Source organism: Varanus komodoensis, unplaced genomic scaffold, assembly GCF_004798865.1.
Source record: "Varanus komodoensis strain SLA01 unplaced genomic scaffold, ASM479886v1 scaffold23, whole genome shotgun sequence".
NCBI classification, from domain to species: domain Eukaryota; kingdom Metazoa; phylum Chordata; class Lepidosauria; order Squamata; family Varanidae; genus Varanus; species Varanus komodoensis.
Genome location: NW_025335627.1, coordinates 10,297,076 through 10,358,481, shown reverse-complemented (window position 1 = coordinate 10,358,481; position 61,406 = coordinate 10,297,076). Strand labels below are relative to the sequence as shown.

Sequence of the window (61,406 nt, the reverse complement as noted above, 5' to 3'; positions counted from 1 at the left end):
AGTTGTTCTGTTCTCCTCCCCCCATGTATAATTGCTTTAATTAAACCTTGTCCTGAGCAGTCTCTAATTTTTCATTCTGCATCACTTTAGATTATATGGAAGCTGCTTAGGAGTTCAAACAGAGAAACCCATTTCCTTCTCTGGTGGGACGCCATGGACATGCGGGCCCGGTGGAGCTTCGCCTTCTCCAGGCGGAGCTCCGGCACCAGGCTCAGCCCCTGGAAAGCCGGCAGGAGGCACGACGGGAGCGATGGCTGGGAGGAAGCAGCTGCTACCATAATAATAGTCAAAGTCAAGAGTGGGGAATTGGTGAACCTCCAGATGTTTTGGCCCACAGCTCTAACTGGCAGCATAGTCAATGGTGAGGGATCATGGGAGTTGTTGGCAAAATCATTTGGAGGGCCACAAGCTGCCCACCCCGATCATTTCCCCACTAACCTTGGGAGCAGCACCTCGCTGGCAAGGAGCCCCACTGACGGGATAGGACAGGATGGAGAGTAGGAGCTGATTTCTGTCAACACGGCTGAGCAAACTCATGCCCCTTCTCCCCCGCTGAGGACACAATCCCAATCGCCTCCCCTCACTCTGATGTGGCTGCGGACAGCCATGGCCGTTGAGAGGCATACCAGCACCTGCTTTGCTGAATGTGCTCGGCATGCATCCCGAGTGAAGCCGGCTGGGGTCCCTTTCCTTGCTTGCACCACAAGGCTGCTGTGACGCATGGCGGCCAGGCTGGAGCACAGGGTTTCTCAGCCACTGTGGGCAGGAATGGAGCCTGTTGCTGCCAAGTCTGTGGAAGAGCCCATGAGAGCCTCCTAGATGTGAGAGTGGTTTTGTTTGCTAGCTGCTCTCCCCTCATAACTCTGTTCCTGGTGGGACAGCAGGGCAGAGCAATGCAGCAAAGTCAGGTTAATCCAAGACAGCAAGTATGAAAGTTACTACAGTCTGCCGTTAAGAGGAAACAAGGTTCACAAGCCAACGTCAAACCATGGTTTCAGATGGTGTGGGTTTTTTTCTTCCAAACAAACCATGGTTACTTGGCTTGTGAGGGTCCATTGACATAAAACAAACCATAGTTTAGTGCACATGAGGGGAGCCTCTGCCCTGTGGAGGGCTGGTTTTGGTTTTGCAGCACTCAGCCTAACGTTCTGAGGGGCAAAGCGTCTTGGAACTCCCCAGTAGCTTCCTCTCACTTTCTTTGTGAAGGCACCATTTGCTGTCACAGCTCTATCCTGCCCAACCCTTCCTGCAACGTCTGCTCATTACAGCTGGCTTGCGGGGAGAGGGCTGCCTCCCATTTTCCTGGGCAGCCCCTGCAGGTGGCAGCTCAGGGCAATGGGAGAACAGTCCTTCTTCCCCAGAGCTCATTCATCACTTGACTCCTCAGTCTTCCAGGGCAGAGAGTAGAAACCCTGCCATAACTGGCTGCGTCCTACTGCCATTTCTTTGGGGCATACCTGGCTTCACCATCCTGAATGATGCATGGCTGCAGGGTGTTGCCAGAGGGTTCCCTCTGCACCACCCCTCCCAAACAGCCCTGACTGAAAGCTTTCTATACAAGGCAGTCAATCTCATGTAACTAATGTCAGTTTCCTCTCTGAGCATTAAACAGAGAATGCATCCTGCTTTTCCAGACAATAAGCTCTAGGTAGCACTGTGGTACAAAGGGATAGCACTCATACACACCAGGGAAAAGTGGGTTCTTTCACTTTAACAATTAAAGGCCATGTTTTCCCTACTCTAGAACACTTGCCCAGCATTCTGGAAAGCAAAACTGGATCTAAAGAATCCATAAAACATTGAGAGCAGGCAATGCCTTATGTAAAGAAAACCTGACAGTGTCTAGGGGCCATAGGGTTGTTCCTTGAACAGCTTTGCCTTTAAGTCACATATTGAAGATTGTAGTTTCAGAAAATTAGGGAACTATCCTGGAGGGAAAATGCAGCTTCTTCATTAATGAGTTGATATATTTCAGTTAATTGTATGGTTCTGATTAGGTGCTAAGAAGCTGTAGTGCTGGCTTGTAGGCATAGATTAGAATCGTATTGTGAATAAATAGATGCTTTATATTTTAATACAACAGATGTGCTGCTATGGTTACAAGACAGCTGGGATTTCTGTTCTGAAATATCCAGAGGCCTAGACCTTACAAAACATTTCCTTTGTGAAAGTTACCCACTCCAGCATTATGTGTCTTCAGTTTTAAAAGCAATAAACAAATCTTACGGTCTAACTTTGATTTCTACAGACTGCTTACTCCTGTGGCTTTCAAATTATGGACATATTTTAATGACCGATATTATAATCATGGAAGCATAATGTTTCCTCTTGGTTTAGGAAGATTTGGTTTCAGGATTGCAGTTCCTTGGGATTTAAACTGGCATTGCTTTGTTACCCCTCTGTGATGTCACCTCCACCGCATGTCCACTAAAATAGAAATGCCAGTGCAGTGTGAGGGAAAGCAGGACTCAGCATGTTTAAGTGGAAATGGGGAGGGTGGTCTAATAGCCCCCACCCCAGACAGCATCTTGGGAGTCATGGGACTGTTCAGACCCTGGAGACAGTGCTCTGCCCTTGGCACCAGGAGCTGAGCTCTGATTCACTCCCATACACAGCAGCTGGTGCAGAAAGAACCACACTGGGTGCTTCTCCAAGGAAGTCAGCCTCGGAGAGAGGGAGCTGGGGATGTTTTTGTCAGGCAGGCAGGGGTCTGGGGCTCCCAGGATATGAACCATCCTGACTGCACGCCAGCGTCCTACCAATCCCTCTCTAAAACACCTCAGGCAGGTGCTCCAAATGGGCCATCCACCTGAAGCACAGCGCAGGAGAGGCAGGACTGATACTAGGTGCTTGTAAGCTGCAGAGCTTTGGGGCTTACGAGCGTCGAGGGATGAGCAATCCGTAGGCTTGCTCCTTAGATATATTATAACCAGGCCTTTCAAAAGTGGCCACCTCATGCACACCCTCAAGCAGATTTAAGACCTCTGGCCATTAAATGCCATGTTAGCCACTGCGAAAACTGAATTTGGCCTTTTCCCCCCCCAGAACAAACTGTTAGGAAATGAACACAAAACAGCTATTTCAGAGCTAAAAAAAGAACAAATGTTTCCATTTCTTTGGTGTGTTTATAACTGGAAAAAATGTATTTGAGATGACTCTGTAGATAGAGGTGTGACTTTGTTATTCATGCTAACCACAAGCCTGAGTGGAGGAAGCAATCTTATGCCAAAATCCTTCATCTTTTTACCCTGCTCAGTGAGAAGAATATTTTTAACTGTGCTACACGGTGTGGAAGCCAGTTCAAAGTGAAACCGAAGAGCCACCAGCTGAGAAGGAAAAGGGTTGGCTGCTCAATTGGACACAAAGAGTGCTCATCAATGGCACCTTCTAGTGGGGTGTGGCAGAGCTCAGCCCTGGGCCCAGTGCTCTTCAACATCTTAATTAATGATTCAGATGAGGAAGTACAAGGAAAGATAATCAAATCTGCAAACAATACAAAACTGCATGAAATAGCAAACACCCTAGAAGACAGAATGAAGATCCAGGGTGACCACTGGCCTGAAAGCAACAAAATGAGATTCAGTAAGGACAAGTGTCAAGTCCTCCACCAGGTAAAAAGACACCAAAGGCATCAATACAAGATGGGGAATACGTGGCTCAACACAACTGAACAAGAAAAAGACCTTGGAGTAATTGTGACAATAGGCTAAACATGCGCCAACAATGCGATGCTGCTGCCAAAAGGGCAAATGCTATTTTGGGATGCATTAACAGAAGTATTACCTCCACATCACAAGAAGTAGTCATTCCTCTATACTCCTCACTAGTCAGACCTCACCTGGAATACTGTGTCCAGTTCTGGGCACCAAGATTTAAGAAAGATGGAGGAAAATTAGAAAGGGTCCACAGGAGGGCAACAAAAATTCTCCAGGGCTTGCACTCGAGGAGAGACTGAGGGAACTGGGCATGTTTAGCCTTGAGAAGAGAAGACTGAGGTGGGACATGATATCCCTCTATAAGGCTGTCACAAAGAGGAAGGTCAAGATCACTTCTTGCTGATGCCAGAGTATAGGGCACAGAATAATCAGTTCAAGCTGTGGCAATCCTGATTCAGGCTGGACATCAGGAAAAGCTTCCTCACTGTCAGAGCAATACAACAGTGGAACCAGCTGCCTAGAGAGGTGGTGGGCTCTCCCACACTAGAGACCTTCAGAAAGAGACTGGACAGCCACCTGAGCGGGGATGGTGTAACATGGTGTCCTGCAACAGCAGGGGTTGCCCCTCCCACCTCTTTCATGACTCTATGATTTGGTGGCAGCCCCACAATGCTGGCAGAATGCCAGATGCACCAGTGTCAAGACATATCCACTGAGGCATCGATTCAGACCTGACATTAGACTATTCCATTGCCAGGGGAAATAAATTGGCAAAATGGCCAAAGATGTTGGCAGGATGCTGGTAGCACCATGGAGACTCTTGCTTGGGCCAGACCCTAAACCCCTTCAGTTCAAGCAATGCCTCCTTCCAATAGAGGGACTTTGCCCCGACCCTGGACCTGGTGCGTAAAATCCCCTGTCATTGACTTCAGTAGGTGGAAAAAAATGGGCTGTTCCTGCACTGGTAGCTGCCCTGCCAAAGCTGCCCAGGCAGGGCACAGGATGTGCTGCAACCCGCCACCATCGCTGCCCTTCAGCAGCAGCATACAAGCCGCCTGTGGGGAGTGCCGCAGCTCAGCTGCTTGGGCAAAGGGCTGCATCTCTCTGTCCCTGTCATGCAGCTTAGAGCTCAGGATGGGGGACGCTGGGGATGGGAATGTATTTTCAGGCTGAATCCTTCTCTCCACACACAATTTTTGTGGGGTCATTCATTGTATGCAAAGGGGGGTTGTATTTGGTGACTTTGGGGGGCAGGCAGATTTTGACTGCTTTCAGTGTGGTGGGTATCATCACCAGTGACTGGCCACTGAGGGGGGATGTCTTAGAGTTTCCAGGGGTGCAATATTTTGTCTGTTTTCCATTGGGTTCTTCCTTGCCTAACCTAAACTGAGTGTGAGTGGATGCAGCAGCCATTCCACATATCTCTGGCCCAGGCAGATTCTGAGTGTAGGATTATACAGCTTAGGACCTGGCTACCTGAAGGATCACCTCCCGTATATATCTACCCACCCATTAAGATCTGGGCAGGAGCTCCTTCTAAAAGAACCATCCCTCAAGGAGGTGAGAGGGATGGGCCTCTTTTCTGGAATAAGCTCCCCAGAGAATGTGCCTGGCGCTAACATTATTCTCTTTTCAGCGCCAGGCAAAAACATTTCTCTTTACCAGGTAATTTAAGAACTGATTTTAACTTATTCAATACTAATTATGCAAATGGTTGTCCTTTTGACTTGCCTTATTTCTTAAATGGCCACTATGCTATTGTTGCTCTTTTATTATGATGCTTTTATAGTTTCCATGCTTTTAAGAATTGCAATGCGTTGCCTAGAATAGTTGATGGCCTACAAACATATAAATAATAAATAAATAAATAAATAAATCTGTTAAATAAATCTGTTACCATCTTAAGGGCTCACGAGGGAAGAAATTGTGTTCTCTTGCACAACTCTGTGCAAATGAGCTGATTCTTAACAAGTAACCTCATTGGGTGTGCCTTGCCTCCCTGGCACACAGAAAGCGACATGTTTCCAATTTGGCTGGCATGCTGGGAGTTTCACACAAACCATCTTTCTCGTGAACTGGCACGTGCAAACTTGGCTCTTCCTACTTTCCCGGGGACTGGAATTGTCTAAATAATAACAGTGTCACTTCCTACACCACTCACCTCCCCACTAGAATGAATGGCTAACATAAAGTGGGCTGCTGTGCCAAAGGATGCACCATGGGTTGGATCTAGGATGGCCATCCTGTGAAGGGAAGAGCTCCTCCCATTAATCCACAGGCGCCAAGCTAGTGGAAGCTCTGCCCTGGAGGAAGGGGGAAGAGGCCTTTGCACCAATTCACCCTCTTCTCTAATGTCCCCCACACTGTCCGGGGGCTCCTCCAGCAGTCCAGAGGAAATGTTCAGGAGTCACAAGGAGGCTAGAGGGGAAAGGGGGCACCAGCCAAAAACATGTCCTTCCTCTGGTGTAAGCAGATTTCCACCAACCATAAGTCTAGATCCAACTTAGTGGCTGCCGTTTGTAACATGCAACTTTCACCACTGCATATATGACTCATGATTTCTGGACCTCCTGTTACACCCAAAAGTTTGGGCTGGGACTCAAAATACCGCCTGCTGGTTTAGTAAAATCATCTCCCAGAACTGACTGCAGGTTTGACTCCGAGGTTTCATCCAGATTTGACTGCAGCAGCTCCCATTGCAAACCCAGGGTTTAAGCACAGTCATGCACTCTAGGACAAGCCATGCTTGGAGATTTCCTTCTAGATCACAGCTAGTACACAATGCAGTTGTCCAATCTTTACGGTGACCTTTGTAGAAGGGGCACATCGAGCACCAGCATCCTGGATCCACACTGACTTTCTTCAGCCTTTCATGCAAAGCAGTAGACAGTGAGTTGAATCCAGGGCTGGAGAACCTGTGATCCACCAGCTATTGTTGGACCTCAACTCCCATCAGCTTGAGTCAGCTCATGGCCAATGCTCAGGGGCAGGAAAGGCCTCAGGTCCTGCATCTGCTTTAATCAATAGAGCCCTAATTAATTTGGCCAGAGGCCACCTTCTCTGCATTCCATCACATTCCTTATCTCATATTTATCTTTTCTGTATGTCTTATTAGATAAGGCAGATTGACAAATGTCTTGGAGTCACAGGGAAACCAGTGTCATGTATGGGTTCTCACAGAATGGAATGCAAATTCTTTCTCTCCCCCTTTCCCCCTGCCTCATACAATACTGAATTATGGGAACAGAGAGCAAAAAAAACTATTTTCTCTGCCCCAATTAGTTGAAGGGGAAAGGACCCTTCCATCCAGTGGGTCATTCAGAGAACGTCAGCAAACAGTGGGAACAACAGGTCAATGTGCTAAAATACAAGGCTCTAATGACCTAATCTAACTTCTCCAGAGACCGCGAGATGATTGCAGTGTGAGACAGTGATGGGGAAACAAGGCCTAGCAATGACCTTCACGTGGCAGATCGTAGGCAGGCTGATTCATGGGGTCCCTAGCCTTCATCATAGCTAAATGCTACTTCTTCCAGGATTGCATGCCCCTGAATAGCAGCTGTTTCAGAAAAAGAACGGAAGGGGACTGCTATGCTCATAGCCTGCCTGCGGGCATCCGTGTAGGCCTTTGGCCATTTGAGGAATAAAATGGTAGACTAGACAGACCGATGGTCTCATCCAGCATGCCTCTTATGCTAAAAAGCAGTCCAGTTAATAAGATGCAGTTCAAATGGATGAGCTTGTGAGCAAGGGCTTGGAGCCACGCCTTTTTACCATGACAAGTCCTTAACTCTTCGTTCGCAGGCTTAGCAATGGGTTGAGTATATAATATTTAAAAGGTGTTGAAGGTTAATATTTAAAAGGTTTAATATTTAAAATGTTCCTCAGGATAATCCAGGTCTGCATCTACAGATGAATAACACTGCAAAATCTGCCTTGTGTGATTCTAACAGACTTTTGCAGCTTTTCCCATCCAGCCATCAAAATTGGATTGTGACAGATTTCTACGTATTTCTATCCCCATTTGTGCAAGTAAGAGACAGATTTTAAACTTTTTCATGAATGGGTTTGCACTGTTTTTATCATATTCACACGTAGCCCCAGACACAGCATATTCTCCTGGTAAAGGATTCCTGAAGGCCCTGGGGGAGTTTCCGGCTGACAAGACGGGTGCTCCTGTTGAGGCTCTGGTCGAACTATGGAATGGGGAGATGACCAGGGCTATTGACACGATCGCTCCTAAGCGTCCTCTCCCACCAGGCAGAGCCCGCTCTTCCCCTTGGTACACTCCTGAATTGAGGGCGATGAAGCAGGTTGGGAGACGGCTAGAGCGTAGGTGGAGGAAATCACGAGATGAATCTGACCGAACACACTTGAGAGCCCACTATCGGGCCTATGCTGTGGCGGTGAGGGCGGCGAAAAAGAGGTTTTTTTCCGCTTCCATTGCCTCCTCACAATGCCGTCCAGCGGAGCTTTTTCGAGTGGTGCATGGCCTGGTTAACCCAGGTCGGAAAGAAGACCTGGTTACACCCTCAAAGGCCCGCTGTGACGACTTTGCCAGGCATTTCAAGGAGAAAATCGCTCAGATTCGTCACGAGCTGGATTCCACTATTGATTCAGAGGTTTTTGGGGAGACGCCAATGCTACCGTCTGGTCCAGAATTATTGGATGAATTTCAGTTGTTGCGGCCCGATGATGTGGACAAGATGCTTGGACAAGTACGTCCCACCACTTGCCTATTGGACCCTTGCCCGTCTTGGTTAATAAAGAATTCCAAGCACGGGACTGGGATCTGGATCTTGGAAGTGGTTAACGCTTCTCTGAGGGAGGGTTGGGTGCCTGCCCCTTTAAAGGAGGCGGTAGTCCGACCGGTCCTGAAGAAGGCGTCACTGGATCCAGAGATGGCCACTAACTATAGACCTGTGGCCAACATCCCGTTTCTGGGCAAGGTGTTAGAGCGAGTGGTGGCGGGACAACTCCAAGCACTCTTGGATGAAACTGATTATCTGGACCCATTCAGTCCGGCTTCAGACCCGGGTACGGTACTGAATCTGCCTTGGTCGCCCTGTACGATGACCTGTGCAGGGAGAAGGACAGGGGGAGTGCGTCCCTGTTGGTTCTCCTGGACCTCTCAGCAGCTTTCGATACCATCGACCATGGTATCCTTCTGGATAGGCTTGCGGGATTGGGGGTCAGAGGCACTGCTTTGCAGTGGTTCCGCTCCTATCTCAACGGCCGGTTCCAGAAGGTGGTGCTGGGGGACTATGGCTCTGCGCCATGGCAGTTATGCCATGGAGTACCGCAGGGGTCCATTTTGTCCCCTTTGCTGTTTAACATCTACATGAAACCGCTGGGAGAGGTCATCAGGAGGTGTGGGCTGCGGAATCATCAGTACGCTGATGATACCCAGCTCTACCTCTCGTTTTCCACCAATCCAGGTGAGGCAGTGGCTGTACTGAACCGGTGCCTGGCCGAGGTAATGGGCTGGATGAGGGCCAATAAACTGAAGCTCAATCCAGACAAGACGGAGGTCCTGTTGGTTGGCGGATCGGGCTTCGGAGAGGGTGAAGTGACCCTTGCCCTGAACGGGGTTGCACTCCCTCCTAGGGACAAGGTCCGCAGCTTGGGAGTGCTCCTCGACCCGGAGCTCTCACTGGAAGCTCAGGTAACAGCAGTGGCGAGGAGCGCTTTCCTCCAGCTTCGGCTGATTCATCAGCTGCGCCCCTACCTGGAGAACGACTGCCTGGCGACAGTGACACATGCACTGGTGACTTCCCGTCTTGACTTCTGTAACGCGCTCTACGTGGGGCTACCCTTGAAGACGGTCCGGATACTTCAGTTGGTTCAAAATAGAGCTGCCAGGCTGTTGACGGGGACTGGGCGTTATGGTCACATGACTCCAGTTCTCCGTCAGCTTCACTGGCTTCCCATTGAAGTCCGGGCCCAATTCAAGGTGTTGGTAATGACCTATAAAGCCCTAAACGGCTTGGGTCCTGGTTACCTGAAGGAGCGCTTACGTCCATATATGCCCAGCTGCCCCTTGAGATCAGCGGGAGAGGCCCTTCTCCGGGAACCCGCCGGGAAGGAAATTAGGAGAGTGGCTACTCGGAGGAGGGCTTTCTCTGCGGTGGCGCCCAACTTATGGAACACGCTCCCCAGAGAGGTCCGCCTGGCGCCGTCGTTATTTGCTTTTCGGCGCCAGGCGAAAACCTTTTTATTTAAGCGGTATTTTAACTGTTAGTATTAACTGATTTTATCTGTCCAGGGCGGCTTATTTTATATTGTATTTTTTGGATTTTTAATGTTTATATTAATTTATTGTTGTAAGCTGCCCCGAGGCTTCGGCGAATTGGGCGGCATAAAAATGTTTTAATAAATAAATAAAATAAAAATAAATAAATATCCTTACCACTTTTGTTCTCTCATTACTTGGTCCTTAGCTCTCCATATTCCCTACTTAACAAAGAATGTGTCATTCTCAACTTCGTGGGATTCAGTATTAACACTTTTTCCATTAGGATAATGTGATTTGCACAGATCTAATGGACACATTTTAAAATTATTGTTTCCAATTATTATTTTTCAAGCCCAATGTGTTGTGCAAACAGGGTCATGACTGTTCAGTCTCTTTACCCACGCTCACCCTGTTTTCCCCACTATGTGTATAGTATCTGTTTTCTTTCAGTAATGTATTTGCTTGACAAATACTGCTTACTGTGTTCCCTTTGAAATGTGCACAAATTGTGGTTCATAGAATAGACCTCATTGCTGAAAGGACAGGTGCTATGCCAGGAAAAACGGCAGAAGCCTATTGGCTGATCAGATCAAGAATACGACTCTTGGCAGAAGCTGCCACAAGAACCAAAGTTGGTACTCCCTTTCTCTCCTTCTTGCACAAGCACGTCCATTTTTGAAATTTGCATGAAGTCTTGCCACTCTTTTCGTAGCTTCAGGTAATTTGCATAAATAATCAACTGTTTTTTAAAACAAAATCTCATGTAAACTGTAGAGTGTTTTAAAAGTGGAAACTGGTATGCTGGCTCAACGTGCACCAAATCAAGGAGGTGGCAGTGGGGCGGGAAGCAGCGCAGAATCCAGAGGGTCCAGGCGGGAAAATCTATCTGATCCCTCCCACCCCAATGATTACTACAAATTCCTGGTTGTATCCACGTCTCCGTTACCTGCCGACTAGATATAGTCAGGTTTTAGTTGTCTTTTTTGCTGCATTTTCTTTTGTTTTCTGGTGAATTAGCAGGCCTAGCTTAGAGTGGTTGCCTTGTAATCTTGAAAACCTATCCAAGCCATATCAGGAAACCCGAGGTGAGATTCTGAGTACCAATCCCAAAAATCACCTGTGTGGCAACAATTTTCTTGCTGCTTCTGACTCTCTTCACAGTTGAACGCTGCTCTGTGAATGTCTAGGTAAACATGGAGAGACTTTGGAATTCCTAAAGCCTGGCATTCCCAAGCAGCAAATGCAGTGGCCGATTGTCCTGTGGGCATGAATGGATGCTTCATTGAGAGGTGAGGGAGAGGGGTCCTGGCTAAGGCTAGGCTACAACTCTTCTTCTTTCTAGATGCTGTCAGGACAAAAACAGCAAAAGCTCTGCCACAGTATTGCTGCAAAAACGTGACACCTTAAGGGCAGCTTTAGACTTAAGGTGAGATTCCTGATCTGATCAGGAATCCACATTGCAAGACTGGCTCCTGCGTACGCCTTAGAAATACTAATGCATGCTTGGCCTGTCCCGAGAGTTCTCTCTTTGGTGTTGTGTGTCTTAATCACATTCAGCCCTATTGCTTTCCTCTCATGTGCCCAGAGGGGTCTCATTCGGGACCATTGGTTGTGGTTTTATCAAACAAATCACGCCAACAAATAAATTTGCATCTAGCAAACTGCCTCTGTGGTTCCCCTGTCTCATCCTTCCTCCTTGTACAGATTCCATCTTTGCAGTCCCTCCAGGGCTACCTACATGCTGCCTGATTTCCTGTAGGTCTGAATCAACTGCACTGGGCTATGGGGCAACATATAAATGCAGTAATTAACTGGGTATTTTTTGAAATTGTATACTTCCAGTGGACTCTCTCTGGTTTTTCTTGTCAATGCAAAACCAAAAATTATGTATATGTATGTGTGTGTGTGTATATAATTACATAAAATGTTATGCAAGAAAATATGCTCCAAAATTACGTATCACGCAGATTTTTTTAACAATGTGGTGACATGGATAGGAAATAGATCGATCCACCACTAATGCAGTTTGGAGATTCTGCTGTGCTTTTATGATATATTTTTAATCTTTTGATTAAATTCTCAAACAATCTTCCCGTTTTTGTGCTGACCATCAAGGGCATGATGGGAGCAGCAGCCAGAGAACCCCCAGGGAGGCCAAGCCTTTGCAACCTGCAGGCCTTGCTAAGGGTGGGGGGCTGCTCAGCTGAGGAATGAATGGCCCTTGGGCAGGACTCTTTGGGGAGCTGCAAAGGTGAGGGTGTCCCTCATTTTCCCCACTCTCTTCTGTTCATATAACTCTTTGCTTGATCTGGCTGCCTGCTTGTCTGGTTGCAGGACTGTCAACCCAGGCAGGGCAGAGAGCCCAGAGCGAAGGGCTGCTGTGCCCCCGTGGCTGCTCCTGCCCCAGCGGCGGGACCAAGGAATGAGCTTTGCTCTGGGTGAGAGCCAGGTGGTTTGCAGCACTCCCGGTGTGCTGCGAGTGGGTTGGCCAGCCTGATGTCTTTTGGGTGAATGGGGGCCGGTGAGAAGCATGAAGTATAATCTGCAGTTGTGAGGGGCTGCTTGGGGCTGGCTGGTCGGATGAATGACGTCCGTGAGGTCTGAGTGGTTGAAGGTATGTGGGGAAGGTGGTGGGTGCTGACCGTGTGTGGAAGCTTGCAGTGAGGATGCTCTGGGAGAACTCAGAGACAGGGACCCAAGTCGGTGGTGCCACCATCCCCCAGACCCGGTGTAGAAGGAGATATGGAGGGGGGGTTAGGTCCTCATCATCATCATCATCATGACATTACATTGCTATACTGCCTGTAGCCGAAACTCCCAGGGCAGTTCACAACATTTAAGGCACCCATCCAGACCAAAACCAGGCCTGACCTTGCTTCACTTCCAAGATCAGGCAGGATCAGTCACTTCCGGTTATACAGGAGCTGGCCCCTGGAAACTGACTTAAGAGCAGAATGGGCTACAGGTGTTTTTGGTAGCTCATCCATTGAGCCCCCTGGCTCGCTGCTCTTTAATGCCAGTTTGGTCCTCAATAAACAGCATTCTGTCATGACTTGATTGTGGACGAGAAGGCTGATCTGGCAGTTATTGCTGAAACTTGAGTGGTTGAGTGAGGTGGGACTCACTTGACTCAGCTCTGCCCATTTGGGTACTTGGCCCAGCACCAGTAGAGGCTGGAGGGCCAGTGGAAAGCGCAGTGGCTGTGACTCACAGAATTTCCATTGCACTCACCAAGAACCACCCCCCCCCCCCCGCCTTGGAGCAGGCCTTGAGGGTTTGCAGCGGCTGCTGGGCCATAGAGACAGGTGGGGGATATTGTGCACCCACCTTGCTTCCCAGCAATTCCCCAGCCAAGCTGGCAGATGTGGTCTCGAGACTGGTGTTAGAGGAAACCCAGGTGACATTTCTTTCCATGCTGAGGCTCCCTTGGAAGAGCCAGCTCAGGACTCCACGGCCTCTATGACTACCATGGAGCTGTCTCAGTCTGCCATTGTCCAAACCATGAAGCAGGACACAGCCTTGAGATGAGTAGCCTGAAAATTAGGAGCAGTGGGCCCAAATAACCCCATTCTAATGAACAGAATATTTTCTGGTGAGATTCGAACTTGCAACGAGGGTGAGGGGTCATTACGATGGTCCACCCCAGGAAACTGATGGAATCCAATGAATTTTTGAAATCTCTCAGGAGTTTTCCAGTGGAATGAGCTGGAGGTCCATTTGAGGCCCTAGTCTTAACTGTGAAATGCTTGTATGCATTGCACCATCACCTTGATTGCACCCAAGCACCCTCTTTGCGGCTACAGAGCCAGCTCTGCCGCTTGGTCTGCTCCTCACTAAGAACCACTGTGACCTTTTTGCATTGCACTTTGGGGACCAACTTGCTTATCTGCACAGTGAACTTCATAAGATTGTTAGCACAGATCCTGTTGAGGTGGCTGACATCACCGTCTGCCTGATTTTGTGTGATGGTTTCAGTTGCCGTAGCTTGATGGCACTGACAAGGTGTTTGTAGCAAAGCAACTGGCCACATGCCCCCCGTTCTTCCACTCCTGGCTAATAAGAGCTAGCCGAAGGGGTACAACTGGGTGGACTTAGGAAGCGGCAGATACCTCTCAGTGTCGAGAGGCTTTTTCCACTGTTCTTGAGGAAGCGGTAGAGTGATCACTCCTGAAAAACCCCATTAAACCCAGTCGTATTTGATAACGACTGCCCAGTAGCAAATACTGCCTCCCCACCCCCTTAGGGAAGATGCTTGAGAGGGGATAGAAGCGCAAGGGCAGGCGTTTTTGTAAGCACTTGTTGTCACAGTCCGTTTCAGTCTAGGTTTTGGCCTGGTTATGGGGCTGAATCAGCTTTCGTTGCCTTGAAGGGAGGGAGGCGGGAGGACAACCCTGCTCCTTCTGCTTGCTCTCGCACCAGCTTTGCAGACCACTGGCCATGGCATCCACCTGGATTGACTCTGCGGACTGAGCAGAGGCACTGTGCTGCAGTGGTGCAGGTCTTTCCTGCAGGGTGATTTCAGGGACTCCCGTTGGGTGACTGACTCTTCCTGAGCCTGTGGCTGTGGGGTTCTCCAGGGCACCGTCTGGTCCCCGGTCTTGGTTAGCATGTACAGGATGCCTGGAGCGGCCACTAGGGAATTAGACCCCAGTGCCATCAGTCTGCTGATGATATGCAGCCTTAGCTCCCTGTGACATGTGAATCAGTTGAGGCTGTGCAAGCTTCGGATGAGTGTCAGGACTCAGTGCTAGTGTTGCGATGAAGCTCTGAAGAATCTGCCCCGCTTCCATTAGTGGAGTCCCTCTTGCACTTGCCCCTGTCTTCGAAAGCGAGTCAAGCCAAAAGAAAGTCCATGAATGCTCTCAGAACCTTGACTGTGCAACTGGTAACCTTCTCCCATGTGCAGCACAAGCAATGGTTGCAAATCACATTCACAGAAGAGGGACACCACACGCAAGGGTCCTTGAGAGCACCATGTGGATGTTCAGCATGCTCACCAGGAAGTCAGACTCACAGTCATGAGAAAGCAGATCAGAGCCCAGTGAGCTGAGTCTGGGAAATCCAGGGGATGGCTACCTCCAAAACAGATTCCTTACACATCCCTGCTCAATGGTGGGCTGGTTGAGGGATAGTAAATTGAAGGTGCATCCTGGCAAGATGAAAGTCCTGGGGGTGAGAAGTCCCCAAGTCCAGGAGACAGGCTTATTGTCTATTCTGGGCAGGGGTTGCACTCTCTTTGACAGGTCAAAGCTGGCACCTCAGAGCACCATTTCTGATCTTCAGCTGGTTCACCAGCAGTGGCCTCTCCTGGACAGGGATAGCTTGGGCACAGCAAAACAAGCACTGGCTGCTGGAAGTGAGAAAGGTGGCTGCTTTGCGTGCACGTTCTCAAGGCTGCTGGCTGGTCTTCAGAAGAAGCAGCAGCAGCACAGTGTGGGGGTGAGGGTGCGGCATGGGATGTGGGCCATCTTGAGACACGTTTCTGGTGACGCTTGTCTTGAGGCCAGGCCACCAGGTGGGCAGGCAGTCCCTGGGAACAACCAAGATGTACAGCTGGGGCTAAGGGACTTGGAAGAGAGGGCTTTCTCAGGCACAGATGCCGAGGCATGCAGGGCCCTTGATCCCATGACCCCTCATCAGCAGAGGACAGCCCAGTTAGAGGAGCGGCGTCCAGGGAGGAGACATTTTCAGAAGTCCCCTCCAAAAGCGATGAGGCCCAGGCATGCTCATAAGGAGGGTTTCTGGAGGTGAATACTAGATTAGGTTCCACGAACCACTCTGTGCATGCTCAGAGATTTATTCTGGGTGTTGGAGCATCTGGGAAATGCTTTGGGCAATGAGGAACATTTTGCAAGAAAGGTCTGTGGCCTTGGACATGCAAAGGGAGGAACGCCATCTCGCTACCTGGTAACCTCAAGACTGGAATACTACATCGTGCAGTATGAGGGGCTGCCTTTGAAGCTGTCCTAGAAGCTGGAGCAATGGAGAATGCTGCACCCCCTTGTCAGTAGGCAGTCCTTTTGCTGAGGAAACTGCACTGGCTGCCTGTTCACAGCCAGGCCAGGTCTAACATTTTAGTACTAGTGTATAAAAGCCCTAAACAATTTGCAGTCAGGATCCCTGACAAAGTGCCTCCTCCTTTACTGGCCTGGCTCATGGAACGGCATGTCCCTGGTGGTACCACACTGGACCTACGGTTTGCTTGGAGTCCAACCAAAGAAGAGTCCTCTGCATAGAGAGCCTCCATGTCTGCAGAGCTCCCTGCCTCTGAAGGTCAGGCAGGTACCAACAGCTGGGGTTGGGATGATTCCTAGTGGAATCTGTCCCTCCAGTAGTTGCGGACTTCCTTGCATGCTCTTCCCAGGCTTGCAAAGTGAGCTGAGCTGAGCTGAGAGAAAGCTCACGAATGCTCATGGGACAGAGCTTGTGCAACAGGCAACCTTCCTCCACATCGGGTGCAGCTGCTACGCTGCCAGCGGTTGTGTGGGGCTCTATTCCTGCAGAGCTCTGTGTGGCCAACCTTCTTGTCTGCCCCAGTCCACAAGGCACAGAAGAGGGACGCCGTTTGCATGGCGCAGGGAGCTTGATTCCGGGCAAGCGCTCGGCCAGTGCTGGGTGCACTCCCCGGGCCCTTGGGCTTCGCATGCATCCCTACAAGCCTCGTATCATTTTGAACACCTCTGGAAACTCTCCTGCCCCAGGAAGCTTTCCTGATCTAAATAGATACAGTTTTATTGATGCTGCTTGCTGGTCTTGTCTTTAATATCATGTTTTATTATTTTACTTGTTATTACTTTTTATTGGTCACATTTCCAAAGTCCCCAAGCAGGAATATGCAACTCTATATAAATCTTCTCAATAAATAAATAAATAAAAATATTTTTGACCGCTTTATTTCTTGTTTGGATAATTTTATTGTCTTGGAGTTTTTAAATGATTGCAACCAGTCTGAGGGCATCTGCCAGTTGAGCGGAATCTCATTTTAATGTATTAATTAAAACAAGTCTGCATTATTTGCTTCCCTCTTTTCAGTCCTACATTGACCACCATGGCCAAGGACGTATATCGGTCCTTTGAACAATGCAGCGATTCTACATTAATCTCTCTCTCTCTCCCCCCCCCCCCCCAGTTTAAACATCTGACCTGGATATAAATAGCACAGGAAAGGGCATAATGCTATACATGGATAGACAGAGAAAAAGTGCCAAACTCCCAGCATTCTCCAAGTAGCTGTGGTGTCTAGAGAATGCTGGGAGTTGTAGGACTAAATACACATAAGACTGCACCTTCAGAAAGCTGTGTGGTGCTTTCAGTTGCATAGTTACACATTCAGAGAGAGAGAGAGAGAATCAGACAAAAACATCTGTGAACCTGTTACTGAGAGTCGACAGGTTATGCAAACAGGAGCTGCGGGGAAATGTCAGTTGGGTAAAAGCAGTGTTGTTTTCCTATTGTTGTGGCTTTATGTGGTGCTGATGACACAGGGAGATTACACGAAGCAGCCTAAACCTCCGGAGCTATCTCATGAAATCGCCACCAGCAGTGGAAGGAAACATGTGGGCGTGACCTGTAATACTGTGGTGATGATGATGAGGAGGAGGAGGAGGAGAAGGAGAAAAGCTCTCAGATCATCATTAATCAGAAAATAAAGTTTGCAAGTTGTAATTGATAGGCACTGATAATCGTCACCTCCGTTGAACTGGAGTGGAAGTGAAGTGGTGCAGTGTGCCGTCTCCTGGTCTCACTGGGATCAAATAAAACAGGGGAGACTCATGAAAGGAGGTGTGCGCGCCTGTATGGACACACGTGTGCCACCCCTGTTCTTCACGCCAAGTAAGACTGATGGGTTGGATCACAATTAGTTACACTTCAAGTAGACCCCACTGCTCAAGGCTACCTTAAATCCTATTTCTTTTAGTGGAGTAAATCTTAGTAAGCGGAAGTATGCATTGGCATGTTGAGTAAAACCTCTCCCTGCCATGTTTGGATTATGCAAGTCCTGCATGTTTGAAAGTTCCCCTGAACGCTGTGCAGAAAGCTGCTGCTGCTGCTGCTGCTGCTGCTGCTGCTGCTGCTGCTGCTGCTGGTGATGCCAGAAGACGAGCAGGGAGGAAATGGGTGAACTAAGTGCTCCAAGGGGTTCCACTGCACAGCCATTCACTGATCCCCATTTTGCTGCTGGTGCAGTTTTACAACTTGCAAATACAATGATTGCCACTGAGGCTTAGATCTCTTCTGATTTGGGCTGTCCAGATGCCAAAAGATCTAGTGTCTGCCTTAGCGCTAATGTTTGGCTTTTCAGTCATTTTGTGCAAAGAGGCATGTTTAGATAGTTAGCACATGAGCTGAAGTGTGTCCCCCAGGCCACCTTTATCCCCATCTGGTGGCTGTAAGATCTAGCTGGACCTGTCTTGCACAGGACAAAAATAGTGCCTTAGGTTTCATCTCTGCTTACTCCGCAGGCTTCAATTTGTGTCCAGAACTGGGGGTTTTCAATTCATTTGGAAACTTTTTGCAAAGAAATTTGGCAAGGATAAAGAAGGGGTGTTGGGAGATGCCACTCCTTTTCTGCCCTAGCTATAACCAAGGTTGAGGGATGATGGGACATGCAATCCAGCAACATATGGAGGGCCACATGCACCCCACTGAAGGCAGTGACCATGAGCAGAGTTTTTTTCTTTCCCCTACTCAGAAGGAAGAAACCCTTCTTAGACATGCATAGACTTGCATCTCCCCACCTGCTCCCTTTTCCTTGTTTGGTGCTTATGGACTGCCGTGCACCGTCCTTTCCTGCAATCTGTGACATATTAAGGTGGCCGCTTGCCCATGTTACCCCAAGGAATGGGAATGTGAGGCCTTCGAGATGTGGTTGGACTGCAAGTCCTAGCATCTCTCATCATTGGCTGTTCTGGCCACACTTTCCTCACCCCTCTGTAGAGCTCACAGTGCAGGCTGCAACCTGAGCCATGCTTACTGGAGCGAAGGTCCAACTATAGTCACTGGGACTTACTTCTGGGATTCCTTCACCTGCAAGAAAAGCGACAGCTGCTGTAAAGTTCAGCTGAGGGTGTAGGAGGATGTGATTTAGAAGCACGCCTGAGTTCAGCTGCCAGAACTTGCATTTCCTCTCTGGTGGGCTCTTTGTTTACCACTTTAAAGCCTCTGACCATAATTGCTACAATCTCAGCCATGGTGTTTTTCTTCTCCATTTGTTGCTTAAAATTGTTTAAGGCGGTGTGCAGTGTGAAAAGTTATACAAACAGTTCCTTTCAGAGCTCACCCCAGAAACCACGTGTGAATTTCTTCTCACTGAAATAGTCAGCAGGATTTTCAGTAGCCTGACCAATGCTTGCAAGTAGCTTTGTGGGGTAAGAGAAAGACCATGATGTTGGTCTCGGAGGCTCCGATCACATTGGCAGCATCATTTGGGGAAGGAAAACCGTCAGTTTATTAGTAATAATAAAACCTTTATTGTCCTTGCTTTATTATCCTTTCTTCTCATACCAAGTTCTTCTTTATTTTGGACATATTTCACACTTAAAGTGCACTGGGTGAAAACAACATGATTACTCAGCAGTGGAGCATGGCTTGTCATTGAACCATACAGTTTTGTTGAAATGGTATGTTGTTTCAACCCAGTTGAACAACCCACAAACAACCCCTTAACTATGAACAACCCATTGCAAGAACTCATGGGTTGTTGCTGGGGTGTGAACAGTGAGTTGTTCCCCACACTTTCTTGGCTGGGTTCAGACAATACGATGACCTTTGTTTCAACAGCCCACTTTTTAATGATAACCCACATTTAAGCCACCCTCATTCTGTGAGTTTAATTACTGTGTTGTCTGAACTTCATTTTCATGCCTCTTTCACACATTAAATTAGAAAGAAATAGGCTGTGTAACCGAGATGCCCTCCAAATCCCCGCTGTTACATTCCTGCATTGACAATGCCATGCAGCCCCATCTGCTACCTCTGCATGCAAAGAGTGCATCCAAAATGGTGCTGGCTAAATATCCTTTTCCATCACCAGAGTGCAGCTTGCAGAAATGTCTCCAAAGCTAAGGGCCAAAGCAGACAAAACGTGTGAGTGCATCTTGTGCCTTTCATTCCGTTTCCCTTTTTTGGCTAAGAACAGCCATAATTGGGGAGGAAGGGTGGAATTTGGGCACAGGCACTGGCACGGGTCAACGCTGGTCCAACCGCCCCAGGATAAGCCAGGGCAGGAGGCACCCCAGCAAGGGCCCCTTCCCTGGCTGCAGCACGCGTGGCTTGCGGATCAGGCCGGCCTCACCGCCTGCGCAACGATCCTGGGCGCCGGATGCTCAGACTCCTCCGCGGTGTTTCAGCCCCTGCTGCCGGCTGGCTTCCTCTTCTCCACACACCTTCCCAGTTGGACGCTCTTAATGGCACTTTTCACTCCGATGAGGCTGCCTTTCTGCCTCCATCTGGCTGTGACTCCTGGTGATCACAACCACCATCTTGGCAGTCCTCCCTCCTGTCTATCAGGCTCCTGCGGGTTTCTCAGTGGCTTTTTGTAATTCTGTAGCAATTAATGAACTTCTGTATTTGAAGTGTTTCCTTGCCACTTGCCCCATCAGCACCAGTCTACACCTTCCCTTTTATTATGGGTGAAGCAATATTTATTGAGTTGATTTATATCCCACCTTTTTCTTTTTTAAAGAGCTCAGAGCAGCTTGCATCATTCTCCTGCTCTCCATCTTATCTCTACAACAACCCTGTGAGGAGGGTCAGGCTGAGTGTCTACATCTCGCTCAAAGTCACCCGGTGGGCTCCATGGACTAGACACCGGGTCGCCTGAGCCCTGGCCCTGCACTCCTAACCACTGCACCACACTGGTTCCCAGATAGGAGGAACAGGGTCGGAAGACTTCACAAGCGTTGCAGTAGCACGTTCAAGTCTCCACTGGCACTTGGCTGTAAGTGGCACTTACAAGACATCCAAATAGGAAGCTTTGATTAATTTTCTTGAATATTTCAACTGTCAAAGAGAGCTTGTAAGTGGCTGTAAGTCACTCGGCTTTTCCTCGATGGCACAGCACAGACTTCCCCAACTCAGGGGTCTTCAGATGTGTTGCAAGTGTTGCCTACAGTCACAAGGCTTATATGATGGGGCTGGCAGTGCAACGCTTCTGGTGGGCACCAGGCTAGGGAAGGAGATGAGAAGTATTGACATCTTCACGCCAGAACATTTACATTTGCATTCATGTTTTACAAAAGACTATCTTGAGCTTTTAGCTTGGTCTACCTGGCAGAACCTAAGCGACTGGCTTTCTCATTCTTCCAATGTGTCACTAGAACATTTCTAGGAATGGCCCATTCACCTCCGTGCACAAAGCAGAACAGACTCACAGGTCAGCAATATGTCCAAACCGTGGTGCAGCTTTCACGAAGGCACTGTGTGCCGACCGGCTGATCACCGCACCAGGAGGAACGGCTTGCAACAGGAACTGCTCTAGAATGGGCTTCTGGCTGGTCTGAACAAGCTTCCCACTCTGACCACTGGCCATGGAGCATTTCAATTCAAAACAGTGAGAAACAGGAAAGCAGGTTTTCCACTCTTGGTTAGCTTGCTTGGGAGCACAGGAAGCTGCCTTCACCTGAGTCGGACCTTTCGGCCATCTAGCCCAGTCTAGTCAGCACAGACTGGCCACCACAGCACGAGGCAGGAGATATCCTGGAAGCTTCGCCCTGCAGCAGAGGCACTCTGCCACTGAGCTGTGGTGCTTCCTGGTTCTCAATCTGAACTCACAAGCAGTTTCTGGCAATCTGGCAACTACGCATAAGCCTCCTACGCATCTCTTGGAATGAGCAGCTTGCACTCGCTTCAATTTACAAGCAGGATATGTGCAGATGAGCATGATTTGCTTTTCACCTGGCAGTGCTTTTAAAAGATAAGTCCAGTTTAGATTTCGGTCCGTTTTGTTTGGCAGCGCCTTGTGTTCTATTCATTTTCCAAAATGGGAAGGTGTTTGTTATGGAGACTCCTGACACTAAAGCTCACACACTTAATGACTACCTAATTTTGTGCCTTTCGCTTTCTCTAGTGGTGAACAGTTCAAACTGGCCTTTCGCAGCATCTGCTGGAAGTGGACAATCAAAAGAACGTTTACCGTTTATTCAGGCACCCAGGAAATACATGTGGCATGTAGGCAGCCCCTGAAGGGGCTACCAAGATGGAGTCTGCACAAGACGCTTTTATGAGCTATTAGTTACATATGCAGCTTGGAGGAGGGGTGGCAGATCTGGTGGGAGATCATGCACATCAGAAGAAAACAAAAGGATTGGATGGGACTAAGACAATACAAAGAGAAGCAAATTCAGGAAAGGCAGACATTAGCTTGTGTAAGGTCTCCCCACCCCACAGAAGACCTTGCAGGACAGACTCATTGACATTTCTAAGGTGTACATGGGAAGCAGGACTTGTAACATGGATTCCTGATCAGAGCAGGAATCCCAACTTAAGTCTAAAGCTGCTCTTACAGGCTTTCAGCGGCCATATTATGGCAGAGCTTTTGCTCATTTGTCCTGACACTGCTTACACCAGTCAACAGTCACGGGGGCATTTGGTTGGGAGGCCTCTGCTGCACTCACTCCCCGCTTGTGCCCTTTCCAAGGCTGTGCATTAACCCTTGTGTGAGCAAAACCCTGGACCAGACAGACTTCGGGGCTGATCCAGCATGGCTGTTATGCACTTCTGTTCCATTGTTACCTCTGGCTGAACAGGTGGTTTAGGTTTTGAACCAGTACAAAAACCTGCCAGAGCTGTTTGCATGCCGCAAGAATGCAAAATAATGTGGTGTCATCAGCAAACCTGGCCTTTTCACAGCTGGCTCTATAGCATGGGTCCTCAAGCTACGGCCCGTGGGCCGCATTTGTCCCACCATGCCCATTTATCCAGCCCGCCTCAGAGGTTTTGGACTCCCTGCGCCCGCGTGCGCTCGCCACTGCCTCGCCACGCGGGCAGCGAGGTGGCGGCTTGCTTGCTTGGAGATGGTTTTGCACTCACTGGGAGATCTCCAAGCGAGCAAGCCGCTGCCACACACGCCCTCCACCGCCTCGCGCACTCCCACCGTGGCCTCACCAGCCCATGCCTGCGCCTCACCAGCTTGCGCCCATCGCCGTCACCTTTCAACTGGCCCCCTGTTGAAGAAGTGTGAGGTCTCCTGCTCTATAGCATGGGAAGCAATGATTCTCAAGCCGTGTTTAGCTTAGTGCAGAACTAACCCCTGTTCCAAGCCAGAGAGGTTTGGCAAACAGCATGGCTGAGCAAATGCTGCACATGCCAGTGCATGAAGAAGCATTCAGCCCCCTCATCGTGCTGCTCTTGAATGGCGGAAACCATGCCACTCCTGCACAGCTGCTGCAAACGTCTTGGGAAAAGCAGCGGCTGGTAACAGAACCTGAAAGCGCACCGGCGGCATGGCAAGCCTTGTTCGGCACGCAGCAGAGGACAGGGTGATGCCGAGCCCACAAAGAGATCCACTGCGCGGAAGCAATAAACCAGGAATATACTGCCCCCTGCACCCCGCCATGAAGACTAGCAAATAAAAATGATTGAAGGGAGGTAGGCTGCTCAAGGACATCACACTGAGGCAGCACAGTGGGGGAGCAGGGCGGGAAATGGATTGTTGGGATATGCGTATACCCAGTGAATAATGCATTATGCTCCCAGAGACTAGAATCACTCCAGGAAGAATGGACCAGGCTGGATTTCCCAAAGCACCAAAGACAGGAACAGCGCCACCCCCTGGCTGGAAGACTTCCTCACATAGACAACCGTGGACTATGCAGGGCAAGAAAGATGGACCTTTGCCTTTAATTGCATCACACATTCCAGTATTGACGCTCTCCCACAACAGTCAGAGGGCTTTAACAGTGCTTTTCCGTGGTGTGAGGGTGCTCCGTGCAGCCGGTGCCAAAGCTGTTCTGGCTGTGGAAGCCCGTCCTGCAATGCCACCTCCCTTTTGCATTGTCTTTCTTACAGCTCCTGGCTGTGTGCCAAGAATGCAGGGCCACCATGGTGTAGGTGGATCAGAAGTGGGCTGCCATCGGTTGTCCCACCGAATCGGGCTAATCACATCTCGACCACATGACTCAATTCCGCTGCAAGTGATGCTTCAGCAGCAACAATGCAAAAGGGATGATCGCCCTGCATGTGACAGGCCTGCGATGAGGCTGGGAGAGCTGTTCAGCTCGTTACCACTCCCAGGAAACCATATGATCTAAACAACCGACATGTATCGTGTTAAGCCTTTTGCAGTTACAATTGCAATTAAATATGCTCTCTCTAGGTATGTGACGGGCCACATACAGTGGTAAGAAAATAAAATGTAATCTCCCTGTACCAGAAGCCCTGCCTAGAGGAAACTGGGCACTCATGCAACGAATTGAGAATAAATTTCTTTACATGCAAAAGGGACTGATTGCAGTCTGGGATGCTGCACGGCAAGGCCGTGCCAAGTCCTGCGCCACCTGGCCCTTGCTGTACCCTCGTGCCACCTGCCCCGTCTATTTGCAGCCTTTGGTGGTTCCACTGGAATGGCTATGCTGCTGCAACAGCATCCCAGATGGCTTCCAGCTCAGCAAGATTATCCAATGAACTCCCCACGGCATTGTTAGAACTTGTACCCGCTTAACTGTCCAAGAAAAAGCAATGTCTCTGTTTATTTATAATTTTGATTATTATCTTTAATAACAGTATGCCAGGATGGAAGAGGCAGGATATAAACTTGCCAGAATCAGTCCAGGAAAGGAAGAAAGACGTTTTCTTTTTTATTCTAGGCTTTTGCTTCCAAGATGAGGATCCAGCTGATGTTGGATGCCAGAAAATGAAATAACTTCTTGCCCTCAGCTTACAAATTTCATTGAAAGCCTGTGACATCTGGATCATCTGTGAGGTAACCTTCCTCCCCCACTGAGGACTTCTTCACCTGCTTCTTCAGCATCCTTGACTCTGTCCAAGGTTTGATGAAAGTCTGCACATCTCAAGAACATTCTCAAAGAGCTGCACCTTTCACCTTCCTTCATACTATGTGCACCTTCCACCTTCCTGATACTATGTGCAGAATTGCATTGCAACGCCCTCCAGCTAATCACACAGTTCATTTGAGACAGATGATGTTCATTATAGCCCAGGACCAACTAAGATGGATGCTTATACTCTGTTAGGCAAATGTTTTACTCTAAATTTAACATTTTGCCTTTAATGTGGAAACTGACAGGGGGTTTTTTAACCTCCGCTTTTTGCTTGGTAGACTTGCTGGAGTTTTGGTACAGTTTTTTTAACATTTATATTCTATGGAGACATATGTGATCAGGAAAGATCAGTAACGCAGATGGAACCAGCATTTGCCGGCAAAGAATAATAGGTTTCCGTGATTATAAGTACATCCCAATCTCACTTTATCTTCTTTTCTACCAACAGTTTGAAACATAACTTAAGAGACAGCTTTTATCCTTTGTGACACTGAGAACCCCCAGGGTTGTAATTCTCTCATTTGCTGACACCTGTGTCCAGTGACAGCCACCCATCTCTTTCCTATCGCCTGTTGCGCAGAAGAGGCCACACGGTTTGCCAGTGGTCAGGGCTCCCAGGAGCGGTATGCAGTGTAGTTCCTTGCTGGGACAGCTGGTTGATGGGGCCTCTTCTTCTGACCGTTGAACTGCCAGGGAGTCATGTTCAAATAGTCATTCCGAACAATCTTATTCTTCTTGGCTTTCCTCTGCATGGAAAACAGTAAGGAGAAGAGGGAATACCAATGTTGCTGTCTGGTCCAAAACTGATGGATGAATTTCAGTTACTGCGGCCTGATGATGTGGACAAGGTGCTTGGACGAGTACGTCCCACCACCTGCCTATTGGACCCTTGCCCATCTTGGCTAATTAACAAAGCCAAGCACAGGATAGGGACCTGGATCTTGGAAGTGGTTAACGCCTCTCTGAGGGAGGGCTGGGTACCTGCCCCTTTAAAGGAGGCGGTAGTCCGACTGGTCCTGAAGAAGGCGTCACTGGATCCAGAGATGGCCACTAATTATAGACCAGTGGCCAACATCCCATTTCTGGGCAAAGTGTTGGAGGGGGTGGTGGTGGGACAACTCCAAGCACTCTTGGAGGAAACTGATTATCTGGACCCATTTCAGTCCGGCTTCAGACCCGGGTACGGTACTGAATCTGCCTTGGTCGCCCTGTACAATGACCTGTGCAGGGAGAAAGATGGGGAGTGCGTCCCTGTTGGTTCTCCTGGACCTCTCAGCGGCTTTCGATACCATCGACCATGGTATCCTTCTGAATCGGCTAGCGGGATTGGGGGTTGGAGGCACTGCTTTGCCGTGGTTCCGCTCCTATCTCAATGGCTGATTCCAGAAGGTGGTGCTGGGGGACTATGGCTCTGCACCATGGCAGCTATGCCATGGAGTGCCGCAGGGGTCCATTTTGTCCCCTTTGCTATTTAACATCTACATGAAACCGCTGGGAGAGGTCATCAGGAGGTGTGGGCTGCGGAATCATCAGTACGCTGATGATACCCAGCTCTACCTCTCGTTCTCCACCAATCCAGGTGAGGCAGTGGCTGTGCTGAACCGGTGCCTGGCCGAGGTAATGGGCTGGATGAGGGCCAATAAACTGAAGCTCAATCCAGACAAGATGGAAATCCTGTTGGTTGGCAGCCTGATCCTAGTCCTGAACGGGGTTGCACTCCCTCTTAGAGACAAGGTCCGCAGCTTGGGAGTGCTCCTCGACCCAGAGCTTTCACTGGAAGCTCAGGTGACAGCGGTGGCAAGGAGCACTTTCTTTCAGCTTCGGCTGATCCATGAGCTGCGTCCCTACCTGGAGAACAACTGCCTGATGGCAGTGACACATGCGTTGGTGACTTCTCGACTTGACTTCTGTAACGCGCTCTACATGGGGCTGTCCTTAAAGACGGTCCAGATACTTCAATTGGTTCAAAATAGAGCTGCCAGGCTGCTGACGGGGACTGGGCATTATGTTCACATGACTCCAGTTCTCCGTCAGCTTCACTGGCTCCCCATTGAAGTCCGGGCCCAATTCAAGGTGTTGGTTATGACCTATAAAGCCCTTAACAGCTTGGGTCCTGGTTCCCTGAAGGAGCGCTTACATCCATATATGCCCACCCACCCCTTGAGATCAGTGGGAGAGGCCCTTCTCCAGGAACCCTCCGTGAAGGATATTAGGAGGGTAAGTACTCGGAGGGCTTTCTCTGAGGTGGCGCCCAATCTATGGAATGCGCTCCCCAGAGAGGTCCGCCTGGCGCCGTCGTTATTTGTTTTACGGCGCCAGGCGAAGACCTTTTTATTCAAACGTTATTTTAATTGTTAATATTATTTTTTTATTTTATTTTTCGGGCCAGGTCGACTCATATTGTATTGTTTTATACTGTGCTTATTTATTTATGATTGTGAGCCACCCCAAGGCTTCGGCAAATGGGGCGGCATAGAAGCCTTCTAAATAAATAAATAAATTCTCAGTATGAGGCGAAAGATCCTCTTTGCACTCTACTCACACAACAGCCTGTGCACCAGCTTCCCAGCTTTCTGCGTATCAGTCAAGGGAGTTGCTGGGCGCATTTTTCTCTGCTCAAGGGACAGATGAGCTCCTAATGCAGGGCTGTCTTCTTTGGGGAAAACTGTACCAGGTGCTTTGGAAGCTCATGTATCTTCTCACCAGAAAGATGCATGCAGGCATGTTATCACTGCTTCCAGTCAGTGCATGGCAGCTGTTCTGAACACTGCAAGGTGACCACTGGGGTGCCTGCACAGAAAGCTGCCCTGCTCTCTGGAAATGAAATGAAGGCCTTCCATATCTGCAAATGGGTTCTTCAGAAAGCATCCTTAAAGTTGCAGCTCACCATTTCAATAAGAGGTTTCAGACGACACAAGATGCCACCACACTGATGGAACCTGTAGTCTGTATTTTTATTGTATTTTTTTTTAACTCTGTAACCTGCCCAGGGAGTCTTATGGCTAATGGGACAAGATAAAAATCTAATAAATAAATAAATCTGGAGGGTCACATGTCCTCTGTCCCTGATCTAGAGAGAGGGCCAGCTCTTCACTCTGCATGACACAATGGGATGCCATCCTGGGGTAGGTGGCTCAGGGGACAGAGCAGCAGTGGGAAGGTTTTTGCCCCCCCACACACACACAAAAATGCTCCCCTCCCAGGACCACCAATACTGAAGGCATCCAAAATCCCAGAAAGCAGAGGTTCCTTACCCAACAGAGGTAAACAGCTGATGTGACTACCAGACCGTAGAACATCAGAACTCCAATAGCTGTAGCCATACTTAAGATGCTTACTGGTTTTGGACAGTGAACTTCTGGAGCTTAGCAGAGGGAAAGAAGCTTCAGACATACTTGCACAAACCGCAACTGTGCACATTTATACATTTATTTAGATATTACAACCTTTATCTGTTTTAACTCTATACTGTTCATGGCACTGGGATCTGCCTAGAGATGGAGTTATATACAAATACATCAGAGAAGTGATTTAAGCTAGTGTGGCTTGGCGGTGGGAGCGGTGGCCTGGCACTCTGACGGTCAAGGGTGTGTTCTCTACTCAGCCATGAGGGCCACTGGGGGATCTGGGACCTGTCCCTGACCCTCAGCCTTGCCTAGCCCACAGAGCTGTCACTGCCTGCAGGCGAAAATGGAGGCAAAGGGAACGATGCAAGCGGCAGTGTGGAGAGCAGCACAAACGGCCTGCGCATTTCAAGGCTGCGCTAAAGTGGGCTGCTTTTGCTTTGGCCCAATGTACCCGAAGATCCCTGAAGCAGAACATGCCCCTCACCTACTTGCAGGGGCAAAAAGCTGTGAGAAAGTACAGTTTTGAGTAGGAAACTGCCTGCATGGGGGTGGGGTCCCCATCTCAACTGGAGGCGTGTTCCACCATGGGGCTTCCCAAGGTTTCCGCTTTGGCATAGAAGTGGCCAGCCAAGGCAGGCTGTTGAAAGCGTGTCTTTTGACCCTTGCTGCTTTCTGAGAAACCACTGGCTTCTGCCAGGCAGGTGAACGGAAGGACTTAAGAAGAGCCCTGCCAGCTCAGGCCATGCATCCCTCTGGTCCTGCGCTCTGTCCCTGCATTGGCCAACCTGCTGCTTCCAGGAAAACCTCTAGTGGCACTTGAATACCCCAGCACCCTCCTGCATGTGCCCCATCCACTGGCGTTCATGGCAAGTAGCCACGGCTGGATAGCTCTGCATATAGCAGCCACTCCAAAACTCATCGCAGCCCCAGCGGATGGGGATGTGTGTGAAGGGAGCCACAGGAAACCATTTTCCTGCTTTTACCTTGCACGTGAATTAACGTCCCCCTGTGGCTTGTGCTGGTTTCATAGGGTGCTGGGTCTAGGAGTTCAATCTTGCAGAAGTAATTGTCTGTCTGGTTGACATGTAGTTTCTGCAGGTCGAAGATGATTTGCTTCTCTTCTTCGAGAAACTGAACCTGGCAGCTGAGTTCAGTATTATTACTCTGTCGGCTGTGGTTCATGCTTTTCCAGAAAAGTGAGCAGACTTCTGTTTGATTATGTCCTTTAAGCAGCATGGCTTTCAGAGTCTTTATGCCTTCTCTCTTTGATATGTAGTTGCAGTAAATCTTGATAATTTCACCTCTTATCTCCAGGGGTTTCTGCTCCACTGAAACTGGCTCTTCTAGAAGGAGTGAGAAATACATGGGCATAAGCAGTGATGGCACCAGAGTTAAAATATTGGGGTGGGCAAAGAAGGCGCAAAGGAGGTCTTGAAGGGGGAAAGCTGTGTGTCACACTGAATCTTTACAAACAGAAACACTGCTTTATTTCTCACACAACATTTCAATGCTTTTAATCATCGTACTTTACTCAGGAGCAAATTACCCTATTTTTATTAGATTTAGTAGCATTTTAACCTTAATTAAAATGCTGGTATAGAACTTCATTATATTTTCATGTGGGTGTGGGTGTGCATTGATGTACTGCTAAATGCAACTCCTTACTGAACAGAGAAAAACACATCCTTTTTCTTTCTATTTAGCTTGGAATAACTCGCTTGCTACAGTGGTTGCTGTTGCTAGTTCTTGGGTATACAGAACCCTGCAGTACCTGAATTACCTTGAAGGGTTGGACGTTTCAACCTTTCCCAAGCAAGAAAGCAGACTGACGGGAAAGAAGGGATTCTTGACCTGCCACTGCAGTCCCTGGAACAGCCAACGGCTGTACCTGGAATCTTTGCTCGGGGTGCTAGTCCTCTTGAAATGGTTCCTACTGCTCTTCCCTGCGAAGTAACCCTCTTTCATACTTGCAAGACACCAAAGAGTTTGTCAGGAAGTGGTTTGGCTCTTGCCTGATGCATCACTTTCAGACATCTTGTCTGAAAGTTAGCAGTGCTGGAAGGAAGCTATTTTGATGGAGGCTGCGTGTTCCAGGTAGCTGCTTAGCAAAGGGGATGGAGCACTTGCTCTAAAACTATTTAATAGGTTCTTCCTGAAAGCAGGTGTCCAAATGAGCAAGCAACACAGCTGAGAGCTGCCCTGCTGCAGTCTTCTGCCATGTAGGATGGCAAAGCAGTTTTCAAAGGTACATTTGTCCAGCCCATCCTTTTGCCCCTAAGTGACTCCTTCCCATGAAAGACACATTAAAGGTGCCCCAGAAAGCTGTGGCCACAGCCATGAGAAGAAGCAGACCTGGATGGAACCCAGCAGTGTCTGTACAATCCTGATAAGAGCAGCCAGTTTTTTCTTTTAAAAGAAAAGGTCTCTGAGTCTGAAAGGATGGCCACTTACAAATGGCCAAAAAAGAGCAAATGCATCACCAAAAAAGCAGAGTGAAGGACACTGCTTTGCATGAGGTTTGCAGTTGTTGATTTAGATGTGGAAATGCACCTTTAGACAGAGTATAATTTAAACAGGAAGACAATGCCTCTTGCCCCAGTGAGAAAGACTGACTGACTGACTGAGCTGGGTGGTGAGCACTCTTGCTGGCTGATTTCAAGGCTCTGCCCTGGTCCCCACTCCTTGAGGTACTTTGACTTTAAGCCAGACTTGGACTGGCTAACCCATCAAGGAGAGGATTCCTTCATATAGAGGACTATCATCCATAAAACAGGCCAACAGCACACTGGAGGGTCTAATCATTATATATTTGATAAATGCATTGGCAACCTGTTTTAAAAACTGACGAATGACCCTTCTCTGCCCATAAAAAAAATGCAGAGTGAAACTTCTAGTGATCAGGAGTTGAGACTTCTTGGATCCTTGTAGAGTGAAGATAACCAGTACAGAGCCAATAGCTTTTAAAGATTTTTTTAAGGCCTTAGAAAATGGTTCAAGAGAGGCTCTGCCCCCTGAGGTATTCATTTGTCATGCAGTCATCCCTGGCAAATAGTTTTTTGGAGGTTTTTGAAACCATGCTAAAATCTGACAAAACTTTGCTGGTATCAAAAGCTGGATGAGTGTACAAACCACATGCAATAATCCATCTTTTAAGCCACCTTCTCTTTAAAAAACCACAGCCTCTCCCAAAAGGCAACGATTCCCTCTAGCCTCAGCACAAAGCCCTTTCACACCATCGTGTGAAGTTGCTGGTTTCCTTCCACAATTGAGTCCTATGTGATGAAAAGGTACCCAGTAACTTACTATCAGGTTATGGGCTTTCTCTGTTCATTTTCTAGGACATCTGGGGAATGGCAATTTGCAATAACAACAATATTTTTAAAGCTTGATTACCATTAGCACAGTTGTGGCTTTTAAATACATTTTGTGTGAAAAGAATAATTCTTCAAAATAAACAAGTGTTCCTAAACTTTTGCAATGCATTGTGGTTAGCCAGCCAGTGGCCAGATTAGAGGAACAGCCTAGTTTGTTTGGGGTTTTTTTTTTTGAAACTTTTCAGTAACAGAGGCCAGTGGCAGTCTTTGTGCTTTGATGTGGAATGCTTACCAGAATCTTAATTAGTAATACAGCTCTAGAAAAGATCTGCTCTTTCAAAGAGCAATTGTCATTTTGCTTATTTTAAGGAAACAGGGTCAAAAGTGGGGGAAGGAACAGAAGGAACAAGACTTGTCATCTTCTTCAGTTGGTTATGTGATCTCAAGACTAACAGCTGTACAAAACACAGGCCCAGAAAACATCCTGGTAGGGCCAGCATGTGGGAAGTGGATCTTCCCTTCTTCCTTTTCTCTTGCCCCTGTCCCAGGGATTGGATGCTCTGCCAATTTCTCAAAACTGGTGCTGTTTCAAGCAAGATGAGGAGCACCTGGTAAGGAATGGAGCAACAGCAAGAGCCTTAGGTTTCAAGTGGAGAGATCTGAACATATTACAACTTGCCTCCTTTCCTTTTAATTCCTGCAAAGCAGAGAGCTGGGTGAGCCTCTCTGAATGAAGGATGGAAGACCTGGGATAAGCATTTAAGCCAAGACAGCATTTAAGCCAGCCCTCAAGGCAAGTGTAAGACTGCATTCGCTTCTGCATGAGCAGTATTCATGCATTACACTGTTGGCAAGCTGCTTGGCACGCAGCATGTACAGGCAATCACACCCTGGTATTTGGCACAATATGATGTGGTCACTTTAAGAAATTCAGCCTGGCACAGAGGAAGTCAAGAGAAATTTAAGGGAGCTGGCTGAATGCAAAAAGACTCAGCAGGCAATTAGGCCATTTGCTGATCTTGTCAAGACTTGGTCACTCAGGTCCAGACTGAGCCAGACCACCCACTCACTATGCTAAGTTGGGCACGGTGATCAGAAATCCAGACATATGTGCACGGCAGGCCAAGGGTGACCTGGTTTGCACATCATACAAAGCTACAGTGGGTTGTTATCATGGGTGGTTGCAGGGTGCCTTGGTGTGAATCCAGCCCCAGGGTGTTTTTTCTGCTGTGGGTGGTTCTTCACAAACGAGCCACCCTGAGAACTCATGGCTCGCAGTACAACTATTTGGGGCAGCTTGTTCTCAGGGTGGCTTGTTGCAACATCTGACACCAGCTGGGTGATTTTTCAGGGGTTGTTGAGAACAGCTGAAGACCCATCCAACTACCACCGTGAAGAAAATCATGCTTCACGTGATCTAAGTAGCATTACTGCAATTCACTTTCCTTCCTAATTTAATCTCATTTTTTGACCGGGTAACCACCCAAATGGACTAAGGGAACACTGTGGACATAATATTCCTAGACTTTAGCAAAGCTTTCTACATAGTGCCTCACAACTTTCTGATAAGCAAATTAGCAAAAACTGGACTAGATGGAAAAACTACTAGGTGGATCCAAAATTGGCTGCTAAATCGGACAGAAAGAGTGCTCAGCAATGGCACCTTTATTTATTTATTTATTTATTTATTTATTTATTTATTAAAATATTTCTATGCCTCCCCATTCGCCGAAGCCTCGGGGCAGCTCACAACAAGAAGTAAAATACAAAAATAACAATATAAAATAAATAACAATATAAAATAAGTCGCCCTGGCCAGATAAAATAAGCAAATACTGTTAACAATTAAAATGACGCTTAAATAAAAAGGTCTTCGCCTGGCGCCGAAAAACAAATAACAACGGCGCCAGGCAGACCTCTAGTGGGGTGCCACAGGGTTCTTAATTAATGATTTAGATGAGGAAGTACAAGGAAAGATAATCAATTCTGCAGACTATGCAAAAGTGGGTGGAATAGCCAACAGAATGATGATCCAGGGCAATCTTGGTAAATTTGAACATTGGGCTGAAAGCAACAGAATAAGATTCAAATGCCAAGTCCTCCACCTGGGGAAAAAAGGCATCAGTACAAGATGGGAAATACGTGGCTCAACACAACCGAACAAGAAAAAGGCCTTGAGTTGTGGACAATAGGCTAAACATGAGCCAACAATGTGATGCAGGGCAAATGCTACTTTGGGATGCATTAACAGAAGTATTACTTCCAAATCATGACAAGTAGAAGTTCCTCTATACTCCTCAGTACTCAGACCCCACCTGGAATACTGTGTCCAGTTCTGGGCACCAAGATTTAAGAAAGATGCAGTTAAATTAGAAAGGGTCTAGCGGAGGGCAACTAAAATGATCCAGGGTTTGGAAACAGTGCCCTATGAGGAAAGACTGAGAGAACTGGGCATGTTCAACCTTGAGAAGAGAAGACTGAGGGGGGACATGATATCCCTCTATAAGTACCCCAAAGGCTGTGACAAAGAGGAAGGTCAAGATCTCTTCTTGCTGATGCCATGAAATAATCAGTTCAAATTGCAATAACCCAGATTCAGGTGGACATCAGGAAAAGCTTCCTCACAGTCAGAGCAATACAACAGTGGAACCAGCTGCCTAGAGAGGTGGTGGGCTCTCCCACACTAGAAACATTCAAAAAGAAACTGGACAGCCATCTGAGCAGGATGGTGTAATGTGGTGTCCTGCAACAGCAGTGGGTTGGACTTGATGGCCTTCATGGCCCCTTCCAACTCTACTGTTCTATGATTCTATGATTCCTATTTGGTGCCCTGTTGAAGAAAGGAAAGTGGAGAGTGTACCAGATGCATTCACTATTTATTTTAATTTCATTTTCAGTCCTGAACAAGTGTGCAAGAGCAATTGTCTCCTACTAGAGCAATTTGCATACCTTCACCTCCATTTTATTCGGGTTAGGGTTTGCACAATTTCCCTGTTGTTTTACTACTTTGCCATGACATTGGCATATATTTAGTGGTACTGCTTACTGCTCTTTAACCTATCTGATGGCTAGAAACAGAGATTAATGGAAGGAAGGAACAAACAAAGGGGGTAGCTGAAAGTCGCTGATAGGAGAGATGGAGATAGTTGTAGGTGAAATTACTTCAGTAGAACAGGAAACAACCTTTAAAAAAACATCCACTAGCAAGGGGAGGCCCTGAAGTGGACAAGGACACTGACAAGAGGGTAATATAGGTGTGTTTGGCTGTATAACAGGCAGGTGGTCCTGTATGCTTGTGCAAGACCCTGGAAAAAAATTGTGAACATGGTCTCACATTCATAAAGGCTCAGAAACTTAAGGTGCCTATTGCCGGACAGCTAATTCCCAAGAATAATTTCTCTGATTATTTTCAATAGTTGTGTGTTCAGTAAAATGTCCTGTGTGGGCACTTCAAGGATCACTCCTGCCAAGATGTACTATGATCAAAATGCAAAGATCCCTTAAGTTCGGTGCATCTCTGAACATGTGAATACTCCTAGAGAGAACGAATAGGAACTCAGAAGGTGTGAGGATGTAAGGAACATAGGATTGGTCAGATCAGTCTATTTCTGGTCTGCGCCATTTTCATCTCTGTTCCCCAGTATGGTCATTCCATCCTGTTTTCACAATCATCTGAGATGTTTAAGCATGAAGGTGTGTGTTTAAATATTATTTTGAAATGTATTAAAATGTCCTTTCTCTCAAAATGTTTATTTTATGCATACGCTCTCTCCACATGCATGTTTCAATAGTTTTGGATTTTTAAAATTATTATTATTTTCAAGCAGACACCTTCATCAGAAGACTGAGCATGACTCAGTTGCACTGAAACTCTTCAGCATTCCGAGTGAAAAATATGGGAAGCCAAACACTTTTAACATCCTCTACAGAGCAGCTGGGAAATGAGGGACTGTGAGGGAAAGTGAAACAGGCAGATGGGAGATGCTCTGTATCACTTCCATAGCATCGTCTGGGAAATGTCCAATAGGTATTACTCTTGAGGTAAATCTGCATGCACGGCTTGTGTTGTAGGAGAAATGCAGTCTCCCAAGCAAACCTTGACATCACACTTGGCCTACACAACTGCTTTTCCTGGGAATAAAATAACCTCTCCCACACTCACACATGACTACAGATTTCTGTAAAGCTCATCAAGGATTAGTAGATGGGAGGAAGAAAGACTGTCTTTGGATAGTTTTCTTCTTGGGAAAAGAGCAGAATGAAAAGAAATCATTATTTACTTGGGTGAAACAAACGCAGTGATGGAAGGGAGACACTGTGTGCCAGGCAAAGTTGGCTTTCTTTCGTAGCAGCTTCAAATCCTGTGAAAAAGTGACTCTAAAGGGAAGTTCAGACTAAGACTCATACGCATGTCTAGTTTACATGGAAAAATGCTGGATTCAAGATGTATGGCTACTTATGTACTTTCTGTAGATTTCACTGCATTGTACATTAATCTACTTTGAATTTGCCTTGTCTAAGGTAAGAGAAAGAAAAGTTGCTCACACTTAGGCTCTGTGCAGTTCAAATGTCTATAAAAGGCCTTGATGAAGGCGACCTGCTTAACAAGCCTGCAGATGACACCAAGCCGCAGGGGAAGCCAATCCCATAGATTACACGTTCAAGGTTCAAAAGGATCTGGCCAGGCTGGAACCCTGGGCTGAAACTACCAAGCTGAAATGCAAGGGAGGTAAATGAAGTTGCATTTACCTCCCCTCCCCAGTCACAATCCTGTAAGCATAGGATGGCAGCACTACAAGGAAAAAGAACTTTTGTGGATCACGAGCTGAGTACATGTCAACAAGGTGGCATGGCTGCTGAAGGAGCTCGTGCAGTCGTGGGATGCTGCAGCAGGGGCACAGTGTCCAGCTCAAGAAACCTCTGTGCTATCCTGCCTTAGGTTGCCTGTCCAGCTCAGGGTTAGGGTTAGAATTCTCTGCAAATTCCAGAGAAGCAGGTGGCTAAGTCTGAGGAAACAAAAGTGACCATGACTGTGGTGGCATCTTAAAGACTATCTAATTTATAGCAGCAGGAACATTTGCAAAGTACAGGTTATTCATCAGAGGCAGGAAATATTATCCACAGTGACTCTACCAGCCAATGGGGCAGAAGACCTGCAAATCATTCTTGGGTGCTGAGAATCTCAGCATTTTTTTTTCATCTTCCAATGGCAACTTTCTGGTCCTCATGGCTGTGCATAAATGCTTGAAATCATGTGGGCAACGACCAAAGCACTACTTGGGATAAGATTTTAGCAGTCAAGACATGGGCTTAAGTGCCATTTATAACTTGCCCGTTCTCATTACTAGCAGAAAAAAAAGAAAGCATTAATACAAATTAATATATTTTTAAGTGCTGCAGAATAAATTGTGCATAATAAAGAAGCAAGAGAATTCTGCTAACATATCTAAGCAGAGTACTTTTCCATAGGTTTATCTTGGGGACAAGGAGTTTGCACTGGAAGTCTCTGCCCTGTATGCCTAACTGAAATGCTTTAAATGTTAAGGCAGGCCATGGTTAAACACTGTATTCCAAAACTGGTAACTCCAAAAGTGTGCATTGAAGAATGTCTAGTTGTAAGGGGTGGTTTTCCCTCCCTTTTGTTAGATTACAGCTCAGGGCCCAGGAAACACAAAGCAATCCCTCGCTAAGCAAAGTAAAAGGCTTTGCTTGTTAAATCCCTGTGAATCAGGTGGTTCCCACTCTAGCCCAGTTAGCACTACTGAGGCATGGCTTTTCTGCATTCACTGAGAAATACAATTAAGTCTGTCTCTCCACAGTTGTCTAGTGCTATATTGTCTGGCCATCATCATAGCCAAGAGCCCTCCATAAGGTCTACTCAGAAGTAAGTCTAGTTTGGCTCTCTGCAATGTACTGTGCTCCTTGCACCTTCTGCCTCTATTATTGCATCCTGTTCAATGTAGCTGGAGGATGGTGAATTGCCACTCAATTAGCCCATTTCTGTTCCTTATGGGAAAAGGCTTTAATTACTGATTTCCTTGCAATATTTATTGCAAAATTGTTTTATTTAGCAGTTGAGGGGAGGGCAGAAATCAGTAAACCCAAACTCCTGCCCCCAGGGAACAGGAACCAACTAATGAAAGTATAATTAAAATCCATTCATCAGTAATGTCCCTGCAGCACTGAGCAAGAAATGATAACAAGCAGAAGCTGCAAGGCACAGAAGCCCTGAAAAACCTGAATAAGATTTTCCTAGTTCATACTGGGAAGGCTGACACTGTATTTTTTCAAAATAATAATCAGAAATCAGGTCTGGACAAAGAGAGAAGGAAAAGAAAGAGGAGGGAAAGAGAGAAAACCTCACTGGGGATTATCATAATAACCGAATGAACACTAGCAGGGTAAGGCTAAAGAGCTAGTATGGAAGCAACCCTAGAATGGAATTATATTTGCTGTCCACTATCTGGTTCTCTTAAATCTTATGACAGACAGGGCTGATTTGCTCTGGCCCAAAGACTTGCTTTCCCTCACCCTAATATGTCAGCAGCCATTTTTAAAGCAGAACCTGCTACAGCCAGAACCTGAAGGCCCCAAGTTACTAGTATTGGCACAAAGTGCCACAAGATGGAAAGGGATCGTGTCTCCTGTGTTCTGCCCGTAGGAATAGGCAACAGCATCATTCTATTTTTCACCCTTTCCCTCTCTAATACATCTTCTGTAGCTAAGAAGCCTTGCAAGGCTCAGTCCATCTTTAATTTGTATTGGAGCAGTCCATCCTGTATGATGAAAACCCAGCCTTATCCATACTTCCTTCCCATATGTTCATTCAGATCATCTTATTTTACAAGTTAATCCAGCAATTGTTGAGAAGGAACCAGCTTTATTCCAGTATTTATGAGTGCAAGTCCAGAGTTTGCTGCAAGGCTAAATTTATCCATATGCAGCACTTTGATTGACACAGGAACATGCATACAACTCACTAGGAGTTATTCCCAGAATCTGGAACTGAACAAGATTTCTTAAAAAAATACAGAGTGCATCAAAAGCTGCTTACATAGAAGCATAACAAAATACACACACACTATTAGTCTGCTAGGCAAATTGGCTGTGGGATGTTAATAAGGTTGTACAGCCACATTTGCACATCCAGACCCCAAGGATAAAAAGAAAAGCAGTTTGTTGCTTAGTTGTATCTTTCTTTCTCTCTCCCTCTGCCTCTGCCTGTCTCTCTGCAGAAACCTTACCCTCCCTACAAACCTGGAAAAAGAAAAAAATGCCTCAGCCATCATTATCTTCAACTAGTTTGCCCTTCATAATTGCATAAGAAACATACCGCTTCCTGTTTTCAGTCATGGCCACCAGGGTATTTCTGGCACACTCCCAAACAAGGCTTGCATATGACAGCTTTGCTCCAGTGTTCCCCACCATCACCACCATCCCAGCAACTGGAGTTGCCTCTGAATCTAGAGGTGCCCTTTATTTATTTTGAGGAACAGCCATCAATGAACCCACCTTCCAAGAAACTTCACAATCCCTTTTTAAAGCCCTCTCAGCCTGGGGGCATCATCTCAACTTCTGACCAGGAATTCCAACTGCCCCAAGCACCTGACATTTGTTATAGGAGTCTGTAGCCAGCAGAGGGCTGCAGACTTCATGGGGCCACACTGTCTGTCCCCACAGCATGACCAGCTTCATTGTATGCAATTGAAAGCCAAAGAATCCATAATGGCCAGCAGGCCAGAACCTTTGGTTTGCTTCTGCTCAAGAGTTTTAAGAGATAAACTGCTCAGATTAGGAAATGGAGCTCAAACACTTATAGGCCACTGCTCTGTTTCCATAAATAGGTCTCAGTGGAAATGCGTGATTAAGGTTTTCCTTTCGCCTTTCCCCCCTGTCCAATCACCAATACTATAGTCTTCGTACTAAAATGAAGGAGGAGGGGAAAGGGAACTGATGCTGAGTTGCCAAGGATAAAAAGCAAGTTCACCCTATGAGGATAACACTGCTGGCCTACCATACAGGGACAGAAATATTTTTTTGACTGCTGCCTTAAGAGTAAGGCTTACCGTTGACCTTGAGTCTACAGGAACAATCATTCTGCTGCACATTTTAGGGACCACTGGAGATAAGAATAAACACTGGGAGCTCCAATGCTGTTCTACAACTTTGCAGAAAATCCATTGCGAACTAGTCATTCCTGGTTTAATCAGGAAGCACGAATTACAAGGCAAAAGATTACAAGCGAGGGGGAGAGTCAACTAACCAGGGGTTGTTGACAAAAAGTGAATGGCAGCAGAATATTTCCATGGAATTGCTACATTGTGCCTTTTAGCAGTGTTAAGCGAGATAATTCATCTCATCCTGGTTTATAAAAGTAAAATCAGTATTACCAGTTTGCTCAGAACACCAGAAGAAATGCTATGTAATTGCATTTGTAGTATGAGCTGTCGGATAAAATTTGTCCTTGCTGGACCACTTGAGAGCAAACTTCCCATAATGCAACAGCATGAGGTGGTTCATTTTAAGTCCATGGGGAACTGTTGTGGCTGCGTGGGCCCTAGCGCTTGGCCCAAAGCTGAATGAGAAGGCAGCAGATCAATGACCGAATCTCCTGACTTAAAAATATTGCATCAGGACTGTGGTATGTGTGAGGGGCAGCAGGGGAGGGGTAGTAGCCCTTTTCTCAGTGAAAATCCCCCCTGCTGTTTGCCCATGCAGACTCTGTGTGAGTGCCTGTGTAAGCATAGTCTGGAGCAGGAGAGCTATCCAGGCTGGAAAAATGGTGCAGGGCAAAAAAGTTAACGCCCCTTCCTCACATTATCTAATGATGGAGGACACATGCTCACAATTTACTGAAGGGCAGGCAGATAAGCCATGGAGGAGCTTTTCAAGCCGCCTCCCAAAAACGGACCACTGTGACCAGATTAGATGCCAATTAGATGGGATATAAGCTTGTCAGTGCTTATTAACTAGGAAAGGTACAGGGTGTCGCTGCGCAGTGGATGCTGATGACAAGCATTGTGGTGTTGCCATCTCCTTCATACCCTCCCAAAAGCTTCCAGATGCCTCCAGTTGGTAATGTTTGAATAAAATGCTCAAGTAGATGGACTTTGATGTCCCCCAGAAAGGCATCATTATCATCATTATCATTACATTTGTATGCCACTCGATAATCCATAGGGCTCTCTGGGAAGCTTACAATAAAACAGAAATAACACAAATTCAATTACAAAGTACAATAATATAATCAAAACAAAAATACAAAAATTAATGGGACTCAAGAAATCTAAATCCAGAAATCTTTATGGATGAGATCAGAGGTTTGTGTGAGTCCAACTAAGAGAGTTCAGCATTACAGCCCAGAAATATTTGCAATTGACACAAGTGGGGAAATACTTAATTTACTCTGGGGACTGGATACAATTAGAATGTGGCTGCCCCCCCTCCCCTGACTTCTGCATTGGCTAGTTTCCCCTGCAGAATATTTGTATGACCCAGATTTTCCAGCTAGATTTTGAAATGAATCTTCTCACCCAAAATACAACAGCCCTTCTTGCACACTGGCTTTGCCTGCATCTTAACTGAAGCACTACTGGTTTCACCTCCATAACAGCCATTTTGCTAATGAAACACTGAGGCCAACACTTGCTAAGGGTATCCTAAAACAAGTGCATTACAGAACAATGACTTGAACTTGGGGGTGATGCATCCACTGTACCACCTTAAGCCTGACTTGGCCCTCAGTGGTCACTAAATAAATATTATCTGCCATTTAAAGCTTGTTGCTGCCCACTTGCTTTTTTAATCATCAGTGTATGGTATCTCAACGCCAGTGGTCAGTTTGATGCAGCAAGCTGAGAATTATCTCCCCTGGAAGAGCTATAAGGAGCTCTTGAGATAACCAAGCATAAAGACATGCTAAACCTTTAATCAAGACAGAAAATGAAAACAATGGGAAGGATCTTACGATGCCAAAATTTAAGATTTTATGTCTCCTGTTTGAAAGTAATACCTTTAAAAATAATAGATCAAAACAAGCCAGAACTTGTCCTGGAAGCAGAAGTGACAAAACTGAAGCTACCATATTTTGGCACATCATGAGAAGGCAAGATTCATTGGCCAAGACCATTGGGCTTGGGAAAGTTGAAGGCAAAAGGAGAAAACCACATATGAGACAGATCAATTTTGTAAAGAAAGCCACAGCCTTGATTTACAAGAGCTGAGCAGGGCTTTCAAGGACAGGGTGTTTTGGAAGGCCTTTATTCATAGGGTCACCCTAAGCCAGAGACAACCTGATGGCTTGTAACAACAACAAGCCTTTAACTATAACCTTGCTGGCGATCGCTCAGAGGAAAAGTTTGTTTCATTTTTGTCGTTCTTCCTGTGGGTTCAGACAATGCAGTATCTCAAACAAATATGAGGGTTATCACATTGTGTGAACCCAGCTGTGCTAGCGACCATGGCTTCTTAACCATGAACAACTAATGGAGAGAACCCATTGGTGGCTTGTTCACCACACACCATTATCCCTACATAATAATCCATGTTTCAACTACACCCCACAGTTCAACGACAACTTGCACTCAACCCATGAGTGTGGGTTATCGTGTTGTCTGTACCTAGTCTATATGTACATTATGTTGCCATTTAGAAGAAACTGTAAAAGATGGAGACATACTTTAAAGGCTTCGGGAATTTGAAATCACCTTAGTTAATAATAATTTGTAAAAGTCCTGGCATTCTAATGTGCCCCCAGAACTGATGTGACACCTGTAAAAATCACATTCAGGTGGTGCTAACAAGAAAAAGAGACGGCTAAGCAGGAATAATTCAAAGTCTGAAAGATGCACTAAAGTCTTAAGTTCTCAAGCAGAATGCTTCTGCTATTTGGAATCCATACAAATGCAGTTTATTTCAGATATTAGTTTATGCTCAGTCAGTAAGGGCATTATTCTCCCCAAAGGACTTGTGACCAAACTGTCCCCTAATTTTTCATCGATTGATGAAAAACAGTCAATAGATAAAACAAATCAACAAACAATATCAATAAAACAAATATTCTTTTATGCAGCTTTAACACTAGATATTCTGTATAAAACAGATGTTTGAAGAGAAGAGCCAAGAATGAGGTTTAGGTTTCTGCACTTTTACATGCCAAGGGAATAATTTCCAATTTATGTCTGGCAGCTTTTCCCAAAGCTGGCACCCTCCAGATGTGCTAGGCTATAGCTCCTATCATCCCCAGCCACCTTGATTGCTGGCTGGAGGGACAGAAGCTGTAGCTGAGAATACCTGGAGCACACCAGGTTGGAGAAAACCAGAGTATGGAGCTGCACTTCTAAGGAAACCTTCAACTACAACTCTGCCCAGGCTGTTCAGTTATGAATACATTCATTCCACTTATACCCTGCTCTCCCTTCTAGAATCTCAGGGCATTTTATCTATGGTCCCCTGCTGGTTTTTCGCCCAAGGCAAAGACCTACTTAACTTCGGCAATTAAAAGAAAGAAGTTTTCATGTGCCCTGAAAGTCCTCTATGAACATAATTTATAGTGATTAAAGTGACACTTTAAGTTAAGTGATGGTGACACTTTATTAGTGCCCAGGGATGGTACCCTTATTTTCAACCCTCCATTATTCTGAGCCCAGGGCAACCCAATCCTAAACAAGCTTGTTCAGAAGTCCCACGGAATGAATGGGCTTTACACCAAAGTAAGTGTGCATAAGACTGGATCCCATCCACAACTATGTGTGCATAGGACACAGTCTTACTTCCAAAATTTTAAAACAGTCTGAGAGATTTCCTGCACGGTGCATCAGAGAGAGAAAGAGAATGGTTTACCTGTTGTGCAAGCAAGGTGAATAATGCTGAGTGTGCTAAGAAAGATCCAGAAGATCATGGTATTAAAAGGTGGGCAGGACATCTTGATCCCCCAGAAACGGAGCCACAGAGTGAGATGGGGCAAAAGAAAATCACCCTCTTGGGTCAAGAGCAAGCCACCTCACCACTCTTGTTCTCATCCTTTCCTCATACTAGCACAAAAATGCAGACACGTCAAACCTCTTCGTTGCAAACAGGAAATCAAGCTCTTTGATGACTGTTCCATTTTATCTTGGTTTATTCATGCTCCTTTTTCTCAACACCTCTGCTTGCTTGCTTGCTTGCTTGCTTCCAGATCAAATAAGTTCGGTTGTAACCTGCATCCTGGCCTGAACTATGTCCCAGAAAAGAAATTGCAGAACACCCGCCCCTGCCCCCCAGCTCCTTCAACAGAGAACAGGTATTGAGCAGAGCTAGAACACACTTTAGATGTGCAGCCATTCTGTGGGCTGTAATCCTGCAACAGGCCAGGCTTCATCCTCCTGTTCCTTGTCTGTCTCCCTCATGCTTGGCAAGTGTGCCTCTTGGGAGGAAGAATGCAGCCACTGTGGAACTAGGCAAAGCAGAACGGTTGTGCCACCTCTGCCCCATGCATCTGATTTATTTATTATTTATTAAAAGCTTTTCTAACCAGGTCATGTAACCCGTCCACTACAAATGCCTCAGGATGGCTTGCATCTTGCAGAGTCCCAACCCAAAATGGGCATCCCCAGGTCCCACTCTTCACTGCAAATATGAATGACTCATTGAAGGCAATTAAGTCTCCCCATCTCCCACCCCCAGCAGACCCATGTACAAACATCTCGGCCCTTGCTGGCAATGCTGTGCCAAGCCCTGGGCTCCCTTGTGGCTGCACACAACAGAATTAATTCTGTGCCTGCCCCATCCTCTACCTTTTATACCATGCAGTGTTTCTGGGTCCTGAACCAAGATAGAGGAATAAGGCATGGCTTGACAGATCTCTTTGTGCTTAACAGCCTTTCAGAGTGACTCCTGCAGTGGCCGACAGGACTTAGGTGATGCCAGGTCATGTGATCTTAGGGCAAGCCCCAAATTTCCAACTCCTTAATGCTAAGGGGGTGCCACTAAAGCGTAAACTCTAACCATAGAGCAGTGCTTCAGCATCCAGTTTCCCACCCACCCCCTTCCTACCAACAGAACCAGTCCATGCCTCCTACATGAGATTTAGCACCAACCCCACGTCCTCAGCCCCCCCACCTCCCACTGTATCCCCCCTTTCCCCCTGCTGCTTCCATTAGCCACCCTTGTTGTCAGCTACCTCCTTCCTGCCCAGGATGTCTTAAGCCCTGCCTGCCTGCAGGTTTTCTCTTCTCAGCTTTCTGAATTTCAAACATGCTCTGCAGTTGGGATCTTTTTCCTTTTAAAGAGGCACACCCTTTCTTAGCCTCCCTAGAAAATGGAAACTGAAAATCTGTACTCCAGGGATATAGTCAGCATTCAGCAGCCATCACAGGAGCTGCGACTTGTTGTTGCAAAATGTATTTTTGGCTATGAGCACCAAGCACAGGTGGCTTCCTTGTGAAACTAGCTAGGAAAGTCTGGGCATGCAACAACCAAATTTGGTTCATGAACTGCATAAGGCTTACGCAACATTCAACCCGCCAGCTGAATGCAGGCCACCGGCTGCCTCTGCCTGCTTGACGACCCCTCTGTTTGTGGCGTGATAGCTAGACATCCTGCTTTGCATGGAAAGAGCTGTCCATGGGAAGCCCTCTATTTGATGGGGCCCTCCAATGGGCTCCCCGTCCAAGCCTGGTTTAAACCAAAGTACCAGAAGCAGGCAGAGCCTGTCACAGGTCGTGAGAAAAGATTGCCGGTTTGCAGTGAGCATGGGGACAGCAGGCCAAGCCCCTGTCTAGTTTTCCTTCCTGTGTGAAGATGCTCTGTGTGTCTATTTAAATACTAGATTTGCATTTGTACATATAACTTAGCAGATCCAAATGCCATCCAAATTGGTGCCCTCCCTTCTCTGGCAACAGATACATTTCCTTCTTTCTTGGCCGCACACAAGGGGCTGCCTTAGTTTGCAGTCCCCGAGCCAGAACTGCCTTGTTCAGCAGCCGGGGACAGGCCTCAATTTGTGTTCGGGTGGGCTAGTCACGGGGCGGTGTGTGGCTCCGGGCCAGCTGTTCCAGGCACAGCGGCTATCCGGGCTGACCACTGCTGCTTCCCTCAGCTGGCCTGGGCTGGCAGTCATCCCTTAGGAGGGCAGCGGGTCTGCTGGCCACATGGCACACACTGCTCTCTCCGCCAGCACCGCACATGGCTCTGCGTCCCGCAGCATGCCCCACCTGAGCTACCTGCCAAATGGTCGGGCCACACCTGCAGGACTGGGATGAATCGTCCAGAAGCCTTGCACGGGTGTTGGAGGCAAATGTTGTGGCATAAATAGTCCAGCTCTTCTCTATGAGCTGCCTGCCTCCCTGCCATCTTGTGTCCTGCAACTCCATGCTCTCCTCTCTGGTTTTATTCTGTTATGTATCCTCTGAAGAAACACTTCATCAGCTTCACCACAGCACTGAAGGGGCTTCTCCAAACTGTAGCTGAATGCCATGCGGAAGGAGAGGGCTGGGGACAGAGTCAAGCAGCAGAAACAGACGGACAGAGGAGGTGCCAGGATGCTGGAGGGGACAGACGCCTTTCCCAACTCAGATGTACAGATACACACGGGAAAACACATGAATGCTCATCTCTCCACATCGCACCATGCTGGGATGGGAAAGACACTTGATTTCCTGGTTTGATCCCCTCATGTGTAGATAGGAACAATCTCTGTGTATATATTTATCTTGCTATGATGAGTTTGGATCATGCCACAGACAGTCCAGGCATGATGAGCCGGACTGGGCAGGATGCCGAAAGCCCCATTCCTTGTTTTTTTCTAGGCTCTCCAAGATCCAAAAGAGTTTTAGAAGGAGTGCCAGGAAAGAGGAGGAAGCTCCCCAGACCCAGCAGAGGTGCCCATGCCTCAACTCTTTGTGAGCACGAAGGTCTGCCCACTGCTGCGGGAGAAGTGATGCCACCTCTGCAGGTGGAAGGTGGCTGTCCCCGTGGCAGAGGGAGGTGGCGAGTCCTCGTGAGAGGACTGCTTCTCAGACTCAGGGCAGCAGGGAACAGGAGCACCTCCCAGGACAGGGGAGCTGACTGGAGACCTCCTTCGGTGGCAATTCTGCTTGTACCCATTGATGGAGAGAGAGAGAGAAAGGATTTAAGTAGATGGCCATTAGGAAGGATGTTGAAAGCCCCATTGCTCACCTTTTCCTAGCTCTTCAAGATGCAAACCACTGAAAAAGGGCAGTCTGCTGCACTCTCAAAGAGGAGGGCGCACCCGCCCATTCAGATTCACAGGGCCCACCCACCCCGAAACCAGCAGCAGGAGCTTTTTCTGGGGACCCCACCCCCAAACCTAGATGCTGTGTGGGCTGTGCTTCTACAGGCAGGCATGACTTGCTTGCTAGAACAAAGTAAATGGAAGAAGCAGGACAAGCAAGACTGGGAATGGAAATTCTGTCTTGAACGTGGGTGTATGTTATGGTAGAAATAATGCAGATAGTGTATTGGGTGCCGTGGGGTTCCTTCCTCTCTTGTATGATGAAGAGGAAGAACAGCCATGAGCAACTGAAGGGCGGGGGGGCGGGGTCTAAAGAACAACTGCACAGATTCAATCAGCGGCTGGTGATGCTCCGCTTGAGGAGAGACGGGTAGGCCCAGGAAATTTCCTCCGTGGCTGCTGTGATGAGGGTCCTACTGGAAGAGAAGAAGGTGCCGGGAATCACCATTTCTCAACATAGCTCTGAGGCATGTGAATTTATTCTGAGGGCAACTGAAAACTAATAAGCCCCCATTCATTCATTCTTACGAAGCGTCGTGTGAGGGGCTGGAGCCTTGACTCTCATTTCTGGGGCCAGGAAATTGCTCAGTGGCTAAACACATGCCCTGCAGGCTGGAGGGCCCAGCTTCAGTCAATGGCATCTCCGTGTAGGGTTGGAAAAGGATCCTACCTGGAACTCAGGTAAGACTGACCTAGACAAACCAATGGGTGGATTCAGGATTAGGCACCTTCCTAGGTCCATATGCTCCTATGAACGCTTCAGATGTTCACCTCAACAAAGGCTGCCTAAAGTGTATGTGGGAGGAACAAGCTCCATATGCAATACTGCCGGGCATATGCCAGAGGAACCTACAACCCCATGGGGAAAGGCTGTGGGTCCACACCTTATCCCCCCCACCACAAACACATGCTTTTAGCCACCTTGTGTCCAAGGAAAATGCTTGGACAAGTGCTCCTTTCTATCTGAAATTTGGGAGGTGTGATTTCCATGGTGAACTCCCATGCATATAACAGAGTTCAGGCTTACACTAGAACTGTACTCAATATTGTTCACAGGTGAGAGGGAGGGAGGGGAGCGGTGTGCCTTTTGCATGCCAGGGGCAAGGGAACACAGTATTACAGGCACGAGATGCTTGCTGGGCCTTACAGCGACATCAGTGAAAGGGAATGAGCAACTGCGATTCAGACAACTGACCATGAAGGATTCGCTTAATGAAAATGTGCGGTGTTGCTTGATAGGGGAGTACACTCCCAGGCCCGAAGCTGGAATCTGGCCACCAGGGGGCCCAGACAAGTCCTTCAGGTTTCCCAAGACAGCCGGGCCTCTTCTCTGGCTCCAGCCCACCCTCCCTGACAAGGAGTCTATTGGTAGCTTGAGGTGCAAAGTCACTGGTAGAAATATCTTTGGCCTACAAGAGGCTGGCCTTTTGGCCCTGCTCCTCTTGCCTCCCTCACCCCTTTTTGGCCCTCACCTCCCTCAGGATGCAGCCATTGAGAGCTCCTTGGAACTGGAACACGGCACTCTGCAGGAAGAGGGTCCACATTCCTACCACAGGTACAAGATGTCGTGCAGGAAGCTCTGCTACCGCAGAAGCTCGCCTTTCTAAGACATTACTCAAGAAGGTCACTCGAGAACTTGAACTCCTGATGGGGACCATCTCTTCTGTCTTCAGGACTGCAACCTGAGAGTAGCACCCTGCAGGGAGGAGAAGAAAAAGGGGCTTCAGCTTTTAACTGGAGCAATGCAATCACTTTCCTGTGCTTATGAAAACATGTCCATGACCAATTCCTGGAAGGCCATGCTTAGACCAGAAAAATGACCACATGGAAGAGTTTGTTCCCCTTTTTTCTAAGCTACTGGAGATATCAAAAATAGAACAAAATAGGACCATGTTGCCTTATTTCACATCCTGAAGGAGAAAAGTTTACTTAGATCATTTTATTTATCTATGTATTTCTTACACTCCCATGCATATAACAGCTCAGGCTTACACTAGAACTGTACTCAATATTCTCAGGTGATCTAGACAATATTGTGACCTTCCACCTTTGATTCTTTTTGTAAAAGTACTTGTGGGTGGGGTTGAGGGTTGAGGCAGGAAAATGTGGGTTTTTGCTTTGTTTTTCACTCAGGAAAAAATGCTGGTCCCCACTGGTACAATTGCACTATTCTGTTATGCCACAGTGCCCTCCAGGGGTGATGCATGGGAAAGGCAGGAGAGGAGAAGCTTTTCCCCTTCCAGGCCAACTGCCAGCCCCAGTTCAAGCTAATCAACTTGGCACACTAAGCTGTTGCTGCAAGCCGCTTTTGCACTGAGCCGGTTCTGAACTGGAGGCTGCAGCCAAGTGCCCAATATGAGGAAAGGAGGGAGATGGGACTGGGAACAACAGTCGATGACTGGGAATGATGAGGCTAAGCAGGGTTGATATGACTAATATGAACAGGGGTTTCCAGTGGAATGAGGATACAGAGAGGCTCTTGCTTGCATGTCAGGGCTGGGAAGCAAAAACCTAACTGTGGGTAGCCTGAGACCCCATCTCCATGCGAAACATGCAAACAGAGTGGCTCTGGGGGTGAATCCATGGGCCAATCCCGCTGGAGCCAAGCTGAAGGGGTTTGAGGCCACAGAGGCACGTTGGGCCAGGCCTGCTGCTTGCCCAGCACATTGCGACATGGCCTGCACTGCCCCCCAGCACAGCCTGCTTTGGGTCAGAGGAGCAGGAGACCCCCAGGAGGAGCAGCAAACACTGCTTTCTTCTCACTAAGTAGCCATTCCACTCTCGTTGAGAGAAAGAGAGAGGGGATGTAAGTAGATGGCTTCTGCAGCATCCGTGCTCGGGGCCTGGGCGCTTCCCCCGTAAAGGCAGAGTGCCTTAGCAAGCCATACTGGGAGAAAGGTAGGTGAGAAGGGAAAGGATTGGACCGGGGAAGGTGCAAAGCTGTCCTGCACTCATGTCCTGCCAAATGTCTCGAGGGGCTGGCTGCCTTGGCTGACTGACAGCTCCCTGTCTGAGGATGAGGTGTGTGCAGGGAGGTGGCCTGTTCCAGCAGGGCTGACTGCTCAGGCTCTGATCCCAAGAAGGGGTGAAGCGGAGCAGCTCCAGCTGCCCTCCAGGGCCCTGGGGACTGCCTGAGCCTGCAGGGGGAGAGGTTCGCGCAAGGGCCGCTGAGGGGCCCAAGCCACCCGCCTGTAGGAACGGGGAAGAGCAACAACATCCCGAGCAGGGAGATGTGGGTTTTAGGTGTGAAATCCAGCCTCTTGAGGAGGTGGACCTGACAGTCCTCATCACAGTCGGAGGGTGGCCCAAACGGGATCTCAGAGGGAGGAGCGCAGGCCTGTCCACTTTCACAGTGCTCCTGCGCCCATGGACAGGCCCTGAAGGACTCACAATGTGCTCACCCAGCCAGGGGAAGGGCGGCTAGGTTGCAGCCATGAGCCGTGAGGGAGCCCTTTCCTCAGGGACCCCGTGTGCACAAAAAACCCCTGAAAAGCGCATGCACACATGCTTCTCTCTGCATCTCACCATATTGGGAGGGGAAAGGTGACGGATTTCCAGTTTCAATCTCCTCAACACTCTCTGTCTTTCTGTGATGCATTTGGACCGTGCAATAGGCAGTCCAGGCTCAGAGCTGGACTGAGCAGGAAGCTGAAAGCCCCATTCCTCGCCTTTTTCTAGGCTCTCTAAGCTTCAAAAAGTTTTCAAAAGGGGTGCAGAAGAGGACACAGCTCTGCAGACCTGGCAGAGGTGTCCAGGTCTCAAGAAGGTCTGCCCACAGCTGCGGAAGAAGTGGCTCCAGCTGTGCAGGCACAAGGCAACCATCTGCATGGCGGAGGGTGGTGCCACACCTCCAGAGGGTCCTCACGAGAGGACTGCCCCTCAGGCCCAGAGTCCCCTGGACACAGCATGGAACATCAACCCCATGCTGGACAGGGTCTCCACCTGGGAGCTCATCAGCGACCTGGGTCATGGAAGCCCCACGTCCTCTGGAGGCCAGCAAGCAGATAAACAGGAGCTGGCTCCCCGGGGCTGGCTCCGGGAGGCAGAAGTGGCACTGAATCCCAGTCTCTCTTGGGAGGGAGAGCACTAGTGCCTCACTGGCCAGCCAGGCACCACAGGCCCTAAAGGGGGCTCCACAGTTGGTGGGAATTCCCAGGATTACGGAATTCTGCAAGCATGGAGGTGTTCTGGGAAGTAGCTTGAGAGATGCTAGTCCCTCATGGGGAGCAATGAAAACCAGAAATGGGTGGAATGGAGTGCATTGGAGGGATCGCTGGATCTAGCTATTCTCTGGAATTCTGCATTCAGTTAGCTATATCTTTCCCTTTGTCCCTTGCCTTTCACTTCCCTTCTTTCCTCAGCTATTTGTAAAGCCTCCTCAGACAGCCATTTTGCTTTCTCGCATTTCTTCTTCTTTGGGATGGCTTTAGTTGCTACCTCTTGTACAATGTTGCAAACCTCCATCCAAAGTTTTTCAGGCACTCTGTCTATCAGATCTAATTCCTTAAATCTATTTGTCACCTCTACTGTATATTCATCAGGAATGTGATTTAGGTCATACCTGAGTGGCCTAGTGCTTTTCCCTACTTTCTTCAATTTAAGCCTAAATTTTGCAACAAGAAGCTCATGATGTGAGCCACAGTCAGCTCCTGGTCTTGTTTTTACTGACCGTATAGAGCTTCTCCATCTTTGGCTGCAGAGCACATAGTCAATCTGATTTCTGTGTTGACCGTCTGGTGATGTCCATGTGTAGAGTCGTCTCTTGGGTTGTTGGAAAAAAGTGTTTGCTATGACCAGCATGTTCTCTTGACAAAATTCTGCCAGCCTGTGCCCTGCTTCATTTTGTACTCCAAGGCCAAACTTGCCTGTTATTACGGTTATCTTTTGGCTTCCTACTTTAGCATTCCAATCCCCCATGATGATAAGGACATCATTTTTTCGTGTTATTTCTAGAAGGTGTTGTAGGCCTTCATTGAACCGGTCAGCTTCATCCTCTTCCACACCAGTGGTTGGGCATAGACTTGGACTATTGTAATGTTGGATGGTTTGTCTTGGATTCGAACTGAGATCATTCTGTCATTTTGGAGATTGTATCCCAGCACTGCTTTTCATACTCTTTTATTGACTATGAAGGCTACTCCATTTCTTCTGAGGGACTCTTGCCTGCAGCAGTATAGCTGATGGTCATCTGAATTAAATTCACCCATTCCTGTCCATTTTAGTTCACTGATTTCTAAGATGTCGATGTTCAGTCTTGTCATCTCATGTTTGACCACGTCCAGCTTACCTTGATTCATAGATCTTACATTCTAGGTTCCTATGCTGTAATGTTCTTTACAGCATCAGACTTTCCTTTCACCACCAGATACATCCACAACTGAGTGTCCTTTTGGCTTTGACCCAGTCGCTTCATTCTTTCTGGCGCTACTAGTACTAGCCCTCTGCTCTTCCCCAGTAGCACATTGAACACCTTCCGACCTGAGGGACTTATCTTCCGGTGTCATATGGTTTTGCCCTTTAGAACTGTCCATGGGGTTTTCATGGCAAGGGTACTGGAGTGGGTTGCCATTTCCTTCTCCAGAGGATCACGTTTTGTCAGAGCTCTCTGCTATGACCTGTCTGTCTTGGGTGCCCCTGTATGGCACAGCTCATAGCTTCATTGCGCTGCACAAGCCCCTTTGCCACGACAAGGCAGTGATTAGTAAGATTACAAGCATAATAAAGTAAAGAATGAGCAATCTGAATCTGCTGCCCTTTCATCACACTCAAATCCCACTAGCTGAGGCAGTTGTCATATTCTGCCTAAAAGTGGCACTACCTTTGCCTTTCTACCAATAGCCTCTCATTTTTGGAAATGTCCTGTCTTGAGTAGTACTGCAATTATACTTGGTGAATCAAACCACGGAAGGGATTCTGGCTTACTCAGAAAACATATGGGTGTGTATATGTCATTTCAACCCTTTTCTGACACCATGTTCATGTGCAGCACATTCAGAAACCCTGGAAACCATGAGAGATAATTTCTTGTGTTTCAATGCTTTTCTGGGATACATAATGGACATGTGGCAGCATCCAGCTTTTCATTCTTCAAGGGCCTTCACATACCATCTCAACAATCAGACACAGATCTTGAACAAATTTCTGGAAGCTTATTCAGGAAACAATTTATATGGGATTGCATCCAGAAAATACCAGGGGTGTATTACCCATCCTTGATTAGTTTCTGGTTCAGTTTCTTGCTGACTAGCTACACTTTTTGTATTCTGTAGCTGCTACTATCACTGGAAGTGAAATTACAACCACGTCAAATGGCAAATCTTTCTGAGAAATTCCCACATCCAAACTGCAAGTTTGGAAAGAAAAATTGCTACCTACTTTTGGAGATCAGATGCTAGAACCAGAACTTTCCCCACCTTTCCCCGCCCCCACACATACATCCAGAAAAGTGTACTGCTTAGCTGGTGGATTAGAAGCAGGCAGAGCCAGGTTCATATCTACACTCAGCCACAAAACTTAACTGAATTATCTTATTTCTTAGCCTAACCTACCTCACAAGAACAACAATAAGATAAAACAATACAAGTTTAGCTTAGCTAAAAAACACATAAAGAAATGAGTTGAACTTCCCAGGGCTACCACAATGGAAGTCAAAGAACTGGGGGAAATGGATGGGAGTCCACTGGAATATACTAGAAGTAATGGTGTGAGAAAGGTTCCTGCCAAAACATTCCTGGCTGCAGGAACTTTCCAAAGAGAGGTAAGTGCAGAGCCCATGTGTGCGATGCACAGAGACCACAAAGAAGGGAAAGCACAGCTATCATATCTGCTCCAGTGACCCCTCCTCCCTTATATTTCTTGACTCAAAAGAGCACAGAGTAGCTGTGTCTTCCTTCTCCTCTGTTCTTCGCAGGTGACAGGCTAATGGAGATCCTTAACAATAAAGACAACAACACCAGCAGCAGCATCTCGACACAGCTCTTTCATTTTCTTTCCCTTGCATCTTTCATCCATTCATTATTTTTCTTTCCCATCCATTCCCTTTATGTTTCTAATGCTATGCTACTCTTTTTCTTCTGCTAACATACCTCATCCTTTGATCAGCTGGGCCAGCTAGGGGAGATGTGCTATGCCACTGTCCACTCCCCCTCTAGTGCTCCACTCTCCATCCAACTGACAGACTTTGCAGGTTCCACAGAAGGGCATACCAGCCTGTGGATGTCTGACTATGCCGCATCAGCCCTTCAGAGAGACCTCAGACTCATGCAGTTTATGTGTAACATGTAACTTTTCAAGACACGCAAGCTGTGAGAGGAAAAGGTTGGACATTTCCTGACCATGAAAATAGAAACATTTATGTGTTGGTTTTCATGGTGTGATCCTTTGAGCAATGCTTCTGCTTTTTTAATGTATCATCTGCCCATGGGAACAGGGTGGTATTCTCTGAAATGGATGCTACTATCAATCTTCCTAGGATGTTAGCTGTGGACCAGTGACTTGCAGAGGGTAGTAGAATTTCAAGGATTTTCTTCTTACCTTAAGTTCAAGGTATCAAATGTTTCTTTCTTCTACCGCTACCTTTTAATAACAAAGCAAGTATGTCAATGCGCCATGTGATGCATTTGCAACTCAGGCTATGTTCCGGGGTGAAAATGCTCTTTGGGTCACTGCTCCAGGGGTCATTCTGTCCCAGGAGCACAGTTCGCAGTGCTGAGCTGCAGCTCAAAGCAGCAGCAAGGGGTAGGATCCTGTACTGCTACCGAGCCACTACAGCCTTGTGGCAGCTGAATGGACCATCTGATAGTGCAAAAGCAAAATCTTCTGAAACCAGCAGTTCTGAAATGAGGCTGGAAGAATCATGAATACTCATTTCCAAACTGTGACAGGTCCATGTTTTCAGAGCTGACCCCATCTGGAAATCACTACTGCCTTTCCCATTGTTTTCCCTGGAGCTGCAAGTGCTGTTCCCTGCTGCTCTGCACGATGGAGGCAGCATATCACACAGCCCCATGCTTACTTTGTGGCTAAAAATGAGGGGAGGAATAAACACCCCGCCTGCTACCTCATAATTCAGGTTAAGACAATCATAGTTGAAATTTACTCATCCCTCGATGATTAATCCCACGTTTGAGGAGCATTTTCACCCCATCCAAAGATTGCCCAGAACTAGTTTAAAACTATTACAAAGACACTGTAAGAGAGGAAATTATGGTGTTGTTTAACGTACACTCTGCCTTTCCACTAGAAAACAGCACTCAAGGCAGCTAATAACCCAGATTAAAAACAAAGTCCTTATTAAACCATGGCATAAATTCAAAGTTTAAAACACATGAATGAATGATATAAATAGCACCCAACTGATTAAAATACTCCTTCAGCAGAAAGAACTTTATATGCCAGAAGCCTGCCTGAATAAAAACATCTTTGCCTGCCAGTGGGAGTACTGATGGAGGCCTGAGCTGAGTTATTCAGCTAAACTGCTAATTATCCTTGTGAGATTATTATTTTATCAGTAAAAAGGAGGAGATGTTTCTGAAGCATGGAGATAAAGGGAAAAGAGGCACAGGAATGCTCAGCAGTCTTGAATACTGGGCAGGACAATCGTGTCTGCCCTGAAATGGCCTCTGGGAGGGAGGTATGTGTGAGGAGGATGGGAAGCCAGTATCAGAGCTCTCTAAGGAAGGGTTCCAGTCATATGTGGGAATGTGCTGACTTGAGCAAGGGAACCAGAGGCAGAAAGGAGATACCTGGAGGAACAACAATGGAAGTTTCAACTGGAAGCCCACGAGGTTGCCCCATCTTGGTATCCCAGCGGACAGGACATTTGACAGGAAATAGGGGTTCATGCCTCACCCCAGAGAAACCAGGAAAAAGAGATATCTGAAATGGAGAAATGGCTAGGGTGTGGGTCACAATCGCTCCTGAGCGCCCCCTCTCCACAAGCAGAGCCACTGCAGTGCCCTGGTGTTCCTGGAAGGTGGCCACAATGAAACGAGTGAGATGACCGCTGGAGCAACATCGGTGGAAAACAGAATGAATGCCACTGAACATGAGCTAGAGCCTATTTAAAGGCCTGTTCTGCAGTGATATGAGCAGCAAAAAAGCTTCTTTTCTGCAGCGATTGTGTCTGTAAAGAGCCATTCTACGGAGCTGTTTTGGGTGTTCATGAGTATTTTCTACCCTGATCCACAGGAGCCCTCTTGACAGCCCACTGTGAATAATTTGCTCAGCGCTTTGCAGACAAAGTCACTTGGATCTGCTCCAAGCTGGATACTGTTGTTGATACAGTGCCAGGGGATGTAACTTTGGCTACTGCTCACCCAGTATTATTGGCTACTTTTCAGGTTGCACAGCCTGCGGATATGGGTAGGATTGTCGCAGAGGTGTGACCCATAATGTGTGCTCCGGATCCTTGCTCTACCTGGAACGCAGAAGTAGCCCGAGCAGGGATAGCCAGGTGGCTGGCCAGGGTGGCCAGTGCCTCTCTTAGTCACAGCAGGGTCCCAGCCTGCCTGAAGGAGGCAGTGGTGAGGCCCATGCCAAAAGAGCCCATGGTGGCATCCACTGATTCCCAGGGACACTTCCTCACCTCCTACATGGAACTGGAGCAGGTGTTGCCCAGCAGGGAGGGCTGTGGGCTGTGGAAGACCCTTAAGAGCAAGTTCCTGGTGTGTGAAAATCGCAGGACCCAGAAGACAACCAGCATCTTATGCATCGGCCAAGCCATCGACTGCATGCCAGGCAAGGACAGTGGTAAGCAGAGACTGAGGGCAGACAAGCCATAGCACTGCTGGCTTAGGGCCCGACTGAGCCCCACAACATGCTGGCAAAGCTTGTTGACATCTATGGGACTGACAGGTGCAGAATGCATAGCAGCTGCAGTGGCAGGCAAGACAGATTGCAGGGGCCTCTGTGGCGCAAGCCATGCAAGAAACTACCTGGGATGGAAGAGGGGGCAGTGGGGTTCCCAACTGGATGGTGGTGAGCCCATGAACCAGAGAAGTAGAGGGGCGACAGGCAGCAGCCTGAAGAGCATATTGCTAATAACATCAAGGCCAATAATGAGGAATATATCCAAAATATATATCCAAAGTAGGAGAACAGCTAGAGAAGCAGTTGGACCATTGGATAATAATGGAATTAAAGGAGCATTAAATGGGGATGAGAAGATTGCAAAGAAGTGGAATTAATTATTTTCTTCCTTCTTCCCAGCGGAGGATACAGAGCAGATGAGCTTATCTATTCTGCAAGGGAGCCTGAAGTGACCAAGGAGGAAGTTCTCAGCCTTACTAACAATCTGAATGTGAGTGAGTCGCCTCGTCCAGACAAATATCCATCCTAGAGTGCTTTAAGAACTAGAGCATGGAATTGTTGTCTTTCTTACCAAAATATTTAATACTTCCCTAAAGCAGCCCTTGTGTCAGAAGATTGGGAAATGGCCAATATAACACCAATTTTTAAAAAGCGAACCTAAGAAATTACAGGCCAGTTAGATTACTATCCAGTCTCAGTAAGCTGCTGTAAAGAATAATTAAAGATAGGATCAGTAAACATACAGAGGGACAGTTCCTCATGAGAAAAGCCAGCATGACTTCATCAAGGGAAAGTCTTGTCTTACAATCCTACTGGAGTTTTTTGAGAGTGTCAGCAATCATGTAGGCAGTGTAACTCCCAGCAGACATTGTTTACCTGTATTTCCAAAAGGCCTTCAAGAAAGTCACTCACCAAAGGCTCCTGAACAATCTAAGCAGGTGTGGCATAAAAGGGGAAGTCCTCTTATAGATCACCCACTTGTTGAAGAAGAGAAGACAGAGCATGGGAATAAATGATAATTTTTCCCAATGGAGAAATGTCACTCCGGAGAATCCCACAGGGTCCTGTATTAGAGCAAGTTCTTTTCAACCGATCCATAAATGATCTGGGATTAGGAACCAGCAGTGATGCTGCCAGGTTTGCCGATGACACCAAATTATTTAAAATGGTCGAAACCGTAAGGGATTGTGAGGCTCTCCAAAGGGATCTCACCAAGCTGAGGAAATGGGCATCTAAATGGCAAATGCAGTTCAATGTAAGTATAAAGTAATACATGCTGGGCGGTGGGGGGTGGAGTCCAATCACAAGTACACACTGATGTGATCAGAACTAGCAGCAACTGAGCAGGAAAGGGACCTCTGGGTGGTAGTGGACCACACAATGAAAATGTTGGCCCAGGACATTTTGCTTCCCTTGACCAAGGATGGAACTCCCTTTCCAGTTTATGTGCAGATGCTGACAACTGGCAGCAGGGTACTTTGGGGCCCAGGACCATTTGTAAGACACACACTGCTCCGTCCCCAACAGACCAGAGCCATCCGGACTCTTATGAGAACAACTGGGATGTTGCCACTGTTTCCATCTCAGCGGCTGCCATTTGAGCCAGCCACCCCATTTGGTTTTTTGACAGGGCCAGCCCTACATTGTGGGACGGCCATCCAGGCCACATCCAGTCAGCCGAATGCACCACCGTACACTGCTGTGGCTCCTCCTGTACTGGCATTGAAAGAACGCCTGCTGCAACGTGACCTGCGACTAACTGATTGAACAGAGAGAAAATTTTAAAAAGAACAAGAGGAGAGGAACCTTTGCTGAAGACACAGGTTTGACTTAGACATTCACTGACCAGTCAGGATTCACATGTGGTCCCCCACCTGAGGAGCAAAATGGTGCAGTGGTGAAATTAGACCTCACCGTCTGGCTGGGGGGAAATTCTTGCAGTTCTTTTAACCTTCACAGGCAAGGAAAAGAAAGCACAACTTCATCTTTGTAAGCATGCTAAGGTTTAGTGAGACTGGAACGAGCCTGACAGGTTACTCAGCTTGTTGGGGGAATACCACTCAGTTGGCTGTCAAGAGCAGACCTCATTTGGAATTGTTTGGCATAAGTCGATAAGATAAATCGACTGAGGAGCAAAATTGTTTGGGGATCACACAGCTGCAGGCAGGATGAAAAGAGAGCAGTGGCATATATTGACCAAGCAAAATGCTTCAGAGGGGCCACCTTCCTGTACAGTACAGCCATCTCTGGCTGCACTCCAGAATTACCAGGCAGAGTTTCTTGGCCAGCAGAATCAGTGCTGGCCCAGTCCACTCTACTGTTCTGATGTCAGATTTTGATGCAAGCAGCCCACCCGTTGACATGGTTTGCATCTAAAGAGCAGCAGTACCCTTGCCAGGGCAGCAAAAAGACCCAAAAGAGGTGGGCTCAGATGGTCACTGCTCATTCCTCTAGTTACAGGGCACCGCTGCAAAAAGTGCTGCTCACAGATTGCTCGTAACCCCCAACTGTTTGTGCTGCCCCCAAAGACCTCTGGAACTTCCCCAAATAGTTCATTCATGCTTTGAAAGGAGGCGAGGGGCAGGGGGAGAGAACCATGCTACCCAGACATAATTTCGCATCTCTGAATGACAGGGCTCTCTCCTGAATGCACTCGTTAATATAGTAAAGGGGCCTGGCAGTGTCCAAAAAGGCAAGAGCAAGACCAGACTTCCTTGCTAAGAGCAAGGGGAGATGGTCTCATCACTGGTGATCTCCTTCTTTGTAATGGAGTAGAAAAGGAGGTGGGCTCCACTTGCCTTTTTCCTCCCTGTTCTCTTTTTCCATACATTCTTCATTGATTATCTGGCTGAACTGAAGGAGACACATCCAGACTTTGTTCCTCCACCCATGGATGTTCTATTCTCCCTCTGCCTCCCAGCTTTCAGGAGACTCTATGGCTCCTAGATCTTTCTTAGACATGCATGCAGGAAAGCCCAAGGTGTACCTCTGACAGGGCAGCGCAAGTACTACACCACCATTGGGATGCTGCACAAAGGTTCAGGCCTTCACAGGGACCCCTGGCCCTTGCTCTAGCTCGTTCAGATCTTACCAGATCCTGCAAATTATGCGTAAGGGACATTTGGAACATTCCTGAATGTGCAAAGCATCAAACAGAGAAGTCTATGTGTGAGCTCCTAGCTCAACCCGCCACACACTGTGTCTGCTTTTTCATTATTTCGCTTTGTATGAATGAAGGGGTGGGCTTGGAAAAATGGAGAAATGCATTCAAGAGTGGCACAGGTTCTTGCTTGGCCAACTCCAGCCTCTTGTTAGCCTCATGCAGTCACTACTGACCTCTTCCACAGTCTGTCACTGTCTTGAGTGGCTCAAGTAAAAGAAGTCTGCATGCCACTCATTTTCCCTCTGGTATTTCACACACAAACACCACCCGCAGAGGTTTAAAACGAAGCAAAACGAAACCCTTCAACTGGAAACTTGAAGATTGGAACATGGGAGTGAAGGTTTTACCCCTCCCCTTCTGGAAGATCATGATTCCAATGCAAGAGGAAAGAAAATGATCACACATAACTACATTCTATGTAATTAGCACAATGTGTTCGTCGACCCATGTGCATTGCAAATCACATGGAGTACAGAAGCAACTTGATTTGAGGGTAATTTTGACCAAAGAATTAGCAGTAGAAGAAAGGTTAAGCACCTCCTCCCACTGCTGCAGTTTCACTAAAGAATTGCAGCCTCCCAGAACTGCTTTGGATTTTAAAAAAATCATCCACACTCGTGTGCAAACTATAACTTGTTCCAAAGCAAAATACATGTATGCCTAATAAAACATACATGTATTGATTGTATGTATAGCATGTAAAACAACTCTCCTACCAAAACAACTAGCTCTGAAAACGGATGGGGCATCGGGCCCATACCTGGCCATCACCAGTGATGTGGGCTGCAGTGGCTACACCACGATGAGTAGGAGGGCCACTGTGGTGGGCCTTGAAGCCTTGGCTGTGGGTCTGGATGGAGCTGCCACAGGTGCTGATCTTGGTGGCAGTGGCAAATATCCAAATGAGAACTTTGCAGGCCAAAAGGTGGGATTGCGAGGCTGCTGAGTGGAGGTTGCACTGTTGGCCCATCTCACTGGGCACATTGGGGAGGTGAAGCATGAGCACAATGCTGGGACCCAAAAGATGGTGAACCATGCCGGAGTAGGGCAAAGCCAGAGGAAACTCTGGTGGAGGTCCATAGAGGTTCTGACATGCGAATCAGGCTTTCAATTATTGAGGCCTGAGGATGTGGACAAGTTGGTTGGGCAGGTATGCCCACCCCCTGTATGCTTGATCCTTGCCCATACCTGGGTCCAGGAAGCTGCGAATGTTTCCTTGAGGGAAGGAGTGCTACCAGCTTCTTTAAAGGGGGCTGTGATCAAGCCATTCTTTTAAAAGCCAAACTTGGACCTAAGGGATGTAAATAATTATAGGCTGGCTGCGAACACCCCTTCCTGGCAGAGTGTTTAAGTGGGTGGTGGCCAAGCAGCTTCTAGATCCATTTCAGTTGGGTTTCAGGCCTGGTTTTGAAAAAGAAACTGCCTTGGTTACCCTGTGGGATGACCCTGGCTGGGAGAGAGACCGGGGCAGTACAGCTCTGTTGGTTCTCTCAGACCTCTCAGCAGCTTTCCATGCCATCAGCCATAGCATCCTCCTGGAGAGGTGGGCTGAGCTAGCAGTAGGAGGCTCTGCATTGTGGTGGTTCCGCTGCTACCTGGCTGACCAATTCTAGAGTGCTCTATTCTCCCCCGTGCTCTTTAACATTTACA

At 47.5% G+C, this 61,406-nt stretch overlaps 1 protein-coding gene across 1 annotated transcript; it reads right to left on the bottom strand.

Moving 5' to 3' along the window:
* Positions 1–24,580: 24,580 nt before the first annotated feature.
* Positions 24,581–43,616, bottom strand: CD28 (CD28 molecule). Its single transcript, XM_044431937.1, has 4 exons — positions 43,393–43,616; positions 29,221–29,580; positions 28,145–28,254; positions 24,581–25,636 (listed from the first exon to the last, which is right to left on the bottom strand). The coding sequence occupies exons 1-4, from the start codon at positions 43,472–43,474 to the stop codon at positions 25,496–25,498; spliced, it is 693 nt and encodes a 230-aa protein (XP_044287872.1). The 5' UTR covers positions 43,475–43,616; the 3' UTR covers positions 24,581–25,495.
* Positions 43,617–61,406: the final 17,790 nt, after the last annotated feature.

What these genes read in the sequence shown, in the direction of transcription:
- CD28 (XM_044431937.1), bottom strand. Translation starts at nt 43,474, where the DNA reads ATGTCCTGCCCACCTTTTAATACCATGATCTTCTGGATCTTTCTTAGC. An exon ending in GACGTTAATTCACGTGCAAG is followed by an intron (nt 28,255 to 29,220) that starts GTAAAAGCAGGA and finishes CCCTCTGCTAAG; the next exon opens with CTCCAGAAGTTCACTGTCCA. An exon ending in CAGCTGTTTACCTCTGTTGG is followed by an intron (nt 25,637 to 28,144) that starts GTAAGGAACCTC and finishes TTTTCCATGCAG; the next exon opens with AGGAAAGCCAAGAAGAATAA.